This window comes from Setaria viridis, chromosome 4 (assembly GCF_005286985.2).
Source record: "Setaria viridis chromosome 4, Setaria_viridis_v4.0, whole genome shotgun sequence".
NCBI classification, from domain to species: Eukaryota; Viridiplantae; Streptophyta; class Magnoliopsida; order Poales; family Poaceae; genus Setaria; species Setaria viridis.
Genome location: NC_048266.2, coordinates 25,038,013 through 25,110,101, shown reverse-complemented (window position 1 = coordinate 25,110,101; position 72,089 = coordinate 25,038,013). Strand labels below are relative to the sequence as shown.

General features: G+C 44.7%; 2 protein-coding genes across 4 annotated transcripts; one reads left to right on the top strand and one right to left on the bottom strand.

Moving 5' to 3' along the window:
* Window positions 1-28,208: 28,208 nt before the first annotated feature.
* LOC117853164 (uncharacterized) lies at window positions 28,209-29,977 on the top strand. Its single transcript, XM_034735536.2, has 2 exons — window positions 28,209-28,801; window positions 28,916-29,977. The coding sequence occupies exons 1-2, from the start codon at window positions 28,380-28,382 to the stop codon at window positions 29,523-29,525; spliced, it is 1,032 nt and encodes a 343-aa protein (XP_034591427.1). The 5' UTR covers window positions 28,209-28,379; the 3' UTR covers window positions 29,526-29,977.
* Window positions 29,978-47,771: 17,794 nt separating this feature from the next.
* LOC117851633 (uncharacterized) lies at window positions 47,772-60,034 on the bottom strand. 3 transcript variants are annotated; one of them, XM_034733486.2, is made up of 10 exons: window positions 57,249-60,034; window positions 57,067-57,170; window positions 55,222-55,291; window positions 53,755-54,561; window positions 52,769-52,971; window positions 50,920-51,043; window positions 49,773-49,979; window positions 48,874-49,156; window positions 48,576-48,750; window positions 47,772-48,156 (listed from the first exon to the last, which is right to left on the bottom strand). In XM_034733486.2, the coding sequence occupies exons 1-8, from the start codon at window positions 59,949-59,951 to the stop codon at window positions 49,013-49,015; spliced, it is 4,362 nt and encodes a 1,453-aa protein (XP_034589377.1). In that variant the 5' UTR covers window positions 59,952-60,034; the 3' UTR covers window positions 47,772-48,156; window positions 48,576-48,750; window positions 48,874-49,012. The 3 variants fall into 3 exon arrangements, with proteins under 3 accessions (XP_034589377.1, XP_034589378.1, XP_034589376.1); XM_034733487.2 differs by having other exon boundaries at window positions 48,674-48,750; window positions 48,879-49,156; XM_034733485.2 differs by having other exon boundaries at window positions 48,674-48,750; window positions 57,249-60,030.
* Between the last annotated feature and the right edge of the window lie 12,055 nt (window positions 60,035-72,089).

Below are 72,089 nucleotides of genomic sequence, written 5' to 3'. Positions count from 1 at the left end.
TTACTTGTATGGTTATTCTAAAGTTGTCCCTAGTCGGAGTTCATGTGAGGACACACATGAATATTAGACTAGCACATGTCTTAGTTGATGACTATATTTCACAAGTCATGGACATGGAGATTTTGAACTAATAATGTGGACACATGTGGAGACATGTGCTAGGACTGACCCAACACGAGAAGTAGTTCTCTCTTTAAACAACATATACGCTTTGTCCTTAGACCTAAGATTGTCGCATGTATTCAAGATGTGGATCGACCTACTTAGAGACTATCAAACGCTACGCCGTAACAGGGTAGTTATAAAGGTAGCTTTCGGGTTTGTCAAGAAGCATGCTATGAGACATGGTCAATCAAGATGGGATTTGCCCCTCTCTGATTGAGAGTGATATCTCTGGGCCCCTCGAGTGATCGGATCCGAAAATGCATGGTCATGCTACGTACGGTTAAGAGTTAACCTACAAAGGGATTCCGAATCACAGGATCGAGAAAGAGCGGTCGGCTTGAAGCTAGACCAAATATCGTGAGGCAAAGGGAATAGCATGTATATTATGTTGTGATGGTTCATCTGATATGATCTTCGTGTGCATATAGGAGTTGGCACGTCTTGCTAGAGGCTGCTACCGACTATTGGGCCGAGTAGGAGTACTCGGGCCATGTCTATACGTATCCGAACCCATAGGGTCACACACTTAAGGGGCTGGAAGCCCAATTCCGATGTGATCCGAGTTGGATTAGGTTTAGAAGTACTAATGGGCCTCGGACCCAGAGGCCCGTTAGGAACCTCTATAAATAGAGGGGTGGGGGCGCCCTAGGGTTGACACCTTTTGGCGAAACACATCTGCCGCGCCTCCCACGCCCTCGCCTGTTGCAACTCGCGGATCTAGCAGTCCGGCTTGCGACGCTTCCTCCCTGCACGTGTGGATACCTTGGAGGTGTTGCGCCTGCAGCACTTGGACGAGCCGCCGACGAGCCACGACAAGCCGACGACGAGCCGCGGCACGAGGGCGATCTTGCTGCACGTGGACGAGCTGCTGAGGAGCTGCTGGACGTTGACGTGATCGACTACGTACGACTACGTTGATCGACTACGTACAACTACGTTGATCGTCTTCGCTGCATCGACGCAAATCTACATCTTCCGCACCAGTAGTGCGTCGAGTGGTAATCCCGTGATCCTGATATGACAATTCTTCCTGGTTTTACGCGGTAGAAATTTTGATTTGCGCTAGTGTAGCCTACCTTGTATCCCAACACATAGATCAAACGGAAAACTCGCATATCTCCATATGCACACATCCCGAATTCAAAACTAAACAGCTACGGCTCTGATACCACTGTTGGGATACAAGGTAGACTACACTAGCGCAAATCAAAATTTCTACCGCGTAAAACCAGGAAGAACTGCCGTATAAGGATCACGGGATTACCACTCGACGCACTACTGGTGCAAAAGATGTAGATTTGCGTCGATGCAGTGAAGACGATTAACGTAGTCGTACGTAGTCGATCAACGTAGTCGTACGTAGTCGATCACGTCAACGTCCAGCAGCTCCTCAGCAGCTCGTCCACGTGCAGCAAGATCGCCCTCGTGCCGCGGCTCGTCGTCGGCTCGTCGTGGCTCGTCGGCGGCTCGTCCAAGTGCTGCAGGCGCAACACCTCCAAGGTATCCACACGTGCAGGGAGGAAGCGTCGCAAGCCGGACTTCTAGATCCGCGAGTTGCAACAGGCGAGGGCGTGGGAGGCGTGGTAGATGTGTTTCGCCAAAAGGTGTGAACCCTAGGACGCCCCCACCCCTCTATTTATAGAGGTTCCTAACGGGCCTCTGGGTCCGAGGCCTATTAGTACTTCTAAACCTAATCCAACTCGGATCACATCCGAATTGGGCTTCCAGCCCCTTAAGTGTGTGACCCTATGGGTTCGGATATGTATAGACATGGCCCGAGTACTCCTACTCGGCCCAATAGTCGGTAGCGGCCTCTAGCAAGACGTGCCAACTCCTATACGCACACGAAGATCATATCAGACGAACCATCACAACATAATATACATGCTATTCCCTTTGCCTCACGATATTTGGTCTAGCTTCAAGCCGACCGCGCTTTCTCGATCCTGTGATTCGGAATCCCTTTGTAGGTTAACTCTTAACCGTACGTAGCTATGCCATGCATTTTTGGATCCGATCACTCGAGGGGCCCAGAGATATCACTCTCAATCAGAGAGGGGCAAATCCCATCTTGATTGACCATGTCTCATAGCATGCTTCTTGACAAACCCGAAAGCTACCTTTATAACTACCCTGTTACGGCGTAGCGTTTGATAGCTCCTAAGTAGGTCGATCCACATCTTGAATACATGCGACAAGCTCAGGTCTAAGGACAAAGCATATATGTTGTTTAAAGAGAGAACCACTTCTCGTGTTGGGTCAGTCCTAGCACATGTCTCCACATGTGTCCACATTATTAGTTCAACATCTCCATGTCCATGACTTGTGAAACATAGTAATCAACTAATACATGTGCTAGTCTAATATTCATGTGTGTCCTCACATGAACTCCTACTAGGGACAACTTTAGAATAACCATACAAGTAAAGAGTCTCACATACAATTCACATAATTGCAAATCAATTTAAGTAGCCTTTAATGGATATTCAATGAACACAATATACAAATCATGGATACAAATGGAATATCATCATCTCTATGATTGCCTCTAGGGCATACCTCCAACAACCCTAACTCCAAAACTCCATGGAGCTGTAGTGCAAATGGAGGTGGAGTTTTGGAGCACCTCTTTTGCTACTCCAGAAACCACTCTTTTGAACCTCCTCGTGGAGTTGGTGGATAATTACCCACCAATGCCACTAGTTATGGAAAAAAAACATTTCGTTCTATTTCGCTATTCCCCGTCCCGCGCCTCCCTCCATCACCTCTGTTCTCACGACCGTCGCCCGAGCCCTGCCGCCGGCCGCACCCCCGCCGCCGGCCGCCCCCACCACCGCCCGCCCTAGCCTCGCCGCCGGCCGCACCCCCGCCGCCCACCCGAGCCCCGCCACAGGCCGCACCCCCCGCCGCCGGCCGCACCACCCACCTGCTAACGGTGCCTTCCCCTCCTCTTCCTTCGGGTGACCAGTGGGCAACGACAGAGAGAGGAAAAAGAAAGGAGGAAGAAAGGAGGGGGAGAGGATGACAAGTCGGGCCTGAATTGGGGGCAACAATGGCAATTAACACTGAAATCAATTTTTTTGAGCTGAGAGTACCCATCTAGCCAAACACCCCATTTTATTTCTGGAAATCTGGAGTGGAGCTGACTCTACCTTGAGTTTTGGAGTAGAGTAGCTCCACCCAGAGCTGGAGCCATGCCTAACAGGGCCTTAATATATGCTTTGCTACTTGATTTACCAACAGGTCCAAGCTGGAGCTAAAAGCGTTGAAGATGGTAAAGTTAAGAGAAAAAAAGTAGAGTTGACATGTAGAGTGTCTATTCCCAGACCCAGTTTTGTTTGTTATGAGAGATGGGTCAACTATATGTAGATCGTGTTTTGCTACTTAAGAGCTGCTTCTTTTTAGTCATTTTCATGAGGTTTTGTAAGCAACGTTTCATTATGTGATTTTTTTCAAAGGATTGGTGTGCAATTTCATAAAATTTTCTTTTATTTTTTTCTAAAGAGTAATAATAGTTTATGATTTTCAAAAATATTTTACATTTTTTCTCGATTTTCCCTATTTTTACCATTTTTTTATTCAATTGTATTCAAACTCAAGCAGTAACTTAAGTAAACCACATGAAGCCAAATGAAGAAGGGGTTTACCCCAAGCCTTGGATTGAACCCACGAGCGGATTGGGTGGTGGAAGTACGCGCGGATTGGGTGGTGGAAGTGGAATCACCTAATCTACCCATGGAACGGGTCTCCCGTGAGTTAACCCCTATGTGCCAAATGAAGCCTAAAGGGGTACACGGCCATTTCTGGCGTAACATGAATGGCTTGAAGTGCGGAGACAAACAGCTCGTTCGACAGCGCTGAAAATCTTCGGCTGGGCTTTTTCCGGTTCAGCCCAGCCGTTCGGTGCACTGCAGTGAAGCCGTTCGAGCGGCTGATGGCACCGACGCAAAGAGCCTAATTTTTCCTGTTATCGCCTGGAGTCCTTATCCATTTGCCTCCCTCTCGCCCGGTCGCTCGCTCTCGCCCCTGATCCTCGACTGTCGCTCCCGCCGCTCGCCCGCGCTTGCGCTCTCACCCGCTCTCCGCCGCCGTCTATCCCAGATCTGGCCCGCTCTCCGTCGCCGTCGCTCCCGCCGCTCGCCCGCTCCCGCGCTGTCGCCTGCTCTCCGCTGCCATCGCTCCCACCGCTCACCCTCTCCCGCACTCTCACCCGCTCTCCGCCGCCGTCGCTCCCTCCACTCGCCCGCTCCCTCGCGCTCACCCGCTCTCCACCGTCGTCGCTCCCAAATCTCCCCCGCTCCCGCGCCCTCGACCGCGCTCCACCGCCATCGCTCCCAAATCTCGGCTGCTCTCCGCCGCTGGCGGTCCCTCGTGCTCCGTCCGTGGCGACCACCTCCCTACGTCGGTCAAGCGGCAGGAGGGCTAGAATCATCGGAGTACGGGAGGACTCTTCCTCGCCAGCGGCGGGCTATTCCGCCCCACCGCAGCGCCGCCGCACCGGGGTTGAACGCCGCCGCCAGGGAGCAAGGTCGCCAGCTAGCACGGCAGCCGGGATCCAGTCTCTCCGCCGCTGCGTCCTTCACCGTGCCCCCCCCCCCCCGGCACCCCCCTTCCGGCCCCCTACAAACTACAGGTGCAGGTGGTCACCCAAGTACGCCTCCTGCAGGAGCAAAGTGTTTACCCGCCTCACGCTGTTGATGAAGCGCAATTAGCATTACAAATTTTTATGAACTGCCCTGTCGAACTGCCTGTGATTATGAACTTTGTGTTGTAATGCTTGCATGTTCTGTGCATTAGCATTACAAATTTTTAGCTTGCTGTTGCTACTTGAGTACACATGCTCCATTTTTGTACTTTGATGTTGAACTACTACAAATTTGCCATACATGTATGACCTCATAACTGGGTTACCATTACACACAGACATACATGACATGTTTGATCATACTAGAAACCATGAGCATCTAATCTCTGTTTACCTGGTTCTGTCCATGGTCATGATGGTATCACTTGTGTTCATTGTGCTTCTAGCATGTTCTTCAGCTTAAATGTGCAACCTTTTCTACAACACAGTCAACTAAAGTGATGTGCCTATTTTTGTTTTTCTCACCTTTCCAGGCGTCTGCTACAAGCCTAGTAGCAGCCCAACCGCGATGAACTAGCAACGGTGCCCACACTGGCATCGTCATCCACTTCATCGTGCTCTCCTCCACCGGTTTGTCCGTACAATTTCCACCATAAACGTGCTAAGACAGCTGCTGAGGCAAGTAACATATCCATTACTGCTAAGATTGTGTACTTGTATGCCTCCTGGTTATCTGTACTTTGGTGCAATATAATTGCAGCTGCTATGTACTCAAATGGCTTCCAACTATGCCAACTGGGATGAGGCCATGACAAAAACTTTGCTGGACCTGTGCATTGCTGAGAAGAACCAATTCAATTGGCAACAGATGCCTCACTAAGTTGGGATGGAAGCACGTGTCCTGCAGCTTCAACCAACAGACTGGGATGAATTTGGGCAGCAAGCAACTACAGAACAAGCTTAACGCCCTGCGGAGAGCATTCCTGAGCTGGAAGGACTTGCAATCCCAATCTGGTTTAGGGCGCGACAAACAAATTGGTGGTGTTGCTGCTGATCCCAGCTTTTGGGATGACGATGAAGTGGTACGTCCTATGACAGTCCCATAAGTTATTCCTCATCTTATTTGTAGCAACATATTTTTGTTACTGACATGTACTATTTGTCATTGCAGGAAACCAGTGCTGGTGCTGCCCAGCTGAGTTCCCAGCCAAGTTCCCAGCCGAGTTCTGTTAAGCCACCACCGTTCCTCGATGAATTGTATGAGTTGTATGGCTGTGACACCCAAGACAGGGGCACCTTGCTGACGGCAGGAGGTATTCGTGAGGTAACACCTAGCATGGGGACTGAGGCTAATCCACAAGACTTGTACCAGGACCCCATGGCTGCTAGTAGTGCTCATAACTTGTCCAAAAGGCCATCCCGGGAAATCTCTGTTGACAGTCCTCCTAAAAAGAAAAGTGGCAGCTTGGAGGACTACGTCAGAGACCTTTCTGAAACTGTGGCAACGAGGAGCCAGAAACGTGGCGACTGTGAACAGGAGGAACTGGACCGTGCAATGCAGCTTATAGAAGAAGATGGGCTACAGGAGGGGTCTAAGCTATACTGCCAGGCACTTTATTTATGTAGGAACTCACTGTATCGGAGGGCCTTCACGAAGATGAAAACGAAAGAGGGCCAACTGAATTGGATCCAATTCAATTGGGACAGGGAGAACAAGTAGAGTGATTGTGGCATGACTTTGTTTTATTCTAGTCATGTGTACTAATGGGTTGAAACGATAATGTTTAATATGGGTTGAAACAATAGTGTTTGCTTATATAACGTGTCCTGTGCCATGAACATTGGGTTGTAGTGCAAGTTAATTTTTTTTCAAGTTTAGTGTCGCCCATAATCAGTAGTTCATCATCGCTATGTTTTAACTTGTGTCACAACGCTTGGGTTAATAGTGATTTGGAATTTTGATGTTTGTTATCTACGTCCTTTGACAGGAAGGTGGTTAGCCCATTGGAGGCCGTCAGTAGGAGAACTAGGAGGAGGATTGGTTTTATTCTAGTGAACCTAAAGTAAGGTGCGGATGGTGAACCTGAAGTAAGGTGGGAATAGTGAACCTGAAGTAAGGTGGGGATGGTGAACCTGAAGTAAGGTGGGGAGGCAACTCCACTGGCGCTTGACAGGTTTGAAACAAATGCATATGTAAAATGTGGTGCAACTAGAAATGTGTAGGATGTGTTGGTTGATGCCCCTCCGCTTGTGCATGCACAGGTTCATTCAAGTATGAGTAGTGCTGAGGAACCAAACAGTGATACCAGCAGTGATTCCAGCTCTATCGTGTATGAGCTGGCGAGTGTAGCAGCAGCTGCAGCCGCATATGTGGAGGTGAACAGAAGGCAACCTCCTGTGGTGAACCCACTAGTGGAGTTGCCACGCATGACCGGACGGCAATGGGTTGAGCTCAATCTACGGGAAAGCTGGAGGTGCTTCGACAATTTTCGTATGTATCCCGACGCGTTCCTTCAGTTGCATGACATTTTGGTTAACAATCATGGATTGCAATCGTCACAAGGGGTAGAATCTGTTGAGGCTTTAGGTATGTTCGTGTGGGCGTGTGCGACACAACAGGCTTGTCGTCAAATTAGAGATAGATTTGAGCGGAGTTTGGACACAGTTAGTAGGAAGATGGCGCATGTGGCAAATATAATGTTTTCATTTGCCCAGACAGTAATCGCTCCAAAGGATCCTGCGTACTTGAAGGTTAATCATAGGCTGAACGTGATGGGTGTATAGGTGCTCTAGATGGAACACACGTTCCTGTACAGGTCGGGCGTGAGTCATGTTTGGATTTCATTAATAGAAAAGGTTGGACAAGCTTTAATGTGTTAGCGATAGTGGATATGGACATGCGATTCACGTACGTAGGAGCGGGGAGGGCAGGGTCCTGTCGTGACATGTCGGTGTTGTGGGAGTGTATGGAGACACCGAACTACCCGCATCCACCTCTAGGTATGGTACTTGCCTAATTACGCACATGACGCTGAAATTGCAAAAATTGGTGCACTAATGGTGAATATTTTTTATTATCTGTAGGAAGATATTATTTGGTGGACTCAGGGTACGCAGTTCGTGAAGGCTATCTGGGGCCGTATGGAAGTACTAGGTGCCATTTGGAGGAATTTAGCAGAAGAGCGGCTGACAGTTTGGAGGAGAAATTCACAACTTCCACCATTCCGGTCTTCGCAATGTTGTCGAACGAGCATTTGGCGTGCTCAAATTCAGGTGGCATATTTTGCAGCAAGTTCCATTATATTCTCGAGAGAGGCAAACGAAGATCGTTATTGCTTGCTTCGCACTCCACAATTATTTGTTGGACCTTGCCGATGCCAGTACTGCAGGTTCAAACATGGCGCGAACTCCGGACTATGGGGTGTCCGCATGGGTGCCAGCAAATGCTACTCCTGATATGGCCAGCGTACGAGATTGAATCGCGGCAGGAATCTCTTTGATGTAAATGTACGCGTATGCTGTGTATGTTTGTGTTGTATGTTGTATGTAAGCAATTGTGTGCCTTATTCTGTACATTCGTACTTTCGATTGTGTTGGTTAAGTTTGCGCAAAAAAATTGAATTTTGTAGATCCTTTACCGTTACAAATTTAAATTTGAAATGTAGCAGCGCATCAGTACGAAAAACAATCCCAAAAACCCAAGCAGCAGCTATCAGCGGTGGCCAGCAACTTCTACCATCGCTTCCAGCTGAAGCTAGCAGCGCAGCCGGGCAGCTGCTGCTACCGCTGCTTGCAGCTGAAGCCAGCAGCGGCAGCCAGCTGCAGCGCACCGAACGGGCTGAAAAAAGTTCAATCAGGAGCTTCCGGGGGGACGCGTGTACTGTATGTGCATCAGTGGTAGCTGCCGGTACGGAGAAGATGATTCTTGAGAAAAAAAAAGTTGGTGGTAAATCACTCCAAACTTTCTAGAATTGCTATTGATCATGCACACGGGATGTTTTTTTTTCCGAATCACGTAATACAAACGTACCCGCTCACATACACACATGCACACTCATCCCTACGAACACACGCACGCAAACTCTATCCCTATGAGCACCTCCGAAATACTGAGCCGGCAAATCCTCGATATTGATGAGGTCACCACTGGCGCTTCGCTGTTGACGGGCACATCACCTACCACTAAAAAGATAGCGCCGGTTAAATCTTGGAATAAATCCAGAAAAATACGAGCACCTGCTGGATCGAGTAGTCGAATCCTAATAGGCACCGCTAGTTCGCATGCACACGGGATGTTGGCAGTTAAAAGCCATCATAATAGAGCAATTAGCCGGAGCTGCAAGATCAAGATTCGAATATTCTTCCTTCAGGACAAGAGCAGATACTGCATGTAACTGCATCAAAATCTGTTCTTAGCCTGGACGACGGAATGGAACTTAATTAAGCTGAAGCATATGAGTTACCTTAGGTCCAAAAACAAATCTTTTAGGATCTTCCGTTCAAGAAGCAACCTCTTGAATCATGGACAACCATTATCCATCGAAGTCTCTAGGTCTGTGAAATGAGATCTTAATGCATTTATCATATCAAAAGGTAGTTACATATATACGTCGCCAAATTTATTAATCGACACTTAAACAAAAATTTCATTGACCGATCCTTGTAGAAAACAATAGTAAAAATTAATTGATGTGTATTAAAAACTGTACACCGTCCATATCCTGGATAATTGGTAAATTATAACGAAGATTAGGGACAGATCAGGATCAGGACCAAGAAAGATCCAAATCATGCATGATGTATATATATGTAGCGTGTCACTGTATCTTGCAGGATACACACGCGCAGTCCGGTTACATAAAAGCTAGTAGCTAGGCGACGATAGCAACATATCAGCCGTACGGAACCGAAGATTAAGATGATAAGCTATCGCAATCACCATGCTGTTTTCTATGGTAATGTCAACCCTTGTACGGAAGCAATAAGCATTTTCTATTCTATCTGCTGTTCACCCGTTATTATTAATATAATCGTAGGACAACACGTAAATGATCACGTACCTCGAGAGTGCTCGATCAGCTAATGGATTTGGAACAGGCGCTACCACATGCTAAGTGACAGAAACCATGTGATGGACCATGTGGGATTCCAAAATCAGCGCAACGACCAACGATAGGATCGATGGACTATCATATCAAAGGCAAGTACAACTTGAACTTGACCACTGATCCTCAGGAGTCGATCTATCCATTTGAACCCCAGTTGATTGCTAGTCAAACTCCTGTAAGCTATTATTATTTGAGTTAATATGCATTGGTATATTTTCTTGTTAATTAGTTTTCCTGTATATAATTTGTTTCTGTATATGCGTTTGCTACTTTGATTACAGAAATTTGTTGCTGATATATATTCAAATAAGGTGGCCCTGAGAACTATACAGAAGCCGGCTATATATACATATCAGATTTATTAACCTTCCCACTGGGTTTGGTTTTGTCATGTGGTGACGATGATGCAAATGCAGCCGACCATTTGTCAGAGACCAGGTACATCTGCAGCTGCTAGCAGGCTTCATGTGCTACGATTAAATTAAGGTGCTGCCTTGTCGATCCTGTGGGCAATATCATTCATATTATATTTTGGTCGAGATAAAAAGTTGTGCGTAATATATACTCCATGTTTTACTACTGGTACGGTGCTTTTAGGCCCGGTTACCCCAGTCACATCGAATATTTAAATACTAATTAGAAGTATTAAATATAAACTAATTATAAAACTAATTGCATAGATGGAGACTCATTCGCGAGACGAATGTATTAAACCTAATTACACAATGTGATGCTACACTAAACATGTACTAATCATGAATTAATTAGGCTTAATAGATTCGTCTCGCGAATTAGCCTCCATCTGTATAATTAGTTTTTATAATTAACTCATATATAGTCCTTCTAATTAGCCTCCAAAAATTTGATGTGACATGGAATAGACTTCAAGGATCCAAACACCCCTAATCCTCTCCTAGCGTTACGACGCCAACTATATATTTTTTCTTGAGTTCCCTAGTGAATTCTCCAGCTTGCGCAGGATCTAGTTGATACATTTATAAATATAGTTGTTGACGCTAGATTTTGACATGTATGGGATCGGCGTCAAGGGAGGAAAGGATTGGCCGATACAGTGGATTAAAAGGTTACGATTGGGAATCGGCCGATTGGCGCTGCAGTGTTCTAGCAGACAAAGTTGGTGGAGATCGGCCGGTTGGAGGGCTGGAGCGATTGGGCCAGTATGGGCCTAAAGTGGGTCAGAGAAAGAAGATAGAGAAAGATTAGCCTGTGGGAGTACAATAACCAGCTCCGATACGAGTTGTGTTTGTAAATATTCGTTTTCGTTTAAAATTAGAGATAGATCCTAGTCGGTTAGGAAATTGGTTGTAACAGGCTATAAATGGCCATCTTTAGAGATTTGTAAACAACACATCAATCAATACAAACAATCTACTTTTTCCCTCGTACTTTACTTTCAAGTCGGCAACTTCGCCAATACTTCTTTTTCTTTCACGAGTTCGTACGAGTTGGCAGTGCTGCATCGACACGATCTCCGGCCGATTCTGTAAGTTCGGTTTGTCGAGTAATATCTAAGCTTTAACTTCGGGCGCATCGCTGTCGTTTCATTTAGATTTATTCACCAGTTATCGATATTTACTAGAATTGTAGGTTTTATCTATCGTTCTAGTTTTATCACCAGTTATCCAGCTTGAGATTGGAACTGTCGGCTTTATCACTGTTCCTTTATCAATCGTACAGCCAATTAGATCTATTTCAAATGTTGCTTTGTAGCGTTGTTTAGTCAGCTTTAGTAGTTTCTTTACAGTCGCTGAGTGATTATCAACTATTCTATAGCCGGTCATCTTCATAGCAAATCGGCCGATTCGCTGATACGCTTTTCAAGACAGATCGGAACTTTAGCCGATCGAAACCCCTGGAATTTGACACGTTTCTTTCCTTGTCAATCAACACGTCAGATTGACTGGCACGTCGCGCGAACTGTACCAGGGCGATCATCCGAACAGGAGTTAAGCAGATTCTCCCAGGTCGTGTGTCCGACACTGAAGGTCGATCGGTTGACTTTTAGCGCCAACACACTTTTGGTACGCCCAGTGGGACCACTTCAACATCCAACATGTCAAAAGCTGCCGAGATCTCCGAAGACAACGTCATCGAGGTAACGGAAGCAGATCTCAAGAAGAGTTGGCAAAGCACATGGAACAATACAAGAAAACATGCTTACAATCTTTCAGTCGTACCAGGAACGGGGAGACCGTCAAGAAAGCTCATCTTCCAACTCCCCGCCAGATCACCATCGCCGAGGATTCGGCCAAGATGTCCGATATGATCCAACAGTCCGTGTATCAGGCTTTCATCGACCAATCCCCGGTGATGACCAACATTGTGTACAACGTCTCATCAGTTCCTTGGCCAACGGGGTAACTCAAGGATACCAGAGGCCAGTGTACGCCCCGCCCATTGTAACCTCAGGTAGGAACTCATCAGGCACGTCTCACTCGGCTCCTCAGCCGATACTGAGACAACATGGAGGACACAACACTTCACCGCCTTCAATGCCTCCAGGATTCAACGGTGCGCCATGTTTTCAAACACAGGCACCGCCTCAGCCTGTCCAGATTTCTTCCATGCAATCATTGCCCTCGGGCCCAGTACCTTGGGGGGCACCAACAACGGCGGCTGCTCTGGATCAATCGGCCGGTTATGGAGGCTCTCCCATCCAGGCACCATTCCAATCGGCCATCCGGCCGACCGTCCCACAATATCAACCGGCCACGTCAGAAGTCGGTCGGGGGGCAGATGCTACAGAAGCTCTCAGAAGTGCGGCGCCGATGATGCTGTACGATGGGATGGCGGATTCGTTACGCCACCAACTGTCAACCGCTTAGCCGGCCACGTTGCCGCAAAATCCGCCGTACGCTTTGATCCATCACCCGGTCATCCCACCGCCGATCCACCAACACGTGTCGATCCCTCAACCAGTTGTTCATCAGCAGCAAGTGGATTGGACAGCAAGGATAGTGGAGGTAATTCAAGATAAATTCGGGTTGAAGCCGAAGGTACAAACCTACACGTACAGAACGCCATACCCACCTGCCTACGATCTACTGCCGTTTCCCCATCGGTACAAAGTTCCTGACTTCACCAAGTTTTCGGGACTAGACGACACCTCAACTGTGGAGCACGTAAACAAATTCATCATCTAGTGCGGGGAGGCCGCTACACAAGATGCTCTGCAGGTACATCTGTTCTCATCGTCCCTGTCCGGGTCGGCTTTCCAGTAGTTCACTACGCTACCGCCCAATTCCATCGTTACTTGGGCCGACCTGGAAAAGCAGTTCCACAAATACTTCTACGCGGGAGTCCACGAAATGAAGCTCTCAGATTTGACTAGCCTCAGGCAGAGGAGCGACGAGCCAATGACCAATTATGTGCAGAGGTTCAGAGAGGTCAGAAATAAATGCTCCACCCTAGTCCTAACCGACGCGCAGCTAGTCGATATCGCCTTCCAAGGTCTCCTGCCACACATCAAAGAGAAGTACGCTTCGCAGGATTTCGAGAGCCTGAGTCAAATCGTTCACCGATTGGCCGATCAAGAAGTACGACCTTTTGATCCGAATCTGAGGAGGAAGCGGAAATCGGCCTAGCAAAATGGGTCAAAGGGAAGAAGCCGATATCGTGTCCTTTCAGGAAGAAAGAGCCAGAAGCATTCTGTTTTGACACGTCCGTGGCTGACAAAATTTTTGACTTGCTTCTCCAGGAGGGGCAGATCAAGCTCTCACCTTACCATACCATTCCATCGGCCGAGCAACTCAAAAAGATGAAATACTGCAAGTGGCACAATGCCACATCTCACGACACGAATGAGTGCAAAATCTTTCGTCAACAGATACAGTCGGCCATTGAGCAAGGTAGACTCAAATTCGAAATCCCAGCAAAGCCAGCAAAGCCGATGAAGATCGATCAGCATCCCTTCCCCACTAACATGGTTGACACGGGAAGGAACGCGCTCCAAACCAACGTGCTGACGTCGGAATCGGCCAGGAAAAGCGGAGCTGTGGACCCCAAAAATCAGGCTACAGTTGAAGATGTCAAGGGGAAGAGACAGGTTTACGATGAGGGTGAAGGATCGGAAAGACCGCGCAGACCTATTACCTCCCAATTCTTTCTCAACAAATATCAGCGGTAGCAAGAAAGTTTGAGATATCGCGAAGAAATACGACGACACGAAGGTCATTGGCGATGTCCGTTCTTCATCCACTGCTGGGAAAATAACCTCAGGTTGCCATCGGCCGATAATTGCCCAGAGTACAGCGGTCCATATCGCGACAATCGCCCATTCAAAGGTCTCACTCCAGAGAAAGAGGATCAGAGTCGATCAGCAGAAACTGGCGCGAGCAAGAGGATCGGAGCCTTTCAGTGCTTGATCGGTTGGGGGGCAGAGTTGACCAATATGATCGGCCAAGGTGCAGACTTGAATAGTATGATCGGCCGGGGGGCAGGATTGACCAGCACAAGCGACCGGGGGGCAGAGTCAGCACGCACGATTGGCTAGAGGAGATGGCCGATGCTAAGATGTCAGATGAAAACCCCCTAGGATGGGAACCGGACTGGGAGCGCGCCAGACCGCCGGCCAAACCGGTGAACCCCAGGTGGTGCCCTGATGGATTGACCAAATCCTAAAAGCGAAGGATCCAACGTCTGCGCCAATGGGAACAACAAGAAGAAGAGCAGGGACAGATGGTGGATAAGAAGGATGATAGGTCTCGAGTCTGGCGCCCCAAAAGAAACAACAATGAAGAACGCGACAATCAGGAATCGGCAGCTGACGTCAGCATGGTGTTCATCTTGACGATAGAGTTCGTGGCTCCCACCGATCGGGATGACACGACGAGGATGGAGGAAATGGCGCAATTGGCTTTGGATCCAATGACAACCACTTTTGAGAAACTTGAGGATGAAAAACAGCAACACTTCAAGGCACTGTTCCTCAAAGGACATGTCAACGGTCGACCTGTAACCAAGCTACTAGTAGATAGAGGCGCTGCGGTTAACATCATGCCATATACCATGTTTCGGAAACTGGGCAAGAGCGACGAAGATCTGACCAAGACGGACATGATGCTTAAGGACTTTGAAGGTAACGTGTCTCCCGCCCGCGGGGCACTCTGCGTCAACCTCACCATCGGCAATAAGACCCTTCCCACCACTTTCTTTGTTATTAATGGCAAAGGGTCCTACAATATGTTCCTCGGTCGCGATTGGATACACGCGAATTGCTGTGTCCCATCTACAATGCACCAATGCCTCGTACAATGGGTCGGCGACAACATCGAGATAGTCACCGCCGATTCCGTCTACAGTGTCGCTGCGGCCGATATGTAGCAGTGGAGCTGCGAACACGTCAAGTGCATATCCGGTAGGATTTGGGACACCGATTTCCTGAGAGTGTCCGATTTTGGCCTACAGCCGATCCGAGCAGTCGGCTCTGAAGATTCAGATTAAATGGATCAATTCATCCGAGAGGATGGGACGCTGAGGCACGGGTTTACGTCGGCTGATTCATTGGAGATGGTAGATTTAGGTGATGACACCAAACCAAGGCCGACGTACATTAGTGCTAACTTGGATCCCGAGTACAAGTGTAAATTGATAAATTTATTAAAAGAATTTAAAGATTATTTTGCTTGGGAATACCATGAGATGCCTGGACTAGACCGGTCCATTGTTGAACACCGGTTGCCTATAAAACCAAGATATCGGCCGTATCAGCAGCCCGCACGACGATGCAATCCTAAAATTCTACCTGATATAAAGGCCGAGATTACAAGACTGATCGAAGCAAAATTTATTCAGCAGTGCCGTTACGCCGAGTGGATCTCTAATATTGTACCCGTATACAAAAATAATGGAAAGCTGCGCGTGTGCATTGACTTCAGGAACCTTAATCAGGCTACACCGATGGATGGGTATCCAATGCTGACAGCCGATGTGTTAATAAATGCCGCCGCAGGACATAAAGTCATCAGTTTTGTGGACGGTAATGCTGGGTACAATCAAATATTAATGGCCGAAGAAGATATTTTGAAAACAGCTTTCAGGTGTCCGGGCCACCTCGATTTATTCGAGTGAGTAGTAATGACCTTTGGATTAAAGAACGCCGGTGCTACATATCAACGGGCCATGAATTATATATTTCACAAGCTTATTGGTGCACTGGTGGAAATCTACATTGATGACATCGTGGTCAAATCAAAAGGACATCAAGAGCATGTGGCCGATTTGCGAGAGGTGTTGGAGTGCACGAGGAAGCATGGTTTGAAAATGAACCCGAACAAGTGTACATTCGGCGTGTTGGCTGGACAATTCCTAGGATTCATGGTACACAAGTGCGGAATAGAAGTCAATCGAAAGATCATAGCCTCCATCAATAAGGTTGTAGCCCCACAAAATAAAACTGAGTTGCAGTCCCTAATTGGCAAAGTCAACTTCATCAGAAGATTTATATCCAATTTTGTCCGGGCGTATTCAAGCTTTCACTCCTTTGTTGAAGCTGAAACCCGATCAGGAATTCATGTGGGGAGAAGAACAGCGAAAAGCGTTGGAAGACATCAAGCAATATCTGGTTTTGCCACCTGTATTAGTCCCACCACAAGCTGATAAGCCCTTCAGACTATACTTATCGGCCGATGAACGGGCTATCGGATCAGCGCTGGTACAAGAGTTTGAAGGAAAGGAACGGGTAATATATTATGTTAGCAGAAGACTTCAGGATGCCGAGACAAGATATTCCCCAGTAGAGCGGTTGTGCCTGTGTCTTTATTTCTCATGCACCAAGCTCAGGCACTACCTGTTATCGGCAGAGTGCGTAGTCGTGTGCAAGGATGACGTAGTAAAATACATGCTATAACTGCCAATTCTGAAAGGACGGATTGGGAAGTGGATCCTAGCTCTGTCAGAGTTTGACCTAAGGTACGAATCGGCCAAGGCTGTCAAGGGTCAAGTCATGGCCGATTTCGTAGCCCATCATTGTGGACCAGAAGTCGCTGTCGTTGAGCTAGTTCCATGGACTCTATACTTCGATGGTTCGTCATGTGGGGCCGGGTCAGGAATCGGCATCGTCCTCATATCACCTCGGGAGGGGGGAAGTTATGATTTCTCTCTGCCGATAGAAGCATCCGTGACCAATAATCAGGCGGAGTACCGAGCCGTCTTAAAAGGCATTCAATTGTTGAGAGAGATCAAAGCCGATGCAGTGGAAATTTTTGGGGATTCCATGCTCATTGTGGATCAATTGACAGGATGATCTGAATGCAAAGATGATGTCTTCAGAATTTACTATAAGGATTGCCTCCAACTTTTAAAGGAATTCAAGTCTGCGATTATTGAGTATATTCCCAGAAATTACAGTGAAGAGTCCAATAGGCTTGCCCAACACGCGTCCGGGTATCGGCTGATTCAAGGCGCCATGACTCTGGAACTTGCGGCCGACAATTGGCGAAAGGAGATCGCCAATTACTTGAAAAATCCATCCAAGAAAGTGGATCGGCGAATCGCTTTTAAGCCATGAAATATGTGCTACTTGAAGATGATTTGTTTTACCGAACGATTGATGGAGTTCTGCTCAAATGTTTGGGAGCGGAAGAAGCAAAGATCCTGATGGGAGAAATCCACGAAGGCGTCTGCAGAGCTCACCAATCAGCTCATCAAATGAAGTGAATGATTAGGAATAATGGATACTATTGGCCGACAATATGCGAAGACTGCTTTAAATATTATAAAGGGTGTCAGGACTGTTAAAAGTTTGGCAACGTGCAACGTGCGCTAGCATCGGCTATGAATCCGATAATCAAACCATGGCCGTTTAGGGGTTGGGGAATAGACCTCATCGGACAAATTTATCCTCCATCAAGCAAGGGTCACAAGTTTATATTAGTAGCCATTGACTACTTTACCAAATGGGTGGAGGCAATTCCGTTGAAGGCCGTAACATCGGCCGCCATGGTCGATTTCGTAAGAGACCACATTGTTTATCGGTTCAGTATCCCTCAAACCATCACAACTGATGAAGGAACGATGTTCACTTCGGGAGAGTTCGAGGAATTCACTGCCGATATGAGAATCAAGTTATTGAATTCCTCTCCGTATTATGCTCAAGCTAACGGCCAAGCTGAATCGTCCAATAAGGGGATAATCAAGTTGATCAAGAGGAAGATAGAGGAACAACCTAAAAAGTGGCACTTATGTTTGACCGAGGCTTTATGGGCTTACAGGATGGCCTGCCACGGGGCCACTAAAATATCTCCTTATCAATTGGTATATGGTCACGAGGTGGTATTGCCTTGGGAATTGAGGACGGGGTCAAGGCGCACAACACTTCAAGATCAGTTGACGGCCGATGACTATTCCCTCCTCATGAAGGGAGAGCTCGATGATTTGGCAGGTCAGCGATTAAGGGCCCTGATCACCATTGAAGAAAACAAGAAAAGGGTGGCCAGGTGGTATGATAAGAAGGTCAAGGTCAAGCAATTCTCCCAAGGAGATTTGGTATGGAACTTGGTGCTGCCGATAGGGTCTAAGGATCCCAAGTTCGGTAAATGGTCACCCACTTGGGAAGGGCCGTATAAAATCGGCCAATACGCTCCGGGAAATGCATATATACTGGAAACGATCGAAGGAGAGGAGTTCACAAGGGCCTTGAACGGAAGATATTTGAAGAGATACTATCCTAGTATATGGGTCGATGCATAACTAACAATAGGGTGCATCAAGATGACATGGCCAACCCCTATTGACTCCTATTGGTATAGCCGATGCAAAGATAAACATCGCCTTAAGGACGAAACATTCGATAAATATGGCCGATTTATTATTCGGAACAAATGACAGGGTACATGGCCGACACAGTACAAGTTGCCCTTAGCACAAAAGTACTAATACACTTATGGACCACGCTTTTTCTTAATCTCCCTCTCAATCCGGCCTAATTCTATCAAGAGGCGGATGCTCTTTTCTTCCAGGTCCTCCATGGCAGCTTCAACCTCGACTTGATGAGGGAGTGGGTGGCTCCTATCGAGAGGTGGTTGAGATGTCCCCGCCGCAGCGTCCTCGAGGGTGACTGGGCAAGGGAGTGGATGACTCCTTTCGGTTGGCGACCGCCTGGAGCAGTTGGCGTCGATGTGACCCCAGATCTTCTGGACTTCAGCAGGAACGTGATCCCTGAGTTCTTTGCGATGAGCCCTGATCAAATCTTTGTCCGCCTGCGATAACGGTTCATCGGAGTGCATGATCTCGATCGCCCGTTCCAGTTCAGGACTAAGGCGTCTCGGCTGAAAATCAACAAACAACCGCTCGGTGTCAGATCGATCAAAATACCAGATGGAGGAACGAGGGAAAATGTCGTACCTGGTTGATGGAGAAGGAGGAAGAGGAAGAATACATCTCCGCACCTAGTCTGAAGATATGGAGATTAAACTACCAGAGGAAAAGGGGATGGACGATGTGAATATCTTTGGAAACGATACGGGGACCCATACTTATAGAAAGAAAGGGGTGGGAGGATGGTAAGACGCGTCCAATCGGAGTTAAAGAGGTAATAAATGAAAGGCTGCCACAAAGGACGGTTCAGGTTTGAATCCACACGTTAACGGCCAAAGGACATAAATGTTTACAAAAGCATTCAGTACTTTCACAGCTCACCCGAGGAGGGCATTAATAGCTGCGATCGCTCGTTGCCTAACTTGATCGGCCGAGTCTAAGGTTCTCTGGTCGTCATCAGCCAATCCAAGAACTTCTAGCATATGACGATGGATTTTTATTGCTTCGTGGGCCAGGTTCTGCCTTTCCTGCTTCAGCTCGGCAATGACAGATGAGAGGTCTTGAAGTCTCTTCTCTTCGACAGCTATGGCCTTAGTCACCTGCTCCATCTCCTTGGCAAGCTCTGCCCTTCGCCGTTTAAGGTGATCTATAGCACCAACGATATCCGGGCGAGAGCTTTCAAGGAAATTGATTCGGTGATGTACCTCTTGAGCTCGATGCTTGTAAGAGTCTTCCTCCTCGCGAGCTTTTGCTAGTTTGGCGCGATCGGCCATGTGGCGCAAGGCCCTAAACACTGGAACCCACATTGACTCAATGTATGCGGTGGGTGCCAGAGCTTCTTCTGCCTCTTCGGGAACTCGGCCTCTGATTTCGCTGAGAAGTTGCCGAATCGGCGAAGCGTCTTCCACTAATCAGCCAATGTCATCTTGGAGGAGGGTCCGTATGTTCTCAAGCTTGGCACGGACGTCATCGGGGATCGAGCTCAGTGTAATTTGGCACGAGGCAACCTTCTCATCATCAGAAAGTGCAACCACGAAAGAGAAGAGACTGTTGTTGGGGGTATCTTGTTCCAGCGAAAGAATAAAAAATAATAAATACCGATTAGCTAACGGTAATGGGAAATCGGCCGATTCGGGTGATAAGTCTATTACTTCTTTGAGGCGGATCTCTTCTACTTACACCAGCGGGAGTGCTACCCTCGGCTCGAGAATTGGCGCGACAGGTTCATCAGAGGAGGAAGATTCGACGATTATTGGTGCCTTGCTCGGGCCGGCCTCCTGGAAAGGTACGAGAAGCAGATTTTTATAAGTATAATGCAAATAATTAAGTCTGACGGCATATGATGACTGCCATACCTCTGCGAGTCGCCCGGCCGATGGCCGTTGGAATGGTATGATCGATGTGTCCAGGGTAGCCTGCATCAAAATTGGTTAAAAGATTCTCTACCTCGGTGGGAGGAATTACTGCTCCGATTTCTATTTGGGGTGTGGCCGATTGCTGCAGAGATTGCACTGGGGTGGTTTGCGCGGCTTGACAGAAAGAAGAAGTTAATATCGACAGAATACTTAGAAGGATGTGCAGTATGCGAAGTTACCTGAACAGCTTCCACTAGCAGTGAGGCGGCAGCCGCTCTAGCTTCTGCAGCAGCTTGGGGGTCAACTTCTTCAATGACCGGAAGAATAGGCACAGCTAAAGATTCAGCCGATGCTACCGCCGACTGATCGGCCGATTCCGTGCGGGCGCGCACTCGACGGCTCGTTTTCTTTAAGGTTTTCTTCGGCGTCTGTTTCGATCGGCCGGTGGTGATGTCATCAATAGTTGGGACATGATAGCCGATGAGTGGGAATGGTGTGTATGGGTAGCGATTCTCTATCGGCCTGCCACTCCGGCTGCGCGTTGGAGGAAGTCGGCTCTCGGACTGTAAAAGAAAATAAGAGTTAGTACCAAATTTGTAGCATAAAAAGGAAACGGCATTGAAATCGGCTGAGGAAAGAGCAGTACCGCTGCATTCAGGTCGATGTTGTCAAGGTCCAGATTGTTGCAGTATATCACGGGACATGCACAAAAGAGATGCTGTTTCCATTCTGCCCACCATAGTTTAAATTGTTGGATAGCAAAAGGCGCCACTATCCAATTGGTCAGATCAATGGTACTGGAACTAGGCACTAAGTCGCACAGCCGACTATAGTCAAGGCCCTTAATAAGCGCATCTCGAAATTTTGCATGGCCGGCAAAGTAAACTTGAATCGGCAGCTGACCAAGGCTGAATTGCCATGCCGCGACTGAAGGATTGTAAAACTCATAAGTTGGTGAATCCTTCCCGGAGAAGAAGTTTGCTGGTAAGATCCCTGGCTTGATCAAGGCATCCGTGAGATCGTTGTCAAAAGTATTGGACGTTGAGTCATAACAGAACAGAAGCTCAAAAAGTGGTTCTGTCCTTTGATACGGGTACCAGCTGGTGGTTTCTTCACTAAAGCCGTTGTAAAAACATCTGAAGTACTCTGCTATTTGGGTGGCGGTGAGTTGGCAACCAGGGAAGGCTGACGCTGCTTCGCCGAAAGAGGTGCATCGGCGCCGTACGGTGGGGTTTTCCTCTGACTCGATATTGGGGAACGTCATGGTCTCTATCCGCTGCTTTGAGATCTTGCTCATATACAAATTAAGCCAGAGGGTGATGAACCACCAGGGGCCACCGGGGTTACCAATCGGCTCTCCCTTTGATAGCTTGACGCCGATTTGGTGCATCATATGGTAGGCCGATCCCAATAAGTGTTTTCCTAAAGGAACATTTGCTCCTCTTGATAGGGCCTCGGCCAGGGCTTGTGTGTTGGAGGAAGGGCTAACTGCCCTACCGCAGAAAAGATGCTTCTCTAGCCACATCATCAAGAAGGCCGTGTATTCTCTCTCTTGAATTCTCCCGGTCCTCTTGTTCATGTTGATGTACCCCTTCCACCCGCCGATTCCTTTTGTTTTCAGCCAATGGGTCGGCTTGACCAGATAATTGAAAGGAGTATCGGGGGAAGAGATGTCAAGGCCGGTCAACATCACAACATCGGCCAGAGTTGGGGTCATGGTTCCGTGCCCGAAGAGGAATACGTTGCGAGCGTCAGACCAGAAGTAGGAGGCTGCTATCACCAAGGGTTCGTTTCTCTCCATCTGGGACAAAGAAAGATTGATGCACTGGCCGATTTTCTTTTCATCCCATTGAACTCTCTTCGAGTTGGCCATTCTTTGATACCACTCTTTCCAGCCGGGGGTTTCATTCGGCCAAGATCTAAAGGTGCCTGACCACTGGTCCAAATCCATGGGCGATTGTATAAACGGAATTCTATGGGTCTCTAAATTAATCAGATCAGTTGGGTCTGGGTTCCCCATAGGGCCTAAGCAAATGAGACCAGGAGCTTCGGAAAGGCGGATCGTAATTTGGTGTTTGACTGCCTAAAAAAAGGTAAAAAGGGAAGAACTAAGAATGGATCTAAAAGATGCATGGGTGGTAAAAAAGGAAAAGTTTTGGATACTCACCTCTAGGATGAAGCTCATCGTTGCTGATGGGATTGACGGTGGAACCGCTGTCACCGACGAAGTTGCCGGCGGAGCCTCTGTTGCCGATGGAACTGCTGCCGCTACTGATGGAGCTGCCGGCGAAGCCTCCGTTGCTGGTGGATTTGCCGATGGCGCCGCCATTGAGGGGATGAGGCAAAATGTGGATGAAAGGAAAGTCGCCGGAGGATGCAAATGGAAGCTAAAAGGACGCTGGGAGAAGATGGAAAGTGATACGTCGGAAAGGAAGTTACTGAGCTCGTGGAGAAGAAGCGGCAGGGCATGCTAGTATTTAAAGATGGTCTGAGAGAAGGGGTAAAGGCGGGATTTTTACCGCGCCGTCTACACGAATTTTGGGGGAGCGGTTGTCTCAGGCGCCCGTTTTGAAAAGATTGCAATCATCAGGTAGAAGACCGCAAAATGGAAGGAGATTTTTGCCGCGTTTGTTTTGGAGGAGAAGTTAAAAAAGAATTTCAAAGTAAAAGTCATGTTTTACTCTGAAACTTGGGGGCATGTGTTGACGCCAGATTTTTACATGTATGGGATCGGCGTCAAGGGAGGAAAGGATTGGCCGATACGGTGGATTAAAAGGTTACGATTGGGAATCGGCTGATTGGTGCTACAGTTGGGAATTGGCCGATTGGCGCTGCAGTGTTCTGGCAGACGGAGTTGGTGGAGATTGGCCGGTTGGAGGGCTGGAGCGATTGGGCCAGTATGGGCCTATAGTGGGTCAGAAAGAAGATAGAGAAAGATTGGCCCGTGGGAGTACAATAACCAGCTCCGATACAAGTTGTGTTTGTAAATATTCATTTTCATTTAAAATTAGAGATAGATCCTAGTCGGTTAGGAAATTGGTTGTAACAGGCTATAAATAGCCATCTTTAGAGATTTGTAAACAACACATCAATCAATACAAACAATTTACTTTTTCCCTCATACTTTACTTTCAAGTCGGCGACTTCGCCAATACTTCTTTTTCTTTCACGAGTTCGTACGGGTTGGCAGGACTGCATCGATACGATCTCCGGCCGATTCTGTAAGTTCCGTTTGTCGAGTAATATCTAAGCTTTAACTTCGGGCGCATCGCTGTCGTTTTGTTTAGATTTATTCACCAGTTATCGATATTTACTAGAATTGTAGGTTTTATCTATCGTTTTAGTTTTATCACGAGTTATCCAGCTTGAGATTGGAACTGTCGGCTTTATCATTGTTCCTTTATCAATCGTACAGCCGATTAGATCTATTTCAAATGTTGCTTCGTAGCGTTGTTTAGTCAGCTTTAGTAGTTGCTTTACAGTCGCTGAGCGATTATCGGCTATTTTATAGCCGGTCATCTTCATAGCAAATCGGTCGATTCGCTGATACGCTTTTCAAGACAGATCGGAACTTTAGCCAATCGAAACCCCTAAAATTTGACATATTTCTTTCCTTGTCAATCAATAGGTCAGATCGACTGGCACGTCGCGCGAACCGCACCAGGGCGATCACCCGAACAGGAGTTAAGCAGATTCTTCGGGGTCGTGTGTCCGACGCTGAAGGTCGATCGGCCGACTTTTAGCTCTAACTGCATGCCATAGCGTTCAATATTGACTCTTTCGATAAGGATACATTTATAAATATAGTGTTGCATGCCATAGCATTCAATATTGACTCTTTCGATAAAGAAAAGTTAATTTCTTTGGATCATCCAATCAAATGCTATGCATTTCCTAGATCTTAAAATTCTCATCGAATAGACAGAGAATTAAGTAATTTACTTTGTCAAGCTGCCTCAGGTTTTATTTATTCGATACTTTCTTTATAAAATATGAGAGCAGTTGTTGCATTACTGGAGAAAACTGAGTATTGGTTCTAACCTTTAGTATCGATTGATTTTTGACCCGGTATTAATGTGGGCATTAGTATCAGGTCTAATGGCTAGTTCTCCAGGAGCCCCCTGTAGCCTCCTATAGTACCAGTTAGGAACTCCACCCGGTACTAAAGATCACCCATTAGTTCCGGATCGAGTCTCCACCCGATACCAAAGGCCCTTAGGCACATTAGTATCGGGTGTAGCCTCCACCCGGTACTAATGGGTAACCTTTAGTACCGGTGGAGCTCCCACCTGATACTAAAGGGGTCACGGGTACCTTATCTCCTCGTGTCTCTCCTGTCCCCCTATCTCTTCTCTCTGCGTCTCTTCTCTCCCCGGCCCTTATCTCTTCTCTCTCAACTGGGTACCTTATCTCTTCTCTTCTCACACTTCTCTCTTCCCCTCCGGCTGTCCCAAACACACGAGTGAGCAGGCAGCGGGAGGGCAGTGGGGGCTGGGCGGGAGGGTGGCGGCGGGAGGCAAGTGGCGGCGGGGGGTGAAGGTGGGGCTTGGGCTCGGGCGGGGGGCGGGGGGGGGGGGCGAGGGAGGGTGCAGGTTGGGCTTGGGCTCGGGCCGGCTGGGTGGGGCTCAGGCGGGGTGGGATTTCTTTTTTTTATTTTTCATACCCAATTTAGTACTGGTTATTTGATCCGGTACTAAAGGCGTCCCCCTTTAGTACCGAACTAGCAATATCGGTTGCACAACCGGTACTAAAGGGGGGTTAGGAGCCAGTATTGAAGGCCCTTTCCCTTGTGGTGTTGATTAGTACTGGGTTACTCAACTGCAAATGAGCTGGATCCTCGTGGATGTATAGCGGCGAGAAGTTCGGGTTCTTATCTTTAGGAACATTTTCAAAAGAGGGAATCTCTTAACATGATGAAAGAATAAAAAAGATTATGAACATGCGTCATGGTGATCATGCACTGCATTTATACAATCAAGCTCAGTGAGCCTCCCGAGATAGACAATACTTGCAAATAGCCGTTATTGGTTTAGTGGCATCAGGTGAGGTTTTTCTAAGGAATTATGTGTCTTAAATACTGAAAACAGTGATGATTAAAAGTAATGTTTTACCTAAATTTGTGGGTCCCATTTCGTTTTAGAAACAATTTTCAGATAATAATCCGTATTCCATATTAGTCGTTAGTGCTGACAAACATGAAAACGTACACTTTTAAAAAAACTAATTAACTGTGAAATTTCTACTTGGTAGCTCATGTCAATTTAATCACATTCCACCCAAATGGTGGTTTAATTTTCTCTGATTTGGCACCGACACTGAAATGGGCGGTTTTGCAGTGATAAATGTGCCACACGTTATGAGAACTATCGTGGTCTAGGTCTCTAGCTAAGAAAAGAGCGAGAGCAATGCTGGTACAAGAAAAAAAAGAACAAGAGCAACGCTTTAATTAAGTTAATTACAAGTTAGTGGTTGTCAAGTGCGCCATTTCATACTTTGAGGTTTGAAATCAAATAAATGACGGCCACCTTTTGTGATGGTCTGTAAAGAGTTGTTATGTCAGCTTCAGCTGTTTACAATACATACATATGCCGTACATTATCGTCCACTAGCTTAGTTGAGATTCCATGGGCTATATGGTCGTACACTTATGTACGGAACTGATCGAGTCAAGATAATTTTCTTAAGAAGTTCATACTTTATTTCGCTGATGCCCACACTGACTTTTCTTGATCTCTCATATGCGATCAGCTAGTTTTACGTGAACTAAAAAGATTGGCTGCAATGCTGATCTTGTTTCCTAAACTATGCCTATATATAGTTTTCTCGATCTTCACGGCAACATTTCTCCTAAAAGTATATATATGACTCGTCTATCACCCTACTAAAACTTCAAATTATATTTTATTTTTGCTATATACACTACTGGAGAAATGGCTTTCTGTACTGGTTGGGGACCACCCTTAGTACCGGTTGAAATAACCGGTACTAAAGAGTATTAAAAAATTTTAAAAAAAAACCAGCCTCGCCCCCGCTGCCGCTCCCGCCTGCTCATGCGTGAGAGAAGAGAGAAGTGTGAGAGAGAGAACTGAGAGAAGAGATAAGGGGAGGAGGAGAGATGGGAGGAGATCGTTAAAAAGGTACTGTGACCCCCTTTAGTACCGGTGGAGCTTCCACCCGGTACTAAAGTATCTAAGGGCTTTTAGTACCGGGTGGAGTCCCCACCAGATACTAAAGGGGGTCACGGGGGCATCTTGGGAACTATCCGTTAGACCCGGTACTAATGTTAATATTAGTACTGTACCAAAAAACAACCGGTACTAAGGTCGAGGACTAATGCTCATATTTCTAGTAGTGACATATTACCAATAACATTACTCAAATTTTTAGAAAAGTATAAAAAAATGGCTTCTCTCCCTCTTCATTTCTAGCCACTAAATGCTGCATGAGAAGGGTCAAAAGAATGCTTAATAGAGAGAGTAATGGTCGCCCTTGACATATATGAGCCTCTTCAAACTATCAAGAGACAGAGAGATAGAAGTTATGGTTGATGACATCCCCGTATGTTTTTTCAACGATCTTGAGTCGATCTTTGCCAAGTTTATAAACTAAGTTTTCAGCAGCTCAAATTCAAGATGTTTCACTTTCGATGTTTCGGTTTGAACTGAGGCACAAGGTAGGAAGGAAACTTCGTTATTTGGTGTTCTGTTTGACTTAACTTTCGTTGTGCTGAAGCAAACATTTTTTAAATGATGATGGGCACTAAATCTAGCCAAGATCTGCTGGGGATTAGATAAAATATTGATATTTGCTGGGTGTCACTCAAGGGCGGACTAGAAGATCCCTGTGGACGTACCGCGAGAAGTACGGACACTTATCTAGGCTTTAGCTCTATGATATTGGCTTTCTTCGCTACGAATCAAGTTTATTTTTTTAATTCCCGAACACACAAAATTCGCTTCTAATGTCAAACATTATAAACCTGAGAAAACACATATCCCACTACATAAATGTAGGTACATGTTTTCTGCCGAACTGAGCATAACTCATTTAGTCATCAGATTCCTTGTGATAAAACTTATTCATTCAGGTTTGAATCTTCGGCTCAGTATGATTGTTCATATATTTGGCTAATTTATTTTAATAATAGACGGTGACATGCATGTCGAGAGCAAGATATATGTGATTTTTTAATTTAAGATCTTTGTAAAGTTAGGGTTATATGAGTGTCTAAATTTGTGGTTTTTCTTTCAAATGTACATGTTTTGTGTTCCTCGAGAATGCATGCACCAATGGGTTGTGGCGAACCAAGCACCTGCTCTAGTCAGTGCCAACAAAAAAAGAGTGAAACACCCTTTTGGACCCTGGTTTTGGAAATGGAAGTAATGCTTATGGGAAGTCCCGGTTCAGTTTCCAAGATTGAGGGGGCTTACGGTTACGGACTGGGAGTTCTAAAGCCCTATTCTCTCTAATCTCTACTAGTACTAGTAGTGATGAGACACTCTTCTGGTATTCTTTTGTGGTGGTTTTAAATATTCGTGGTTTATTGTGTTTCGTCCTTTTATCACTAAGAAATTAAAGAAATGTATTAGTTACTCCCTATATACTCGAAAAGAACCAAACTCTTTTTGGAACTACATTTCGGAATTAACACGTTTGATGTCCACAAAAACTACACTAAAACTTTTTTTCACCCCTTCTACATTCTCAACCAAACCCAAGCGGGCAAGCCTGCCCCCGCCCGTTTGTTGCTCCTTTTTAAGCCGGATGTAGTGCCGTTCCCGTCCCTTCTTGATCTCGTCCCTACCACTTCCATCTCTCCCTCTCCCTAGCAAGTCAACGCCCCCTCTCTCTCCTCCTCCTCCACAGGCCAAGACCTCCAGAACGCGGCTAATGGAGGGCGATCTGGGGTGGTTCTGCGGCAGCGGAAGCAACAACTGGGACCTTCACGCCGTCGTGCGCTTCGCCTGCAGCGGCAGCGGCCGCGTCACCCCGCCGTCGGCCTCAAACGACACCTTCTCCTGGCTCAACACGCCGTCGGCGTCGGAGGAGTCCTCCTCTGGGCTGCCCCCGCTGCAGCCGCAGACGGACCAGATCATGGACGCCGCCGCGTCGCAACCTCTCCTGGCCGACCTGGCCGTCGACGACCTCTGCCTGCAGGCTTTCTTCGCCTCGCCGAAGCCTGAGACGCCGCAGCCATCGTCACCAACAAACGAAGCGCCGCCGGCTCAGCGGTCTCCTGCCGACGGGCCGCCCGGCAAGCCGCGAGCATCCGGCCGCGCCGGCGGAGGAGGGCCCACTCGGTCCAAGAGAAAGTATGTATATATACATCTTCCATTAGCGTGCTCGCGCATAATATGCTCGCGGAATCTTCGGGAAATGCCTCTACTCTTCAAATACTGATCACGCTGGTCGGTATATACGTACAGGAGCAAGAAGAGCCAGGTGAGCAAGGAGGTGACGCGGATTCCGGTGGGCGGGCCGCCGGCGGACCTGTGGGCGTGGCGCAAATACGGGCAGAAGCCGATCAAGGGGTCGCCGTACCCGCGCGGCTACTACCGGTGCAGCACCGATAAGGACTGCAAGGCGCGGAAGCAGGTGGAGCGCTGCCGCGCCGACCCGGGCACCTTGATCGTCACCTACACCGGCGACCACAGCCACCCCGTCCCGCTCCACCGCAACTCCCTCGCCGGCACCACGCGCAACAAGGCGCAGCCGCCGCCGTCGTCCCCGTCCCCGGCAGAGGAGGCTCCGAAGCCGGAGGCCGCACTGTCCACCGCGTCGGCAGCCACCGACACCACCAAGTCGCAGGGCTCGCCGTGTGCGTCCACCGGGCTGTCGCCCAGCACGCCGCTGTGCTCGCCGTCGCTGGGAGTAGAGTACAAGGACGACGAAGACGACGACGCCATCCCCGTCGGGATGCTGCTTGAGGGTGCGGATATGGAGCGCGATGACGACGTGCTGCTGTACCTCATGCCTGAGGAGACCGCTCCGGGTCCGGGCAACGGCAGCGGTTGCGAGACGTCATGCTATTCCTGAAGCCCGACGAGGCCCCTGCAACAAACGAGCACCGGTAGGACGGACGGCGGCGACGAGGAGGCCCTGATCATGAACATCGATATCGGCGAGGAGAAGTTCTCTATCTCGGGCCTCTCGGCATGGGAGGCCGCATCGGTGGCGGCGACGAGCAGCTGGGGCTGACTTGGTCGTATGCTTCGGCCGCCATGATCGAATATCATGCTGTGTGGATCTTGGCTTGTTTGCATCAGGACCTTGCATCTCTGCAGTATGTAGTAGCAGTAGCATTACATAGTGATACTAGGTTTTTTTACTGGTCCTTAGATGGGTGCAAAAGGGTACCACAATTTTTGTACCTAGGTACTGAAGTTTGGTATCTTAGACATGTAATATTTTTTATGTATGTCTCATTACCTTTTTAACGGATAGTAAAAAGCTGAAGTGACGAAACTAAGCAGGGTTTCTTTCATCAATCGAATTAAAACACAAAGGTTATATTTGTTTTATGTTATTCTTTATTTATTTTATATATCCTTTTTACAGGCATGTTTTATCAACAAAACATTGATTCGCACCTTTCCTATAATTTCCCTATGTACTACATTTGAGGACATACAGATCTTATTTATAGTCATTGCAGTATTAATAGTGCCACTTAGAGGTGGTGGGAGAGGGAAGAAGAAACAAATTAAGGAGTAAAGTAAGCTGATCACAAAGGATTCTTTCCCACACTCATCGAGTTGTGGTGGTGACTCCTAATGCTGCTCCTCTCTTACTCAGAGCACACTTTGTTTTAGATGACACGTGAATACTAGATATAAATCAATAAATTTTTACAAGAAATTTTAAAGTGCTTGAAAAAAATGAGAGCCGTCGATCCGACAAAATCTAACGATGGAAATAAAGGAAGCACCATGAAGTACTTAAAGAGAAGTACCAAGAAGTACCAATTTGGTGGGACTAAGTAAAAAAATAGTGAGAAATTACTAAGATACCCTTTTAATTATGTGTAAATCTATTTAATTCTTTTTTAGTAAGAAGGATAAGAAAGGAAAGTACACATGCAAGTACCACTGGTACTTTAAAAGCATTGTAGTAAAGCTCACTAATTTTGATTGCTTGAAACTAGCTAGGATTCACAATATCCATGATTGTCAGTGTTATCAGTGATATACTAGTTAATTTTTTTTGTGTGTTTTTTAATTTACAAAGGAAAAGGAGTCTATATCAAGAATGACGTCGATGGCACTGCTACTAGCTTCTAGGCATTTCACTCTTCACTAGCCTCCCAAATTTTCACAATTTTTCTGACTTAGGTGTTCAGCCACATTGTTTATTTTTTTTCAACAAAATTTGCAAATCTGCATTTGAAATAGGAATAACTTGGAGCTCTGGTTGGGAATCAAATCCAAGACTAGCGAGGCTAGAGCGATGTGTCCCTACATTTATGCTTGCTTATGGTTGTTGTTCATAGAGGACACTAAATTTATTTATTCTTAATTTCAAAGTTGAATTCAATGAAATCCGTCCAAAATTTTCTGATAACAGCATTGTATGGGCTCCAAGTGTTTTTATCAATGAGTAGCAATATATAAACTTTGAGTGCTAGCTGTTGGAAGAAACTACTTACTTTTTTGTCAATCATAGTCATTGGATCAACACCCTAACTACTTATTGGTTGAGCTGGTTGTGTTAATTATTTGATCTAACTCAAGACCAAGATGATTGAAAAAAGATATCGTTTCAAACGCTTGAAATATAGTCACCCATTAATTACGTTTTTCTTGGTCAGGACCATTCAAGTATTGCGCTTTTTGTGCATACTCTTATTTCCCTTCTGGGTGTGGAAGTGTGTGCTATATGAAGGGTCTGGACATTACGAAATTAATTCTATATTTGAGTAGGGTGGTGCAATATGCAGGAACTCAGGGATGAAAAGATGGGTCCAACATGAAATTTTCTACTGGTATTGATTAGTAGGGACGGTATGTCTCATGCGTAGCAGTTGCGACGTCGAGAAACAAAAAGTTCAAGTTGATTGATTCCTGAAGTCTTCAAAGCTAAGCTTGGCTAGCTAGCTAGGATGCAAGTTTACTAATACTGTAGTCAACTACTTACATATACAAATGTGCTCGAAATTCAAAGCTGGTTTCTAGCTGATGTACGGTGCCCAACTGATCAACGATTACAGTATAAACTACCGCCTAGTCTCCAAATAAATATCTTTTTGAGATGTGCGTAGTCAATGGATTTTAGTTTTGACCATCAATATTTCTTTGAATATTTAAATAAACTTGTGATAATGTCATAATGGTATGACTAAATCACATTTTCAATTGTATTTCCAAAATATTACAAGTGTTTAGTACTATTAATTGATTGTCAAAGTAGTGTTTTGGTGATCGTGTTGCTGTTTGAAACGACAACTATTTGAAACCGGTAGAGTACTTCCTTCTTATAGTTGTCAAAAAGGATGACATGATTCGATCATGAAGAAAATAATATTAATTCATGTCTGCAGAATGCGAATAATTTAAATTATTGAAAAAGAAATGTATTACCACTTTAACCTTTTTTTGAATTCAGGCATTTGGAACGATGGAAAGTAGCGTAGTTCATGTGTCTAGACCAAATAAATGTGTGTCTGGATTCAGTTAGGACTATACAGATTTCAGAACAATAAAAGATCGTCCAAGTAACAGAAACAAAAAATAAAATCAATGTATGTTGACAGAACATAACTTTAATCTGAAGCATAACTCACAATTGGTCCAAAATTGATGTTTTAGAGGATCACTTCAACGAGTCTTTTCAAACATTCACAACCATTATGCATCCAATTAAAATTATCTATAAAGTTATCGGTGAAATATTGATAGACTCATCATCAATAGAACCTGTACATGAATCTTGTTCAACGAAACTTTGCCAACACCTGAACTGTTGCCGGATTAGGCCTGCTAGTGGGGCGGGTTGAAATGGGTTTTATGGGGCGGGTTGTGACGTAGGGTGTGTTTGAATAGGTTAAAATGGGTTTTAGTATCTAATGGGTTGGGACGGGTTGGGTATATCAGAAATGTGGGTTAGGGCGGGTTGAAAGTGATTTTTTGTTTGAATTTGTATGGATTTAACTCATAGGTTTAACTTTCACGTTTCAGCTCTTGACGTGGGGTCATGATATAAGTCCAGCCGCACTATTTTGCACAAAGTAGTGGACTGTCAAACTAATTCATTTGTAACAAATTTTGGTCAATTTCTCCAAAATTTTAAGGTGTGAACGCGAGATTTTAATTTTAGGGTCCGACTCTTGACGCGGAGTCCACATATAAGTCCAGCCGCACTACATTGCACAGAGTAGCGGACTGTCAAACTAATTCATTTGCAACAAATTTCGGTCAATTTCTCCAAAATTTTAAGGTGTGAACGCGAGGTTTTAATTTTAGGGTCCGACTCTTGACGCGGGGCCCACATATAAGTCCAGCCGCACTACTTTGCACAGAGTAGCGGACTGTCAAACTAATTCATTTGCAACAAATTTCGGTCAATTTCTCCAAAATTTTAAGGCGTGAACGTGAGGTTTTAATTTTAGGGTCCGACTCTTGACGCGGGGCCCACATATAAGTTCAGCCGCACTACTTTGCACAAAGTAGCCGACTGTCAAACTAATTCATTTGCAACAAATTTCGGTCAATTTCTCCAAAATTTTAAGGCGTGAACGTGAGGTTTTAATTTTAGGGTCCGACTGTTGACGTGGGGTCCACATATAAGTCCAGCCGCACTACTTTGCACAAAGTAGCGGACTGTCAAACTAATTCATTTGCAACAAATTTCGATCAATTTCTCCAAAATTTTAAGGTGTGAACGTGAGGTTTTAATTTTAGGGTCCGACTCTTGACGCGGGCCCCACATATAAGTCCAGCCACACTGCTTTGCACAAAGTAGCGGATTGTCAAACTAATTCATCTGCAACAAATTTCGGTCAATTTTTCCAAAATTTTAAAGTGTGAACATGAGGTTTGTATAAATTTATAGGTTCATGTACAAAACCCACGGGTTATATCAATTTGTAGGGCGGGTTGGGTTGGGTTTACACAATAGAATTATGGAGCGGGGTGGGGTGGGTGAATGAGTTAATTTATTGCGGGTTGGGATGGGTTTGGACGGGTTTCAACCCATTAGCAGGCCTACGCCGGATTGCCGATTGTTTGGCTACTACGAGGTCTGCCACACCCGTCCAAATACCCAATGTGATACCAGGGGCAGGAAGAGGATATACGACATTTCCTCACTTCATGCGTCGATGATAGAGGGGTCTGGCACATAGCACTGACAAACTTTGGCTGCCCTGATCTAGACACTGACGAGGCAACCATCGACCGTAGAAGGCGCAAGGGTTCCAACTCGCTGGTTATAATAGGAGCATGACTCATCTCGAAACAGAAAAATAGCTACGTCTTCAACAATGGAGTGCCATCAGACCAGATACTATTACAGGTTGCTCAGGAGGAAGCGAATCTATTGTGCCTTGCTGGACTTAGGAATTTTAGTAGCTGTGCTAGAGTATAGAGTTCAGGTACCCTGGAGTATATCCCAATTATAAGAAGATGCCAACACCCACCCACTCACCCGGCCACCACCACTGAACTATATGTTGAAGAAATTAATGTTGATGGTGCTTTCAATGCAAAAATATCAGGAACTATGGGCTTTATGTATATAGAAGTTATATAGCCGCGGCATAATTTACAAGTTATATATGAATGACGTTTGTGTTTGACATGTCTCACTGTACATGGGACACTTTGTTGGTATCAGCCCTTCAGGAGCCGTACGGATACAGCATTGAAGATGATAAGCCATCTCCATCATCATGCAGTTTTCTATGCTAATGTCAACTTTTGTACGGAAGCCATCTCCCATCAACATGCTGCACTAGAATTTTTCTATTCTATCTTGTTTTATCTAAGGAAGTTAATAATTGTAAACAGACGACATTACCACATGGATTCTCAATGACTTGAAACCATTTGATGGACCATGTGGCATCCAATCAGTGTTCACGTATGATGGATGAAACAGTCAAATCACAAATTGCCCACTCTTTTAGGTCAAGTTCACACGAATTAGTTGTTCAATATAACGCATGTATGGGCTTTCATTAATTTGTGTAATTTTGGTTTTCTCTGTTCTTTCGAGGAAAGTAATTCCACTGCTCCTGAATTATTACTCTATCGTGCATTCATGCTTGGTACATATACATATATGTTTATGCTCCTTTTACCTTCTTGTGAATTCCAAATTGTTAGTTGGAAACTACAGAATAGAGCCTAGTTAAATTAAATGGAACTTGATCATATCATATATAGTCTTGCCTGAAATGCAGATCAGGTCTGATCCTCCCAGAGATTATATGTTCTCAAGTGGTGATGCAAATGCAACCGACCATTCGTCCTGAGACCAGGTACATCTGCATCATCTGGAAAGGCATGTGCAGAAATAAGGCCGTAGGCCCCAACAACTAGCTGATGTTAATCACATATAATGTATAAACCTGATAGTATAATAACGCTAGCTTAGTTGTATGTATGCAGGACGCACATCCAACTTATCTGTTCTTTGATACTTGCATACATATGTCACCAATTAGTTTTCGTAAATGCTCGGGAGTGTGTGTTTTCCCAGCTTTTATACGTGCGTTGATTGTTACTTACTTGATAGATGTAGAGCTCTGCCAGCGTTCAATCTGACTAATTCATAATATGAAACTCGAATTTGTCTGGGACTTCTTGTCCCAAGCATTATATTCATTTTTTCAAAATTATTGTCGATTAGCCATAGCATTAATATTATTGGTTATAAAAGGTGCTTATAGGTTCTGTCTACTTTATAAATTTGACAAAGTATGAGCGTTTTTGTTGACTAGTGCTGTACTTGAGTGCAAATTAGCTGGATCCTTGTGGAAGTACAGCGGCGAAGAGTACGTGTTCTTATCATCTAAGAACCACCATTTTCAAAAGAAGACTATTTTTAAGATGTCTAGTTTATTTCTTGCTTGATTGTGAGGCAGCTTAATCTTTTCAAATGAATAGAGGGCTTATTCTGAAATTTGTCTGCACCATTATCACATATAATAGCCAGCTGATGCCGTCCATGATGGCCGTGCAGATGTTGTCAGTTAATTATTAATCAAAGGGCAGCTCTAGCTGTCAAAGTACATGCGTGTGCCGTACATTATGGTCTACTGGATCAATTATAAAGAGTCGATTCCATGGGCTGATGATGGTGGTACACAAGTACGGTGACTGACCTAGTCAAGATAATTTTGTAAGAATCTCACACTTTTCTTATTGAGATGTCGACAATGGATTTTCTTTTAATATGATGCTGTCAGTCAGTTCAACATAACTACTGCGAAGACTGATATGCAGCTTGTCTCACCCAACAAGTCATTCGCCTGCTCTTCAAGCCATACTGTTTTACCTAGAATATGTGGTTGTCTGGCACCTGCTAAGGCCTCGTTCGTTTTCACCGGATTGGTCCGGAATGAGGTCCATTCTGGGTGATTTGAAGTGGCCCGGTTTGAAACCAGACTTGCATTGAAAGTGTTGTTCGTTTTAGTCTTGCCTGGAACGAAAACCGGCCTGGATTGGAATCCTTCTACATTAGATGGCCCGGATTGAAACCATACCTCCTCACCCCTGTAATGAATCCTGGCCGGATTGAGTGACACGGGTGGAATCACTCAAACCGGACCTGGAAGTAATCCTGGCTGGAATCCAATCCTGGTGAAACGAAGAGACCTAAAAGTTAACAGTATATTCACCTCATCTATATATTCATGTTCATGTATATATAACCTTGATTAGTACTTAATTAGAATATCTTAGTGTAAAAATTTATGTATAGAACCCCCCATCTACATTTGTTTAATCTAGAAAATAAAATTGTCGTTGTTGGGATCCAATGGTGCCTTTCCGGCGAGACAAAGGTCGTATAGGAGGAGTCATAAGCCAAATTTGAGACAAGATCAATGTTAGAATAATTAAAGACAATAGTTTATTGAGATGATCTTGAGTCTTGGCCAAGGTTATAAACTAAAATTTCTGCTAAAGTTTAATATGTGTCGCTCTCGATTTTTCGTTTGACTAATATGATCCAAGTGTTATTGATTTTAGAGAGCACGGAGGTAGGAAGGAAGCTTCGTTATTTGGTGCTTTGTGTGACACAAAGTTGCTGACGCTAGCAAAATTATTCATTATATGGTGAACACTAAATGTAAGTCAAGATCTACTAAATCATTTTGGCAGGATTAGATAAAATTCTTATTGTTATCTGCTGTGTGTTATTCAACGGCGGGCAGGGGCGAAGCTACGTTGAGTTTGCCTGGTGCACATGCACCCGGGAAAGAAAATTTTTCACCACTCGTCACACTCATATTTGCCATATATTACCATATATTTTGTATGCTACTTATGCACCGAATTTTGGAGCCAGCTTCGCCCCTGACGGCGGGCTGCTAGGGATCCACTACGCCCGGAAGCATTTGTGCTGGTGGTTAGAACCTGCGGGTATCGCACCGCTAGCAACCTTGAGCTAGCACAAATACCGTCTGTGCTAGCGGGTACTTGCCTGCCAGCACAGAGCTGTGCTGGTAGGCAACGTTAGCTAGCCGCTAGCATAAATGCTTTTTATGTCGCCAAGAATATGTATTTTTCCATTTAATATATTATTTCCTATGAGTTATTTATAATTTTTATTTCTCACCAGTTTTAGCCGTCAAATTGAAATATGTATCTCCAACCACATAACAACAAACTTGAATAATAAATAATTCACATTATTCAAAACTGCATCGTACATAATATATAATTCACATTATTAAAAATCCAACATTTGGTAAAACTACTACACCCATCTATGAAGCTTTGTGCACTCGTCCGCCATCAACACGCCATCTTTATCAAAGAATGCTCTATCCTCATGACAAATCTCGTGTAGGATGAACCTCGTCATGTCCGTACAAATGTTGTCGATTTGTTTGTCTTCGATCTTGGTATAGTTACTATCAATGGTAGACATCTGTAGGCATACAGTAAATGAAGATTAGGATGTATTACCTTTAGGAAGTTAGCACGTGGTAGTGTATAAGAGACTTACGTCTTCAGGGTTCGCCTGGTACCTCCTATTGTTTTTGATGAACTCGCACACGTAATATCCGCATAGCAGAAAGCTGGGAGGTTGCTTGTGGCACTGCAATCAAATAAAAAAATGATGAGTTATTATTAATGACAAGTCTACATATAAAAAAAACCAAGTTTTTATGTTCTTACAAATATATGATATATTATTTTCATAGCTTTCGTCCTTTATGGATTGTGGACCCTACCTTTTAGTACGTAAAGCTTGTACGCACTTTGAGGATATAAAGACAAGAGTTAGTAATACAACTTAGGTGCATAGAATGTAAACATGCATTTAAGTACTGCCAAGGAATATCTTACTTCTGTATAATGCCTATAAAATCCTTCTACAATAGCTGGCTGAGTCGAGGACCACTGCTTCTCCTAGCTTGGGTAAAATAATGATGCAAATCTAGTGATCTTTGCATTATATTAAAATAATTTATATTGTAGACAACATTAAATAATACCTAGTATATATATAGTAATTAAAACTAGCTTACTCAAAATTCCAAGGAGCCATGATATAATCATTGTCATCCTTTTTCTTCATTACTTTTGCAATGTATACTAACACTTTGTGCATTTCATCTCTGTGGGCTTTTATTTTCATAGCATTTTTCTCCGCTTGTGCCTCTACTGCTTCTATTTGTACTTGATCGTTTCCATCATTTTGAGTTTGTGCTCTGGCTCACTTATTGATGCTGGGTCAAGGTACGCTACCTTGAACCTACCGTGCATCAATTCTTCCTCCCTCCATTGCATCCTGCAGAATAGGTTGCTCAGGTACTTGAAATAAAATACGTATGTATTTAAAGCTCATGTGTGCGGTACATGTGGACTTACAAGCACCATAAGGAAATGAGATTCACGTCGAGGTGTTGTTGACAGCAAAGTCTGTGCAAATCCTCAAAATCGATCACAATCTAGTACGGGAGAACGCCAAGGAAAACCTTAGTTGGCACATGCGCGGTGATTGCTCGAATGCCTTCCTTCATTGCATTCATGATCCATCCATGTAGCTTATTCAGTTCCCATGGGTCCTCCAGCAGATCCCACCGATACAAGAATGGTTTGCCATGCTCATAATCCATTGGGACATCATCTGACGCAAAGAAATTGAGGTTTTGATCCTTTCTCTTTTGCCAAGAGGCGCTGCAAGTTACAGATTTTTCACTGGAAGATGAAGCCTTCTTCTTCAATACGTTTAAAAACTTGTCGACGTCTGCTGATGGAGGCTTTTCATATGTGCTGACCATACAAGGTACCGTTTGCCTCTTGGGAGGTGGAGATGCCGTCGAACGCGATGTTTGATCATTATTTTTGAAATCATCTACCTGTTCATTGCCTTCTAGTGTTGCAATCCTATCTTCCTCATTGAGAGCTTCTCGGACAGGTGATAGCATTGGCTGCTCATCCTTATTGTTAGCTCCCTGCACATGTGACAGCGTCGACTGTTTCGTGTCAACATTTGAATCTGGAAGGGGTAGTTCTTGGCTCGGCCGTGAGGTTTCTAGCAATGGATTTAGAACGATATCTCAGCGATGCCACAGTATGTACTGGTTCATCGCATCACCAAGAACCTCAATCCCCTCATCAGTAGGGATGTCTATCTCGTACAACTCATCCAACACTATAATAACTTGCACCCAGGCGTATTCTAGCGGGGGTGCCATTGGGAACACATGACCTGTTACTGCCATGCTGATTGCGACCTCTCGAAACTTATTTTATTTTCTTCCGTAAGGTATAACCAACCTGCATAATGTATCCACTTGTATGTCATCAACGGGATACCTCACGTTTGCAATGGAGCCATCACTACTCGGAGCAACGAATCCTACTGGGCAAGTAGCATGGTTGGTTCTGCCTGTTGTTGACCATCGGATACTATCAGGTCAGCCATTGTTTGGCTCATCCCATGGTTGGCCAAGAACTCCAGGAACCCATACTTGGCGATTTCTCTCATCTTTTCTTCAAGGTTTTTCTTATAACGGTCGCGCTTCCTATAGCTTGCTTGATCGTTGGGAAATGCTTTACCCCAGGGCAATGTTGATGACATCCCTCAAACACGCCCAAAGTGCTCTGCAGTTCCGATCACAGCGGTTAGCTGATCTTTCTCCCTGTCGAGCTTGAAAAGACCCTTCTTTTGCACCTTGGCGAGCTGTTCCTGTAGAGAAGTGGATGGGAAACACCACACACCCCAATGAGGGGGGGTGACCTCTGTATATATATTGCCAATATGGCTTGGAGTATAAGGAAAGGATAAATACATCCTAATATACACATATACTTCCTAATACCCACCCGCAATTGAAGCGGGAGGATCACAGACACACAGATTAGACAAAAACTCAGTGAAAATAGGAGTCGGCAGTCCTTCGTCATGATGTCCGCGAACTGATGAGAGGATGGCACATGAAGAACCCGGACCTTACCCAATGCCACCTTCTCACGGACGAAGTGAATATCAATCTTGATGTGCTTCATGCGCCGATGATGCACCAGGTTGGCTGTCATATAGAAAGCGCTCACGTTGTCACAATAGACAATAGTGGCTGAAGCAAGCGGGACATGAAGCTCTTGAAGAAGTTGACGCAGCCAGCATTACTCTACCACAGCATGAGCCACAACATGGTACTCTGCCTCAGCATTGCAATGAGACGCCATGGTCTGGCGCTTGGAGGACCAAGACACCAGGTTATCACTGAGGTAGACGCAGAAGCCGGAGGTGGATCGTCGAGAGTTTGAGCAACCAGCCCAGTCGGCGTCGGAGTAGGCAGTCAGAGACTGAACAGAGCCGGTGCTGGTGTGAAGCCTGGAGTGCCCTTCACATAGTGCAGGATGCGCTTAATCAGGGCCATGTGGGGTTCGTGCGGGTCATGCATGAAGAGGCACACCTGCTAAACCACATACGCCAGGTCAGGTCGAGTTAGAGTGAGGTACTGAAGAGCCCCAGCAAGACTCCAATACTCAGAGCCATCCTGGAGCTTGGCGTCGTCGTGTGTTGAAAGCTTGGCATGAGTGAACGAGAGTCGTGGTAGAATGACACTCAGCCATGCCGGCACGCTAAAGAAGATCCAGCGCGTCATGTCGCTGAGACAGGAATAGGCCCTAGGAGGAACGCGTGACGGAGATGCCGAGGAAGTGGTGCAGGTCGCCAAGATCCATCTTGGCGAACTCGGAGTGAAGGTGCCCCATGATGTGCTGAAGAAGAATCGAGGATGAGGCAGTCAGGACAATGTCATCGATGTAGAGCAGCAAGTAAGCGAGGCTCGATCCCTCTTTGTAGGCAAAAAGGGAGGTGCCGGAGGCGGAGGTGAACCGCTAGTACCACACCCATGGGGCCTGTTTGAGTCCATAAGGACTTCTGCAGGAGACATACATGATCGGGGGTAGTGGGGTCGACGAAGCCGGGAGGCTGCTGGCAGTAGACAGTCTCTGCGAGGTGTCCATGAAGAAACGCATTCTTCATGTCTAGCTGGTGGATCGCCCAGGCGCGAGAAGTGGCGATGCTAAGGACGGTTCGTATCATTGCCAATTTGACAACCGTACTAAAGGTCTCGTCGTAGTCGATGCCATGATGCTGGGAGAAGCTGCGAACCACCCAGCGCGCCTTGTGCCGAGCGAGGGACCCATCAGCATGGAACTTATGCCGGAAGATCCACTTGCCCGACACGACATTGGCACTGGGCGGCCGCGGGATGAGGCGCCAGGTGTCATTGTCAATGAGGGCCTAGAACTCATCGACCATGGCAGCACGCCAATTGGCATTAGCTAGAGCACTGCGATAGTTCACTGGAATCGAAGGGGCAGAGAAGAAGTTGAGGCTGTCATGCCCTGGTAGTGGACCCGCAAGATTGCCCCAGTCATAGACCGAGTGACAGGGCATAGAGGGGCAGGTGGTGACGAGGAGGGCGCAAGAGGCACTAGGGCCGTGGGCGCCATAGGAGCGGGGGGGGGGACCATGGGCGCTCGCCTGACCGGTCTTCCAAGAATTGCCCTTCTTCTTGAAGCTAGGCTTGTTCTGTACAACCATCACATGGCTGCTACTAGCACTTTTCTTAATGTCAACCTCCGTTGTTTTAAGCATGCCACATAGTTCATTCAGATCCTTCTCCGTCCCATGCATATGGTAGTTCAAGATGAAGTTCCCATAGCTAGGCGGAAGAGACGAAATAATGAAGTCAGTGGCCAACTCTTTGCCCATTGGGAAGCCCAGCTTCTTCAATCGCTGAGTGTAACCAACCATATTGATTATGTGTGGTCCTACTGTTGCGCCTTCTGCTAGCTTGCACTCCAGAAAAGCCTTGGACACATTGAACCTTTCAGTCCTAGCCTGTGTCTGGAACATATCCTTGAGTGCCACGATCATATCGTGCGCCTCATGATTTGTTTCGAACTACATCTGCAGCTCAGGTTCCATGCAAGCGAGCATAAGGCAGCTTGCCTCAAGATTGGCATCAAATGCTTTCTTGTAAGCAGCCTTAACGGCAACAGATGCATCATCAACAGGTACTTGTGGTAATGGGGTGTCTAGAACATCTTCCTTTTTATCAGCCCTGAGAACAATTCTCAAGTTACGGATCCAATCCGAGTAGTTTGTTCCATTCAACTTGTCCTTCTCAAGGACCAAAGGCAAAGCAAACAGTGTGGTGTTGCTAGGTGCCATTTAATCTACAATAAAAATAATGCAAAATACACTAAGACAAACGTATCCATGACAGAGTAAATCACATTAAACTATTTAATAGAATCTACTCCCACTAAAATCAATATCCCTCTATTGATAATTAGTGATTCAAGATCCACAACTAACAAGTCTACTAGTGAGCTTTAGCATCACCGCTAGCAAACAAGGTAGATCGGTAAGCAACTCCTTGCTAATCATATCACATATGACTCCTATTGTTGGGTGACATCTCCATATCTCGGCACCCAACCTTTATGCCCCAAGGTCCTTAACCGTTAAGATGACCTTGTTAAGCAAACCAACCCTTATGCGTGTAAGTGTTCGACACAAAACCCGTCTAGTCAAGGAAAACTAGTGGCACCCTAATTTCATAGACCCACCACCAATTGTACAAGATATGGGACGGTGCAAATTTTAGTTGGGAGGGCATACAACTTAAAATTTGTGAGCGATCGTTCTACTTCTAACATCACAGTATGTAAGAGTAAAACAAAACAGAATAGCATTCACATAGTTGTGACACAGTATGGCCCATTTTCTTATGGTGATCTCCATCTCCATAGAACCTGTTCACCATGATGATCTTCATCTCCATATTTCATGTGCGCCATCCTCCTGGTGATGAGTCCTCCAAGAACTAGAATATGCTATTACACCTAATAGCTAGCAATGTAGATTACATAGTTGCTTGGATCATCATAGATTGGTACGCAGACCATTAAATACATTAAGGTGACAACACATATGGCTGCAGCCGTGTTGCCGTACGCGTGACACGCAGTTCACGAATGAGTTATACACATGCATCACATACACATGCATCATAGCATTCTGCAAAACAGAGTTAGGCGTTCTAACGTTCCAAACTTAAGAGGCCCGAAACTCCATCTTCCAAGCCGAATTTGGGAAATCTAATTTTGCCGAAAATGGCAAAGCGGTTGAATTTTATGTGTAACTTTTCTGTAGATCAATTTTCATATAAAATTCGCCTCAATCCGAGATCGTACCGAAAAGTTACGGCTGTTTTACCGAAGCACACGCACATGGCAAAATTCCGACCCGGTAGTAGATCTAATCTACTATTGCACAGCACATGCGCCTGGCATATGAACCTAGGTTTTGATTCGATCAATCACATTGATCTTCGCTCGCTGCAACTGGCATTACGTGTATCACTTAACTCCAATGGCGGAAATCTGACCGGTAGGAGTTTGTCGTTACACAACCATTGTAGCAAGAACACGAAACCAGGTCATAGATCAATCTGAAAACTCGCATATCTCCATATGCACACATCCCGAATCCATAACAAAATAGCTACGACTCTGATACCACTGTTGGGATACGAGGTAGGCTACGCTAGCACAACACAAATTTTTTTTACCACGTAAACCAAGAAAACTGCCGTATATGGATCATAGGATTACCACTTGACGCACTGGTGCGGAAGATGTAGAATCGCGCTGGGGCAGCAAAGTTGATCAGCGTAGTCAAACACGTAGTCGATCACGTCAACGTCGAGCAGCTCCTCAGCAGCTCATCCACGTACAGCGAGGTCCTCCTCGTGCCGCGGCTCGTCAGCGGCTCGTCGTGGCTCGTCCGAGTGTTGCAGGTGCAACACCTCCAAGGTACTAGGTCCGTGAGTTGCAACAGGGTGACGGTGTGGGAGGCGTGGCGGCTATACTTGCCAAAAAGGATTAAACCCTAGGGTGCCCCCACCCCTCTATTTATAGGGGTTCCTGATGGGCCTCTGGGTCCGAGGCCCATTAGTACTCCTAAACCTGATCCAATTCGGTCCAAATTGGGCTTCCAGCCCCTTAAGTGTCTGACCCTATAGGTTCGGATACGTATAGACATGGCCCGAGTACTCCTACTCGGCCAATAGTTAGTAGCGGTCTCTAGCAAGACGTGACAACTCCTATACGCACACGAAGATCATATCAGACGAACCGTCACAATATCACGTATATGTTATTCCCTTTGCCTCACGATATTTGGTCTAGCTCCAAGCCGACTGCTCTTTCTCGATCCTGTGATTCGGAATCTCATTGTAGGTTAACTCTTAACCTTACGTAGCATGGCCATGTATTTCCAGATCCAATCACTCGAGGGGCCTAGAGATATCTCTGTCAATCAGAGAGGGGCAAATCCCATCTTGATTGACCATGCCTCACAACACGCTTCTTGACAAACCCGAAAGCTACCTTTTTAACTACCCTATTACGGCGTAGCGTTTGATAGCCTCTAAGTAAGTCGATCCACATCTTGAGTACATGCGACAATCTCAGGTCTAAGGACAAAGCGTACATATTGTGTAAAGAGAGAACTACTTCTCGTGTTGGGCCAGTCCTAGCACATGTCTCTACATGCGCCCACATTATTAGTTTGACATCTCCATATCCATAACTTGTGAAACATAGTCATCAACTAATACATGTGCTAGTCTAATATTCATGTGTGTCCTCACATGAACTCCGACTAGGGACAACTTTAGAATAACCATACAAGTAAAGAGTTTCACATACAATTCACATAATTGCAAATCAATTCAAGTAGCCTTTAATGGATATTCAAGGAACACAATATAAATCATGGATATAAATGGAATATCATCATCTCTATGATTGCCTCTAGGGTATACCTCCAATAACGTGGCCCGTGCGGTTGGCCGCGGTAGGACCCGGAATAAGGGGAGTTGATGGAACATATGTGGTCTCGAAAACATGACAAACAATAGTGATGTGTCACCAACCACTTTTGTCATGTTTTCAGGTAATGATTGGATAAGCATATCATATTGTAATGTATCAATTTGAGATAATTAAGAGAAGCTCCACTCATATTGTATTTCATGTCTAATGTGTTAGTATTGTTGTCATGAAGAGACGTGAAAAAGGAAGGATCCAACCATTGATGATATGTCCAAATTATATTGCTCGATTTAGAAAGACTAGAAGATGCGCTTGTTCGAGTAAAAACGTGACAGTACTGTAATAATTTCCGACTTGGCTGCATCTCAAGGAAAGGCAAAGAATATTATTATGCAAAGCAAGAAAGATTTATTGAAAAGTTCCATCCAGTAAGCGGAGCCCCGACCAGCGGAGGTCCCGAAGGGTGACACGCGGCACCGCGATCCTACCGCTGGCCCTCCGCATCCACCACCGTTGGTCCCCCTTCTTTCCCACCTCCGGCATCTCGCCGGAGGTCGGAGGGAGTGGGGATCCATCTTTCTAATAGATTTTAGTAGATCGAGTTCAGTTTTAGGGTTTAGGTTTCTCCATGCCACGGTTCGTGGTATTGGAGATTTGTTTCCTCCTCTTTTCCGGCAACGGTGAGGAGGTAGGGTGGATTTGATCTGTCCATGGCGACTCGGAGGAGGAGGATGGCGGCAACTACGGCGTCGGCAACTTCCTTGGCATGACCACTTGGAGAATTAGGTTTTCGGAGGGCGACATCGAGGCAGGGATGATGCTGCCATCGTGGAATAATTTTTTCTAGCCCCTTCTCCGTTTGGTCGTGGTTAGATCCAACCATGATGAAAGGCTTGTGAGAATAATTCTGCCCCTCAAGCTGATGTTGATCCGTCTTGGGTTAGGTAGATTGGGATTAGTCTCTCTTCTTCATCAGCGGCAGAAAGAGGAAGAACTCCAGTGATGTTAGTCGTCATTCTTTGGCCACTTGTTCTGCATATGAATCTTCTATACAGGTTTGAGATTGAGATTTGGAGCTGCATGACACGTGAGTACAATGAAGACAAAGAGCGGTACTTATTGTTCTTAAATGTAATTTTATTTTCTTTGAGAGTGCTGTGTGCGTGACAGGACGAGTTACTCAGTTTTGATTTAATATAATTCTTCCTTTGATTAAAAAAAGCAAGAAAGATTTATTAAATAATCGAGTAATTAATTAAGTGCAATAAACAGATTGTTCATGTGGAACGAACAGTTCATTTAGCATCAGTAATAAAGAAGCTTATTTGTGCTTTATTTCCATCGGATGCCTTATTTTACAGTTTGTGTCCTTCTGCCAAGAATGACTCGCTGTTATCTAAAACCTGGTAATACTAACCTGAGTAGGACACTAGTAGTAATATATACTCATCACGAAAGTATAGCATTTTAACCAAGCAAACATGCACCGTAATTGAACTGAATTGCCCAGCAATTAATGCGACTGCCCAACTCCCTACGGATGCCACGGCGCCGCCGCCGCCGCCGGTGGAGCAGAGGCCTGCCGTTTGCCAGCTTCGCGTTGCACGATCTCCCTGACCCGCTGCAGCGCCCTGGCGAACTCGGGCAGCTCGCCCTCCCCGAGCGCCTCCACGTCAGCCTCCCACCAGAAACGCTTTCCGGCCGCCTCCGCGGCCCGCACCACCTTCTCCCCGATGGCCTCCATCCGCTTCTTCTCCGCGTCCACGAGCGCCGCTGTCTCCCTCATCTCCCGCGCCGCCACCTCGACCGCGGCGCGCTCGGCGGCGGCGACGCAGCCTGCGTCCTCGACGTGCACGTCGCCGGGGAGCGGGGCGAAGCGGCGGAGGACGTGGTCGACGGAGGGGGTGCCCATCGCGAACACGCTGCCGCCGCGGGAGGGCCTGCCGCCCGTCGCGGCGGGCGGTGCCTCGCTGCCCTGGGGCTGGTGATCCTCTCTCTTGGAGAAGATGGCGACGGCGACGTGCGCGCCGCAGAGGAGCTGGAGCTCCGAGCACTTCTTGAAGAGCCCGCCCTTGCGCTTGCACAGGGTGACCTGGCGCTTCTCCTTGTCCTCGATGCGGCGGATCTCGATTTTCTGCCGCCCCTTGCTTGTCTTCTTGCCCGGCTTCACCATCGTCATTGCCAGCGGCAGCTCCTCCGCTTCAAGCCACCTCTCTCTCTTCTTCGCAGCTCCTCTTCTTCTTCGATGGAGGCGCAGCAGGATGGCAATGCCATGGCAGGAGATAGGCCTGGGGTATAAGTAAAGGCGAGCATTGCCAAAAATGGCGCGGGAGGATAGTTTTTACTCGAAGTGGTAAAATTCGAGCATCCCACGGCAGGGGAGGTGGCGGCGGAAGTCGACACCGCGTCGGGCGCGGGGTAAATTTCCTTTCTTTTTGTATTTTGAAAGGTGTAAGTTTCCCTTGTTTGGAAGGGGACGATCCGCAAGAGATCGTCCGTATCAACCTGCTGCCGTAATTAATGGGTGAAGAAGATCCGGTGCCAAAAATGTTTCTGGGACACGCAACCTTCGCACTCATGATTTTACATCGGCAAAGCTGTACAGTTGGAGAGAGCTCAAGGTCTTGTTTAGTTCCTAAGTTGGGAGTGGCAAAATTAGCATTTTGCCATAAATGCGCAACTGTAGCGTTTCGTTTGTATTTGTGAATTATTGTCCAAATATTGACTAATTAGGCTCAAAAGATTCGTCTCGCAAAGTACAACAAAACTGTGCAATTAGTTTTTGATTTCGTCTACATTTAGTACTCCATGTATGTACCGCAAGTTTGATGTGATGGGGAATCTTCTTTTTGCATAGTGTCAAAGTTGGGAGTTTGGAGGGAACTAAACATGGCCCAAGCTTCTGTGTAGTATTTCAGTACGCTGCGCACGGGACCCGTTGCAGCTATCTTCTCGGCAGCTGCTTTTTGTCATGAATGTTCCCTCACTACCTTATGTCTCAGCATTAGTCTAAAACTACCATCTGCTGTTTGCACAAATGAAAAACACTTCTCAAGAACATGATGCGACATTGCTGGCTCCCCAACACCAGCGAACAAATCTTCAACTGATAATTTCCAGAATGCATACTGCACAGCAAGCAACTCGATCAGGAAAAAAAAAAGAAAGAAAACATTCAAAGCATGCATATAGGTAAGTACTATGTATAATTTGTGCTAACTACACTAAGGTTAACATTAGTGAACTATGATTGCTATCTACCTAACGACTAGATAATAATATGTGAAACGAACACAAATATGAATATAAATTCTTAAACCATTACTCAACTTAATCTTGACCACAGGCCAAATATTTAAAAAAATCAGGAAGCTGATGGATAAGGGAATTTTCGTGCCCTGATACTATAAATTAAATGTTCCTAACTTTGCAAAATAATGTCTGAAAATAACCAGAATAAAAGAACTTGGAGAATAAAACCCAAATATGCTCAGTAATTCTATGAGGTAAACATTTTAGACTTTAGAAGAAGAGTTGAAGAATGAACCTTAGAAAAGGGCAAAAAAAAAACTCCTAAGTATATCCGATCAATCTTCTTTGGAAGATGTATCATTAAGTTATGATATCGAGCAGACCACAACCAACCTGAAAGCATCCTGCACTTGGAGCTCAATGGTGTGACAGAACAGCCCCATCGTCGGGTGCTGCATGCGAATAGCATCCTGTAACAAGAAAGCAAAATTTCATTTAGTTTTTAGTTTACTGTTTACATTGAGAATCCTATCAATGCATCATTTCTGTGCACAAGAAAATGCCTTTTTTACAGTCCAGAAATAGCAAGGTACCTTACATGACATATGCATGAAGCATGATAGCTCTGGTTGAACCTGCCAGCCATTCGGATCATTCTGTAGTGAAGGCATGAAGTTGTCCTTCAAAACTCCAAAACAACTCAAGATTTCATGAAATGCCGGTAAGCCATGATCACAACTGAAATGTACCCAACTCCTGGATGTGCCTCGTAAGTTTGATAGTCTTTCCGCCAACCCAGTAAAGACGGTACGAAAGGTCAAGATTATGAAGCAATAGCTTCAGATTATCAGCCTCATCTAATTCCTTCTTTGTCTTCTGTGGAGCCAAGAAGGTCAGAACCGAATAAATTATATATGGCAGAGCAACAGTAGTAGAGGTCCTTTTTAAAAAACAGTGAGAACTTCACATAAATGTGTAATTGTATTTTCAACTATCAATGGACGAATTGATCAAAGTTGAACGCAATCAGAACAATAAAGTACAAATGCAATCAGAACAATAAAGTACAAATAACTGAAGATGAAACCTGAGCTTCAAAAGACCAGATTGACGAGAGAGATTACGTAAAGAAAACAATTATTTTAACTTTCCATATTTGCATCATCATATCCTATTTGATGAATTTCTTGAGTGAAAAACTGTTTTAATCAGTATGGATTCATGGTATTGCCAGTTTTTCCCCCCACACTAATTTCATTTTTCCCAACTAAACAAGTACACGGACTGAACCACTCTTGTTTTTCCCATGGCCCTCTGTTCTTCACTCCCAAATGCCATAGTCATTGGTAGGAAGTGGCTAAATGCAAATACATAGGTGAAGTAGAAGAAAACAGTAGTCCATGAACTAAGAAACCCAACAGCACTGGTGAGACTGAAAACAAGACAATTGTCTTAAATAACATAATATTGAGAAGAAAACTAATTAATATACCTCTGAACTTCCATGTTTATCATGTCCCAAAATACTAGAAATTATACTTAGGCGAGCAGAGTTAGGTGAAAATCCTTCCCATGGAGGAACATAAATAAGCTTTGTGCATTGGATAGGAGTAAGGCTTCTACTGAGCCTCTCCCACCAGCCAGTACCCAATGACCACCATCTTATCATCAATCCATTCTCAGAGAAGGCAACCAGACCCTAGAAAAAAGGAAAATATTAATAAACTACAAAGGTTGAGTTACAAGCTTCAATTTAGGGATATAGATTTATAGTGAGGAACCTAACACAGCTTATAAATGCAATTGTGTTTTATACCACAATTATGGATGAATACAACGAGCAACAACATAGACTTAAAGTTTCACAAATATTATCTATTAGTTGCATATCTTTCTGACAGTTGGTTAGCTTAACTCATTAGCTGCATTCAAGACATCCTTTAGCTTATCTTGCCAGGGGAAAATTTACACATAAAGGGAAGGCCAGCATCCATGTAATGCAAGCAAGAAAGAAAGGCAACTGTCTGCAGCTCACTCTCTCAGCAAGGATTCAGGGCAACGACCAACAACATGGGATGACAGCTCCTGACTGGCTGGTCTAGAGCAACTATCCTACCTTCAGTCCATGGGCCCCACCCAACCAGTGCCAAAATCAGTGCCACATCACAAAAGTTATACCATAGTGCGAGATTGAATTTACAACAAGGACAAATTGGAAGCAACAAACCAGTACGGTATGTGATGTTGCTAGATACCTGGTTTTGATTTTGTAGGGTCACAAACAAAAATTGACACTAATTCTTATGGTAACGACACATGATGACGTGAAAGAAGAGCATGAGAGCATGATGGTATAGAGGTATTCTTTATAGCAGCCATAAATGTAAATACTTAAACATCTGTTGGTGGTCACACCTTATGAACATTTTGCCCATAGGTACATGAGATGGTACTAGGAATCATTCAAATGTAAGTGCCCACAAATGATATCAGATGTAAAAAGTTACTCGAGCACCCATGATATGGACTGGACAAATTTGTCAAATAACTTTGACGGAAACATGAAATCAGCTTGAGGTGAAAACATCTTATAGTTTTAGTTTAAAACATTCTATCGTATATTAATTGTAATGTCAAACCTCTCCATCCGGTGAGAAACTCAAAGATGATATGAGTATGGTTGCCGCTGTATTTGATGATCCTGCGAGTAAGCTTGGAAGACCTGGTGGTCCACTTGCATCAAGAATTCTTATCTTTGTGACACTGCAAAGAAAAAAAAATGAAAAAAATAAGGAACAATATTTTTAAAAAAAAATGTGTTACAGTTACAGATTATGCATTATGCAAGAAAACAGTACCACTACCATGAAAGTAACACACTAACACTAATACCGTACTATCTGAGAAAACATCAATTTCACAATATGAAATCCTTCAGAGAAAAATAATAAAAAACGACTAAGCCTTTTCTTCACAAGCAAGTTGGGGTAGGCTAAAGATGAAAACTAGCAAGAGCCACAAAGAAGATGATGTCACCCAGAAGGTTACACCCAAGCGACTTTTGGGTTTCATTTCTATAAGGATAGCTGGGTGTTTATGTTAGATCAGCAAGCCTATCACAAGCATCCTTTGGCAAGGTTTGAAATAACATAGGTGGAGTTTAAATGAAAAATCATTAATATTTCAAATGTGTTCTAGCAGTATCTAAAGATAATAAACTAATTTATTCTCCTAGCACTCTTGAGAAACCAATGAACTTAAGGGTACCAATGAATTCCAAAACACTATGGCATAAGTCCTACAAATATGAAAGATAAAAGCCAGGGGCACAAAAGTTAAAGGAACATTGAAGAGATAGACATAAGCCTCTTTAGGCCTGACACTGGGTATCCATACCCTCTCCCCAAATCCACACCCACTTAAAATGGGGAGGGTATGGGTAGAAAATTATATACCATTACAAATGGGGAGGGTAGGGTATGGGGAGGGTACAATTTATCCATTGAATATGTATATATATGTAGTACAAAGTTAATTATTCATTGGATATGGGTGGGATTGGGGAGGGTAAGGAGTGGATAATAATTATTTGGATTTGGGTTTGAACAAAAGTGGGTTTGCCCATACCCTCCTCAGTGGCAGGCCTCCTCTTAATAAAAAGGAAAAAAATTGACTGAATCATATGAAGTGGCAGAACATGATGTTATACAAGCAGCCATAACAGTTGAGGATCTTGGGAGTCCAAGTAAATTTTTATGGGTCAAACGAATGTGTCGTCGACAGCACTCTTTCAAATGTGAATTCAGTGATCCAGACAGTTTTATGACGGAAATCCTTGGTGTGCGGCCGGAGCTCAAGATCTCCGAAGTTCATTAGCAGGGGCCATCTAGCTTCTCTTGATCCTAGACCTTGCGGTTTCTGGTCGTTTCTGTCCTTCCTAGTAGTACACAGTTCCTAATGTAAAGTGTTGAGTATGTTTTGTGTGGGTTCTTTGTACACTTTTATTCATAGTGAAACGATATGCAACTCTCTTGCATATTCAAGAAAAAAACAAATGTGCAAAGCATGTCACCAGGTATAAACTGTAGATGCAGCAAGTCAATTCAACACCAAGAGAGAACACATGCTCCAAATACTGACCAGATCACAACCTATCACTGATAACTCCACTAGGTACCAATGCCACTAGCACCCAAAGAACATTCAGATTTAACTATAATGGCCTAACATACTTCAAATTTCATAGAAAAAAAAGGTGGTCTAACCAAATTTGACCATCTTCCTTGCAAAGTTACTGGCGAAAAGGGCAATCTGACATTTTGCTGACCCATTTGACAGCATGCTGACAGCGTAACAGGAGATGTGTTGTACTATTTCTAGAGGCCTATCAGCATGTGGTAATTATCTGGTAGCATAAAGGCATATTCAAGGGAGAAAGAGAAAAGATGCATTAGAAAATAATTTTTAGGAACTTGAAAGCCTATGTACCTTTCTATGTCATACACTCGAATTGTAGCATTATGAATCTCTCCAATAGCATCACCAACAGCTAACCTTGTCATCGACTCATTCAGAGCAACCATCGGAAATACGCGTGCCATTTCTCTTAGAGCCATCATTGAACTAATGATGCAAGCTTTACGCATTATTAAATTGCTTGGATCCATAGCGTGTAGGATGTAGCTGACTGCCTGCACAATTATTCAACTATAACAACTACAGATAAAGTAAATTAACAGTCTTAAGGAATTGTAATGAGAAAAAAGTGTTACAGCACCAGAGGACATAATTATCAATTTGTGAAAAATAAGGTAGATATATGCAAAACATATGTACTTAAAACGGATTTTGGATGGAATATAACCTTGTTCAAACATAAGAAGTCAAGAACACCACCAACACCCACCCACGCCCAAAAAAACGCAATATATTCTTACAACTGTGGGTAAATCCTAATTGTTTTCCCTAAAACTTAGTTAGGATCGCAAAATTCATCTTGCACCTAAAACAATCTAGATCTACTGAAGCCACATGTTAAACAAACTACAAAAGAACACATATCATGATACTTTATTTACTTAAGACATATTCAAAAGTATATTAAAAGTTTCTGACATACATAGGTGATGATAGCAGTTAAAATGATAATATAGTTAACAACAACACAAAAGGCAGACAACACAATGAATTTTAGTAAGAAATGATTTACACATTTTGAGCAAGAAATTGAAAGATAACAGCTGCAGGATCACCACTTTTCAAAAAGCATGCTTCAGATCAACGGATACATCATAATTTTTTTGTAGTATAACAAGGTTTTGCATTGTGGAAAAAACCTTTCTAATGTAACTGTTCAGGGATTATGACTTCTTAGCAAATAAAAGGCTTGCATGTGTACAATGATAATTGCACAGTGACTGCAATAATTATTTTATTAACAATAGCAATCACCAGAAGGTTGAAACACTTCTTACCTTTTCGAGATAAGGAGCCAAGGCCTTAGGAGCGCCTCGAACCACGCGGATAAGAGTTTTGAGTGATGCAACATGAACAGGTGAATCAGATGAAGTAGCCCAAATTTGGCTTTCTATCACACTAAAAAAGCCTGTTACATCAGCCATAGCTAAGCTTGGTAAAAGGGTGCCAACCAATGCTTCCCGCATTGTAACAGCAACTGCAGTTTTATGGATGGCACTGCTTGAAGGTGCAGTACTTAGACACTCAATTTGGAAAAGGATATCACTCATAAAATGAGTGATCTCAGCACCCAAGCATGCTTTCCAAGTGCTTTCCATTCCCTCTGCTAGAAGTTCAGCTGCAGTTGAACTGTACCGATCATTCATTGACATAACTAACTTGATTAGTTGACTAACAACTAAACTTGCAAGCTTAGCTTTCACAATACTTGGATACCAAACAACCAAAGCAGCTGCAACTATGATATTTGATGCCACAGCGTCCTGGCTTGTGCCTCCTATCCACGAAAGCCATTCCTGATTTTCAAATGATTCCAGCCATGAGATCATATTAGCAGCGTCACTACCATCTTTATCAACATTTCCACTATCTGCCTTCAACTCCCCATAACTGGATATAGAAGAACTCTGCACAGCAGAGATAAGATCATCCATATTATCTGATGAAGACAAGAGGATATCAGATGCTTTGTTTTTATGTATCCGTAGTGGTTGTGGAATAGAACGTGGAGCTGCACAGTGGAACAAGGAACGTGCAGCCATTCGCACATGTTCCGAAGGATGTTGCCAAAAGCTCACCAGAAGCTGTAAGACATTTACCAGTTAGTTGAATACCCCTCCTAAAACCTTCTATTTGCTAGCACATAGATGTGCTATCACATAATCATGAAACATATAAATACACATAATAAGCTCATTTCCTATAATAAACAAGTAATTATGTAAATGTGACACATGACACAAAACAAATACTGAATCTAGATGACAATGCCATTTAATTCAAATTTAGATTTTATTACATGTTATGCGTCATAAAATGAAACAAAAATATGTATTTTATATTAAAAGTATCATAAAAGCATTATAAATAATTGGATATTAAATAGGAAGTAGTGACTGCAGTAAGGGCCCATGAACTTTAACACCCCTAAATCCATAATCAATTAATTCAAAAAAAAAAGTTAACCCCTTGGGTATCGTTTATGCCCAGAGGTCATAACATAGAAATCAACTCAAATAAGCATACCAAACCAACCAGGCATTATCATATTTGAGTATCAACTAAGCCAGTTACATCCTAGAATCGACACATTATTACTTTATTTCATAAAAGCCAATATGGCAGCAGGATGATCTCCAGTTTACTTTTTTTTTACATATGATAAAGATATGTAACAAAGTTGTGATGTAGTAAAAGGTTGTAAGATGGCAACAAAATAGCATGTGAAGAAAATACAACTGAACCTGAAGGGATGGAGGTTTTATATCTGGAACCTTTTCAGCAAAATGCCTTGTATAAAATGCTGCCAAGGCACTGAAACAAGACAAAAGCAAAGATAAGGGTAATACAGGCATGAATTCAAGTTGTACTAAGAGCTACCCAGCATTCAAGAAATTGGACTATTTCACACCCGAATGATATTTTTTTTATTGTTCCTCATAAAGGTAACAATTTAAATTGAAATTTTTGCGGGATGACAAATGGCATCATACCCTGTGTTAATATATATTTTCATAAAGGTCCTCCTAATCTATGCAAATGTTCGTAAGAAAATTCTTAAAACAAGACAGCTACCCCAATGTCAAATGATCTACTTTCATTGTACAAAATACATATCTAACCTCAAAATAATATTAGCTACCTTCTACTATAGTAGGAAGTGCCTTTGTTCCTTTATACTATATAAATTAGGTTTGGCAGATCCATAGGATTATATCCATCCATCAGAGTAATCTATCAGCTGAAATATAAAGTTGTTCCCCACAGGGGCGAAGCTACGTTGCCTTACCCTGTTGCGCAGCCACCAGGGTGAAGCAAAAACTTCCATGTACTTGATTTATTTTCACCATAAATACTTTTAAAGTTGTATGTGTTTCCTTTACATACAGTAACCAGTGGCGAAGCTAGAACAAATTAGAGGGGGCCGCGCTTGCCTTGTGGGTGCATAAAGTTGAAATGTTATGGTGCATATATGGTGAAAAATTGACCTTAATCACTGTTTTGCATTTTTGTTGTGGGTGCATGTGCACCCCCTAATCCTAACATAGCTTCGCCCCTGACAGTGACATGTGTACCAGGGTCATTTTAAGTCTGGCTTTGCTTCTAGTTCCCCACCCCTAAAACGAACGCTTATGTTAAAGAAAATTAAAACATGATGCAACACTACCAATTCACTATCTTATGCGTCCATCCTGCTTTTTATTCATAATATTACTAATTTAATAAGACAATCACCATAGTTTCACGTGTTGACTGCTTAGTATTGTAAAAGTAGCAACCTGACTCATTTACTCAAAAGCTCATTGATGGAGACCAATCTGGTGACGACTTCAATATAGTTTCCATGGAATGTTAACTCTCAGCACATAATGAAACTTAATAAATAGGTAAAACATGAAACTTTTGCAACGAGACTGCCATTATAAATGAATTTAGACATTGCAGCAAAGTCCATACTACACCCCTAAACCTGTTGCTGAAGTTGGATTTTTTTTCAACCTCCAACTCCAATACCAAATATCTTACACCCTTCAAGTATAGAAACCAGCATGGTGTTTGTTAAAAAGGAAGTGTGCTTCGGAAGAAGAGTTTTTCTGAGTTTTCTTAAATATAAACTTGCTGACTTTGGATGTTGGTTTGGCAAGAAATCAATAAATAGTGAATAAAACCCACACTAAGGGGATCAACACTCTCATCATTTTAGGTGCCAGGACCTTTTGGAAACATCATTTTAGATGTGTATTTGACGGCACTTCCCCTTGGCCCTTGCATCCAAGAGGTCCAGCGAAATCTCAAAGATAAGGCTCACATCCGTCTTTGTCTATGCTAATTCAATGACCCAGGTTGTTCATCAGGTCGGAAAAACAGGTAGATCTTAGGAATTCCAGACTAAAATAGAACGCAGCACTGGTTACTGGAAGAAACATAAACTTGTTACAGACATGGCACATTTTAGCATGTGTCCAAAGCGTATAAGGTCGTCATTTCAAGTTTTTTCTGCAATGCTCCAGCACACCAAGTAAATACGGCAATCTAGAATTCTGAAACATGAGCTTAATGGAAGAGAAAAAAAAGAAATGACCCAATACCTGCTAGCATTTGTACAAGAACGAGATAAAGTAATCATGCGTTGAGCAAGAGAAACTATAGACAGTGACCTCATGGCACAAAATTCAGCTGAAGATTTCCAAAGCTGAAACAGGCAAAAACAACATGATTAGACTTCAGGTGTGCTTTGACATGCTTATGGGTTATGCCCACAAAAATTTACCTCAAGAGTGGCTTCTTTGCCTGGGAACATCAATGTAAATGAGCCTCTATCCCCTACCACCCCTGTTGCTATATGGCAGCCTTCTGGCTTGCAAACTTGCATCTCATCCACAAGTAATTTGTCTAGATCACAGTCAATATCCCATAAATGCAGAAAACAGAGGCTAAACCGAAGTAAACGCCCTTCCAGTGATTCTCTAGAGGGGCTATCCATTTCATGAACCCCAGAAGGACTATCCAACGTTCCAGGCTGCAAAGTTTCTTTACCATTTGCACTATGGAGATGATATCTCAACTGCCTATCACTGTTGCTATTTGTCATGCCTTGAGTGGACATGATTGCTGTGAGGTCAAATCTCAAACTAGCAATGCCAGGGTAGGGGCAAGAGCACTTTATTGGACACTTTATTCTTTTGTGGACACTGTGGGAAGAAACAGCCTTTCCTGAACTGTATACAGAATTATCTCCATAGAATACATGAGCTTCATCTGGAGCTGGCGCCTTTCCCTTAAAATCATATGTTGTTGGGACACTTACAGTCACAGAAACAGTATTTCCATTGTTATGGTTGGTTGACACAGATGAAACATCGTGACCCTTTTTATCTGCATGAGACCGAAGGTGGCTCGTGTCTTTAAAAATTGGAACAAGTAAGGAAGATGCTGAAGTTGTTCCACCTAAGATGCTGCCAGTAACTGCATTTTTTGATATACCCCTGCAAAAGTGTTCAAACGCTGACTGAGAAGCAGTACCATTGATAATTCGCTCTCGAGCACCAGTTTTCAGATCCCAAATATATAATCCGCTACCTGCATCATTACAAGAGTGGAGATTCCGGCATAAACAAGCTATGTACCCTTTTACTCCCTCCCAAGCTACCATTGATGCATAACCAGGATGACCAGGAAACATCCTCTCAACACGCATGGTTTCAAGTGAAACAAGCGCCACAAGGCCATCTTCTCCTACAGAAAGGAAGCAGTCATCCCAAGGATGGTAAGTCCACGCAGGCGGTAGTATTATTTGCTTAACTGAGGCAACATGATGATGCATCACAGAAAGAAGGGTGCCAGCATCTAGATCCCAGACACGAATCGTACAATCTAAACTCCCTGAAATGAGTGCTCGGTGAAAGTTTCTAGAATCAGAACGGGCATGCATGTAATGTGCAGCTAAGCACAGAATTGCTCCCTTGTGCCCCAAAAAGAACCTCTCAGAAATATGTGGGTAAATCCCTCCACCACCAAATTTTGCAGCAGCAGGCGACATGTTCAGAAATCGGATAACTTCTATGTCACCATTGTGGAAACCATAAACTACAGCATATGGAACACAAGAATCCTCAGAAAGTACCATTGACGAGGACACAGTCCTTCCATACCTTTCTAAACTATTGCTGTCTGATGAGCACATCTGTGCATTCACTTCCACTCCATTGTTGATAGCATAGTGACAATGAGAGGGCTCTGGCCTAAATTCTTCTCCCTGAAGGCCACCTTCTCCAAGCATTTTGCTTGAAGGTAGTTTATTCTCTGCTGTACTCAGATCTAACTGATCCAGAGACCATAAGGAGACGTTTGGTTTCCATATCAATGACCCAGCAACCTTATAGGAGCAGGATTCCACCCTAACAAGATTCTGGTCTGACTGGCAAAATTTAATTTCAGATCCCTGTCCTTGCATAGACAAGTAGTCAGGAATTTCACAAACCGCCTCGGACTCAAAGGATGAGTTACCAACCACAACCCTGTACACTGCAGCAGCACCACTGCTACTCCACAACACCAAGCTCCTGACCACAACACCATCGCCTGGAACACGAGCATTCCACTCCTCACCGTGGAGGAAAAAACCTCCAATACATCCGTTCTCCTCTACCTTATCAACCTTGCAAAGAGTGCCCAGCAGAGACACCTCACCCAGCATATTCCCCTTAGCGACACATTTCAACAAACACCTCCCCTTCAGCACCAACGCCACGACCTTCCCATCATGAGACATCACCACGGCCTCAACCCTCCCGTCCACCGTCTCCGCGGACGCGACGCTGGACGCCGAGCTCACGCTGAGCCGCCTCGGCGAGTCCCCCTCAACGGCAGCGCCCTCCGCCAAGGGCACCACCTGCACCCGCCCCTGCGCGTCAGCAAGCACGACGCTAACTGCTTCATCGCCGCCGCCGCAGACCGCGATCGCCCTCGGCGTTGCGATCGAGAGGGTTCCATGGAAGGCGGTGTGGAGAACGGCGAGGGTACGCGCGTCGACGACCACGAGAGCCGACACATGGCGGTGGCCGCTGCCGTCGTCGGGGGCGTGGCAGAGGATCGCGACACGGGGGTTGGAGGAGGTGGCGGACGGGAGCGCGGCCACGAGGGAGGGTGAGCCGGCCCAGGGCGGAAGGGAGCGGCGGCGGAGGCAGCGGAGGGGAGCGGAGGCGGAGAAGAGGGAGAGCACGCCCGCGGCGCAGGCGGCGAGTAGGGAGGCCGGGGACGGGAGCGGGCAGAGGGCGGTGATGGCCGCTGCGTGGGCGCAGAGGAGGGACGACGGGCGCGAGGATGGGGAAGCTGAGGCGGGAGCGAGCGGCCAGTGGAGGACGGTGCCGTCGGCGGCGCCGGTGAAGAGCGCGGCCGGGGTGGCGGCGGCGGCGGTGACGTGGTGGGACGGCGGCGACGGCGACCATAGCGCGGCCACCGAGTGGCACTTCATCGCATGGGGGTGGGGTGGTGATCCGGCGAGGTCTAGACCGGAGGGGGAAGAGATCTCATCTGGGTGCGGGAGGGAAGACGGTGGTGGTTGTGTTGAGTCGCCGGACGGGGACTTGCTGGGATCCAAGCTCGACTGCGCTAGGCCGTCAGATCATCACACAGACGGCTGTGAATCAACTTGTTCTGTTTCTCCCAGACCTGTGCAAGGTGTTGACTGTTCACCGTGACAGTGAGTTTGGCAAAAAAAAAATTAAAAAAAAGAAAGACATATGGGTCACTCGTCACTGGGTCCTCCATGCCATATGGTATATCTTTTCGAGGAGCTTAGGCAATAGACAATAGAGTAATAATTAAAGACATAGTTATAAGCTCACTATGCACCTAGTGCTATAAGCTCATAACACTGCGGAATTTGAGTAGGGACGACCATGGCCTGATGTCTTATTCAATAGGGAAGAAAGCATGGAAAAAAAATCATCCCTAGCGATCTGGCTAGGTCAAGATGATGCTCCATCCTCGTCCCTCAGAGATAGTAGCATGTCAGAATCTTGCTCAAAAAACAGCCCAATAGGCCTATCTCGTCGATTGAAATTCAACTCACCCATATTAGCTAACCCTAACTACTTCCCCATCCGGATACCCTCACCTGCCGAAGCCGCCGCCACCATATCTCCCCCAGGACCCTGTCTATCCCTCTTCCTGCCTAGAGTCTGCAACACCAATCGAGCTTGTCGCTGCATCTACTAAGCTCGCCGCTAAGCATATCGAGTCCGTTGTTGCGCCAAGCATGCCAACACCCACGCCCCCGCCACCATATGCTATGTTTGCTGCCTCAACCTCAGTATCTATCGCAATGCAAGGGGCTATGGCAATTGATGCGGATAAGGGGTGTAGCCACGCAGGTGTGGATCCATGGTGGGTGACAATGGAAGCACCGTGAGGGCAAGACTCTTCCAATCCTCCCACCCCTCAGGCCCTCACGTTGTTGAGCACTTCCACAAGGCCACCACAAAGCGCAATCCAAGTTCGAATATACCCTCCCACTCCCATCTTCCACTACCCCACCTTGAGGTCTTGAGCTAGCCATGCCTTTGTTGGGGACGGGAACCATGTTGGGTATAGATTCCACCATGGGCACCTCCCAACATTTGTGGGGACGGGGTAGGAAAATTTTCACTGTGTAGGGATACGCAGGGATAGGGATGGGGAATCATTCCATGATAGGAATTCCTCATTAACATATTTAGATTTGAGTTTTGTTCTCTCTCTCATTCAATTTGACTTTGGAGCAGATAAATCACAAAAGCAATTCTATGTATCATTATTGTAATCAAAATCCATGCTTTCCTTGCCCTTCAGAGGGTGAGGGAACTACAACCAATTCGAGTTTTAGGTTGGGCAAAATATCCAAATACACCCTCAACTTTGCTCCAAGGGTCATTTTGGTCCTTGAATTATTAAATAGGCCATATAAGTCCCTCAAGTTTCTCTTTTAGATCAAACTGGTCCTTATTAGGCTGACTTGGTATGCCATGCGGTCTTGCCATATCAGCAGTGGGCAACCTTTGGATGAGTTAGTATGGTAGGATTGTCTCTTTTACCCCTTTAATTCACCATGTCTACTACAATGATTGTGTATAAGGTTGCTGCGACGAGGCTACAAAATCATCATAGCTTCTATTCTATTTTCAAGCATCTAGTATTATATTTTTGTCAAACCTTAGGTACGGCGTCTAACATGACATTGTTTAGGCTCTAGTTAGAACATTCTGATCAATTTCATTTTGGGAAAAAAATAATTAAGATACGGCGCAACATACTATGCCATCACGTTATTTATCTTATCCTGCTTGAGAATTTTTTGTAATATGTGAAATCCACATCATGTATCATTTATAATTAAATGGAATAAGGGGTAAATGCTACAATTATAACATGTTGACTCATCTAAGAGCAACCAATACTGACATGGCATGAACACATGGCATGCCACATCAATCCAATGACCATTTTGATCCAAAATGAAAAGTTGAAGGACATAACAAGCCCTCAAAGGAAGAACTTTCATCTTTATCAAAAAAGAAAGAAAGAACTTTAACAGTGTACTCCCTCCATCCCAAATTATATGTCATTTTTAGCATTTCTAGATTCATAATTTTTACTATATATCTAGACATAGTGTACATCCAGATGAATAGCAAAACTATGAATTCAAAATGGCAAAACAAACCTACAGGTTTGGGATGGAGGGAATAATTTGCAATTGGCGATGCGGAAAAAATGAAGAGATCTTTCTCAACAAAAAGTGAATATACAAGATCACTGATACCCAAAATTTTTTCAAGATCCACTAAGAAAATATTGGAAAGTGAGTTGATGAAAAAGTGGAACTGTTGGAGCTAGGACTCAAGCTACTAAAGGTAGCTACATGTTGAAATTAAGTGCAACATCATGTTCCTACACCTAGAGAGGTCCAGAGTTATATGTTTTTTTTTCTCAAAACCGGTTTCCCACACCCATTTCCACAAATGGAAATTAACATATCCTAATAAATGTACAAGTTCAAGAATAGAGAAAGTGAAAAAGAGAAACAAGGTGATGTGAAGTTCAAGAATAGAGAAAGTGGAAAAGAGAAACAAGGTGATGTGAACCCGTGGGGTTGAATTTGGATTTTTCGATAAGAGGACGTAGGACAACTCGATTAGTGGATAGAGACGATGTTCACGACCCGACTACAGCCTACCAAGAGGATGCTGCACCTTAGCAACCGATACACCTCCTCCAATGGCTATCGCGGTCTTGTGGAGCGTGACACCATGACCACTAGGGCACTCATCCTGCAAGCAATCGAAAAACTAGCAAGAACAAGTACTGAATTACTAGATGTAAATGAAAGTTTCAAACTCAATCTCCAATATGGTGGAGTTTCGAAGATAAGAAGACGGGCGGCTGATCCAACACGCACGCTTACAAGCAAGTAGCACTACAAGGTTTTGTGGCTAATGCCACGGGTTTTTTTTGGCAATAGTTGAGTTGTGTTGCAATACATAGGGGTTATTGTAACAGTAGTCGATTTTGGTTGCAATATGTGATGTTGCGATTTAAATTTTGTTGGTTGCAATAAGGTGGATATATCGCAACAGATATATTTGCGTTGTAATTATGGCGACATTATTGCCACACTAGTTGTAATGGTTGCAAATAGATGTCCTTGTCGCAACGAATATAAAAGCGTTGCTATTAGTACTATCGTGTGTTGCAAAAAAGTCTATGATATAGCAATGCAAAATGAGTTGTTGCGAATAGAGTCTTAGATATAGCAACGCAAAACTATATTGTTGCAAATGAGTCTTAGATATTGCAATGAGTCCTAGATATAGCAACGAACATTGGAACCATTGCTACACACAAGGTGGTATTGCAACAATATTTCATCATTGCTATGTAGAAGACTGATTAATGGCAATAGATGGGGTTTGTCTGTGCCACGAATGTTATTTTGTCATAAATGCCAACTGGCAAATGACACAAATTAATGACAGTATTGATTCGTTATGAGTATATTTGTTTTTTAAAAAAGGAGTGCTTGCTATGTTAGTGGGTCCCACTGCCACTTGTCAAGTGGATCCCACATGTCATATTTTTCTCTCTCTATTTTCTCTTTTTGGTTTTTACTTACCAACCTCTATTTTGATATGTTAGTGGGTCCCACTGCCACTTGACAAGTGGATCTGACATGTCATATTTTTTTCTCCCTGTTTCCCCCTATTTTTTTCTTTTCTTACCGGCCTCCATCAGCACTAAGTAGTAATTAGGCCTACACAATAGCTTCAGGAGACATAGGATGCAAAACAATTTTCTTATCATGGTATATGAGAGAATACTGATTTGATCTACCATGATGCATAGAATCCGTGTCAAATTGCCATGGTCTACCTAGCAGAATATTACATGCCTGCATAGGCACAACGTCACATTCAACAACATCACGATATGATCCAATAGATAAATTAATTTGCACCAGCTTAGTTACATTTACTTTACCCCTGTTGTTTAGCCATCGAATGTGATATGGATGTGGGTGTGGTTTGGTGGTAAGTGCAAGCTTCTCACCATATCGCTACTAGCCAAGTTATTGCAGCCGTCTCCATCGATGATCAAGCAGCAAGAACGCTCTTTAATAACACACTTTGTTTGAAACAATGTATGTCGCTGATTTTGCTCCACCTTCTCCATTTGTGCACTAAGCACACGCTGCACAATGAGGCATCCTCTGCACCAATCTGCTCTTCTGGTTGTTTCTTACTACCTGCATGCTCAACAGCAAGCAAAGCAAGTGTATCTTCATCAAAATGACTAGCAGAAGAATACACACCATCTTATTTGACCACCAAAACACGCTTGCTCGGATAGTCACGCCACACGTGCCCAAAGCCCTTGCAACATGGCACTGAATATCTCTCATTCTACCCATAGAAGCAATCAAAGAAGCACTAGCGTCCGGTTTCTAGACAGACTTGGTTGCTGAATTTGTGGGAGAACCACGTGGTTTGTCGCTGGAGGGAGGCGGTGGTGCTGGTCGACTCAGCGAGGGAGTGGGTGGAGGTGCATGTCCGGTCAGGGAAGTAGTCATGCATGGCCGCCATGATATAGATTTACCTACAGAAATGTTAGACTTTATGCTAGCACGTCATCCCGACACTTCTCATTCAACTTTACAAGTAAGATGAAACAAACGAGTTATGTTATTATAATCTTTATAAGTAAGGATGTCATGGATTTCTCTATTTAACCAACCCAAAAATCTAGCTATAGCAGGTTCCTCACCCTCCTCTAAATTACAGCGTAACATACCCATTTGCAATTTCTGATAATACTACTCTACACTTTTAGTACCCTATCTTAATTGTTGCAACTTATTTAACAGATCACATGCATAGTAAGAAGGAATAAATCTAGCCCGCATGACTTGTTTCAAAGCATCCCAAGTTTCTGTCATGTTATTAGGATTTTTCTTGCCATGTTCTATTCACCAAACAGAAGCGAAATTAGTGAACTTACTGTCGGTGTTTTAACCCAGCAACCTATCAAGGGAGTACCCAAGATAGTGTTTTGGTTGGTGGGTGTTGCCGAAATCAAGGAGTCGATGGTGACGCAGGGACACGATTTAGACAGGTTCGAGCCGTTAGATCGCGTAATACCCTATATCCTGTGTGTTGCATGCTTGTATTCGATTTAACTTGTTCTGAGGGGGTCCTTGCCCGCCCTTATATATCCGGAAGCAGGGTTACAAGGTAGCTTTTGAGTACAAGAATACTAGTCAGACAAGGCTATAGAGCCCTACTCTAACTTAGCAGGGTAGTTCCCTTGTATTCTGACTAGCCCTTCAGGAGTTCCATGTAGTCTACGTTGCCCTGTAGTGTAGTTTTCAAGTCCTGATACATCTCGAGTACGTCCCCTTGAGTGGGTCCGTACAGACCTTCTGGTGGGTTCGGGCCTTAGGTTGAATTGAAGAATCAGGCTGAGGGTCAAACTAAATTTGCTTCGTCTTTCCCTTAATCCCTAAAGAAAAAGAAAATTCTGTCTGACGGGCAAGGTGTATGCAGCCCCCGAGCACTTTGATCGACTACGTTCAGGCGATGAAGGGGTCAATCATGATTAACGTGATCGTTGGACTTCAATCTCATGATAAATGTTGAGAGTATCAGACCGTTGCGATATTACCGGCTCCGTTACCAGAATCTTGAGGCCGTTTTAGATCCGTTGCTTTGTTATAAAAGATAAGGGCAGTAGCCCCTGTGGTTTACGCTTCCGACCATTCTCATCCATCCATTCTCCATCTTGAAAAAACCCTTGCGCCACCGCCGCCATTAGTCAAAACTAGCGATCTCAAGTAGCTTTCTCTTCCTCCCCTTGCGCACCCCATGGTGATGCGTGTGAAGAAGATGGGGAAGAAAATTGACAAGTCCAAGGGAAAGGCCGCAGAGGGATCGATGAAAGAATCGAAGAAAGGGAAGGAGCCGCAGCTTCCCCCGCCCAAATGTGGGCCTACCGATCAGACTGCCCTGCTGAATCAAGCTAGTGCTTGGAAAATGTCCACCATGTGAAAGGAAGCCATCCAAGAGTTGGTAGATACAAAATTGTCACAGGAGGAGGCAGTTGTCAATTGGAGGTGCACTTATGGTAATCCCTGGAGGAGGCAGTTGTCAATTTTGAGGCCCATCCAAAAGAGACAGTAATTTGGGCTCATTTTGTGGAGAGAGGGCTCATTGTTCCTACATCGGAGTTCTTCAGAGGTATCCTTAACTTTATGACCTTCAGCTTGTTCATCTAAACCCCAATGGGATATTGCATATCGCAATTTTTGTGCATCTCTGTGAAGCATATTTGGCGATACAACCCCATTTTCATTTGTTCTGTAAACTCTTCTGCTGCAAGCCCCAGCCCAGTCAAGATAAGATGGTAGTACTCGGAGGTGTGGGGTTTCAGCTGAGGGACTCAGATCTGTACTTGGAGTATGAGACTCCAGTGTCTTATGGCGCTTGGAAGGAAAAGTGGTTTTATATTGAGAACCATGATCCTCCAATGCCAGCGATCACTGGGTACCGGCTGAAGTACTCGAGCAAATGGCTCGAAGAGCCTAGCATCGAGGATAGTCATCAGGTGGTTGAGTTGCTGCAGAGGATCGCAAGTTTGAAGAAGGTAGGGCTGACCGGGGTTAATGTGGCCGCCAGCTTTTTGTAAAGAAGAGTGCAACCGTTGCAGCTGCGCCAAACCTGGGGCTATGAGTACTCAGATTTTGATGATCCTTCATGAATGTCTGCTGATGATATATCTGATGAAGCGCTTGAAGAATTGTTGGGCAAATTTTTCAAGAATTTCCAGGGAGTGTCTGAGATTGAAGAGTCTGTTCAAGAATTTGATAATTGGTATAAACCCAAAGAGGTAACTTGCTTTTCTTTTGAGTATCCATAATTAGTAGTCATCATGTTTGCCAACCAGTAATTCCTTATGCAGGAGGATGTCATTTTATGTTGGAGGTATGCCCTAGAGGCAATCATAAAGATGATGATATTCCATTTGTATCCACGATTTATATTGTGTTCCTTGAATATCCATTAAAGGCTACTTGAATTGATTTGCAATTCTGTGAATTGTGTGTGAAACTCTTTACTTGTATGGTTATTCTAAAGTTGTCCCTAGTCGGAGTTCATGTGAGGACACACATGAATATTAGACTAGCACATGTATTAGTTGATGACTATGTTTCACAAGTCATGGACATGGAGATGTTGAACTAATAATGTGGGCACATGTGGAGACATGTGCTAGGACTGACCCAACACGAGAAGTAGTTCTCTCTTTAAACAACATATACGCTTTGTCCTTAGACCTGAGATTATCGCATGTATTCAAGATGTGGATCGACCTACTTAGGGGCTATCAAACGCTACGCCGTAACAGGGTAGTTATAAAGGTAGCTTTCGGGTTTGTCAAGAAGCATGCTACGAGACATGGTCAATCAAGATGGGATTTGCCCCTCTCTGATCGAGAGTGATATCTCTGGGCCCCTCGAGTGATCGGATCCGAAAATGCATGGCCATGCTACGTACGGTTAAGAGTTAACCTACAAAGGGATTCCGAATCATAAGATCGAGAAAGAGCGGTCGGCTTGAAGCTAGACCAAATATCGTGAGGCAAAAGGAATAGCATGTATATAATGTTGTGATGGTTCATCTGATATGATCTTCGTGTGCATATAGGAGTTGGCACGTCTTGCTAGAGGCCGCTACCGACTATTGGGCCGAGTAGGAATACTCGGGCCATGTCTATATGTATCCGAACCCATAGGGTCACACACTTAAGGGGCTGGAAGCCCAATTCGGATTAGGTTTAGAAGTACTAATGGGCCTCGGACCCAGAGGCCCGTTAGGAACCTCTATAAATAGAGGGGGTGGGGGCGCCCTAGGGTTTTACACCTTTTGGTGAAACACATCTGCCGCGCCTCCCACGCCCTTGCCTGTTGCAACTCACGGATCTAGCAGTCCAGCTTTCGACGCTTCCTCCCTACACGTGTGGATACCTTGGAGGTGTTGCGCCTGCAGCACTTGGACAAGCTGCCGACGAGCCACGACGAGCCGCCGACGAGCCACGACGAGCCGACGACGAGCCGCGACACGAGGGCGATCTTGTTGCACGTGGACGAGCTGCTGAGGAGCTGCTGGACGTCGACGTGATCGACTACGTATGACTACGCTGATCGACTTCACTGCATCGACGCGAATCTACATCTTCCGCACCAGTGCGTCGAGTGGTAATCCCGTGATCCTTATACGGCAGTTTCCCTGGTTTACGCGGTAGAATTTTTTGATTTGCGCTAGTGTAGCCTACCTCGTATCCCTATAGTGGTATCAGAGCCGTAGCTGTTTAGTTTTGGATTCAGGATGTGTGCATATGGAGATATGCGAGTTTTCAATTTGATCGATGTCCTGGTTTCATGTTCTTGCTGCAATGGTAGTGTAACGACATACTCCTACCGGTCGGGTTTCCACCATCGGAGTTAAGTGATACACGTAATTCCAGTTGCAGTGAGCGAAGATCAATGTGATTGGTCGAATCGAAATCCAGGTTCATACGCCAGGCGCATGATATGTGCAATAGTAGATGGGATCTACTACCGGGGTCGGGATTTTGCCGTGTGCGTATGCTTCGGTAAATCAGCCGTAACTTTTCGGGATCGGGGCGAATTTTATATGAAAATTGATCTACAGAAAAAGTTACATATGAAATTCAACTACTTCGCTGTTTTCAGCAAAATTAGATTTCCCAAATTCGGCTTGGAAGATGGAGTTTCGGGCCTCCGAAGTTTGGAACGTTAGGACGCTTTACTCTGTTTTGCAGGATGTATGTATCTTGTGATCAATATGGCCCATTTGTGTATGTGATGCATGTGTGTAACTCATTCATGACCTGTGTGTCGCGCGTACGGCAACATGGCATGAGCCATATGTGTTGTCACTTTAATGTATTTAATGGTCTGCGTACCAATCTGTGATGATCCAAGCAACTATGTAATCTTCATTACTAGCTTTTTACTAGCTATTAGGCGTAATAGCATGTTCTAGTTCTTGGAGGACTCATCACCAGGAGGATGACGCACATGGAACATGGAGATGGAGATCACCATGGTGAACAGGTTCTATGGAGATGGAGATCACCATAAGAAAACGGGCCATACTGTGTCACAGCTGTGTGAATGCTATTCTGTTTATGTTTTACTTTCTACATACTGTGATGTTAGAAGTAGAACGATCCCTCACAAAGTTTAAGTTAGTATGCCCTCCCAACTAAAACTTGCACCGTCCCATATCTTGTACAATTAGTGGTGGGTCTATGAAATTAGGGTGCCACTAGTTTTCCTTGATTAGACGGGTTTGTGTCGGACACTTACACGCATAAGGGTTGGTTTGCTTAACAAGGTTAACTTAACGGTTAAGGACCTTGGGGAATAAAGGTTGGGCGCCGAGACATGGAGATGTCACCCAACAACAGGAGTCATATGTGATATGATTAGCAAAAGTTGTTTACAGATCTACCTTATTTGCTAGCGGTGATGCTAAAGCTCACTAGTAGACTTGTTAGTTGTGGATCCTGAATCACTAAGTATCAATAAAGTGATATTGATTTTAGTGGGAGTAGATTCGGTTTAAAATAGTTTAACGTGATTTGCTCTATCATGGATATGTTTGTCTTAGTGTATTTTGCATTACTTTTGTTGTAGATTAAATGGCACCTAGCAGTACTACACCGTTTGCTTTGCGTCCGATCCTTGAGAAGGACAAGTTGAATGGAACAAATTACTCGGATTGGATCCGTAACCTGAGAATTGTTCTTAGGTCTAAGAAAAATGAAGATGTTCTAGACAACCCACTACCAGAAGAACCTGCTAATGATGCACCTGCTGCTGCTAAGAATGCTTACAAGAAAGCATGTGATGCTAACCTCGAAGTAAGCTGCCTTATGCTTGCTTGCATGGAACCCGAGCTGCAGATACAGTTTGAAACAAACCATGAGGCGCACGATATGATCGTGGTGCTTAGAGACATGTTCCAAACACAGGCTAGGACTGAAAGGTTCAATGTGTCTAAGGCTTTTGTGGAGAGCAAGCTAGCAGAAGGCGTAGCAGTAGGACCACACGTAATCAAGATGGTTGGTTACACTCAACGGTTGGAGAAGATGGGCTTCCCACTGGGCCAAGAGTTGGCCACTGATTTCATTCTTTCATCTCTTCCGCCTAGCTATGGGAACTTCATCTCGAACTACCATATGCATGGGATGGAGAAGGGTCTGAATGAGCTGTGTGGCATGCTTAAAATAGCAGAGGCTGACATCAAGAAAAGCGCTAGTAGCAGCCATGTGATGGCTATACAGAACAAGTCTAGCTTTAAGAAGAAGGGCAATTCTTGGAAGAAGAAGGGCAAGGCTGGAACGTCCAAGCCAAACCCAGTGCCCAAGTTTAAAGCTGGACCTGGACCTGCTCCAGACAAAGAGTGCTTTTACTGTCATGAACTTGGTCACTGGAAGAGAAATTGCAAGCAGTACCTAGCTTCGTTGAAGAATGGCGGAAGTAAGAGTACTTCCACCTCAGGTATGCTTATTATTAATGTTATAGACAACATATTTCTCGCTGATACAATTATTAATTCTTGGGTATTTGATACCGGATCGGTTGCTCATATTTGCAATTCGATGCAGGGAATGATAAGAAGTAGAAGCGTGAAAAGAGGAGAAGTTGATTTCCGCGTGGGCAATAATGCAAGAGTTGCTGCGTTGACCGTCGGGACGATGCAAATCCACCTCCCGTCAGGATTTATTATGGAGTTGAATAATTGTTATTTCGTTCCTAGTTTAAGTCGAAACGTTTTGTCTCCTTTATGCTTGATGGAGGATGGTTATTCATTTGCGAGTGAAAACAATGGTTGTGTGATCTCTAAGAATGAAATGTTTATGGCTTTTGCACCCATTGTGAATGGATTATTTGTTTTAAATCTTGATGGTTCACCTGTCTGTAACGTAAGTGCTAAAAGGCCTCATCCTAATGATTTGAGTCCTACCTACTTGTGGCATTGTCGTTGGGTCATATAAGTGAAAAGTGCATGAAGAAGCTCCATTCTGATGGACTTATAACTTCGTTTGATTTTGAATCATACGAGACATGTGAGGCTTGTTTGCTAGGCAAGATGACCAAGACGCCCTTCACAGGATTTCCTGAGAGAGAAGTAGACTTGTTGGAACTCGTGCATAGCGATGTATGCAGACCAATGAGCACGACGGCTAGAGGAGGATTCCAATACTTCATAACTTTCACTGATGATTTTAGTAGATATGGCTATGTCTACTTGATGAGGCACAAGTCTGAAACCTTTGAAAAGTTCGAGGAATTTCAGAATGAAGTTGAAAATCAGCGTGACAAGAAAATTAAGGCCTTGCGATCTGATCGTGGAGGCGAGTATTTGAGCCACGAGTTTAGCAATCATCTAAAGAGTTGCGGAATTGTTCCACAACTTACGCCGCCTGGAACACCTCAGAGAAACGGTGTATCCGAGCGATGTAATTGAACTTTGTTAGACATGGTTCGATCAATGATGAGCCAGTCGGACCTACCATTGTCATTTTGGGGATACGCTCTAGAAACAGCAGCTTTCACACTTAATAGGGTAGCATCTAAATCCGTAGTTAAGACACCATATGAGATGTGGACTGGAAAGGTTCCCAGTTTTCTAAAGATGGAAATGTTCACATCTATAAAGCACGACTTGTCGCAAAAGGTTTTCGACAAGTTCAAGGAGTTGACTACGACGAGACTTTCTCGCCCGTAGTGATGCTTAAGTCCATTCGGATTATTCTAGCTATAGCTGCATATTTCGATTATGAGATATGGCAGATGGATGTCAAGATAGCTTTCCTAAATGGAAGCCTAGGTGAGGACGTGTATATGATACAGCCTGAGGGTTTTGTCGATCCGAAAAATGCTGGAAAGGTATGCAAGCTTTAGAGATCCATTTATGGATTGAAGCAAGCATCCATTTATTGATGAAGTGGTTAAAGGGTTTGACTTCACCAAGAACGAAGAAGAGTC

Excerpts from the sequence above, each read along its gene's own strand:
- LOC117853164 (XM_034735536.2), top strand. The coding sequence starts at position 28,380 with ATGGAGGGCGATCTGGGGTGGTTCTGCGGCAGCGGAAGCAACAACTGG. Across the intron at positions 28,802-28,915 it reads CCCACTCGGTCCAAGAGAAA|GAGCAAGAAGAGCCAGGTGA; the intron begins GTATGTATATAT and ends ATATACGTACAG.
- LOC117851633 (XM_034733486.2), bottom strand. The coding sequence starts at position 59,951 with ATGAAGTGCCACTCGGTGGCCGCGCTATGGTCGCCGTCGCCGCCGTCC. Across the intron at positions 55,292-57,066 it reads TCTTGTACAAATGCTAGCAG|TGCCTTGGCAGCATTTTATA; the intron begins GTATTGGGTCAT and ends GTCTTGTTTCAG. Across the intron at positions 51,044-52,768 it reads CGAGTGTATGACATAGAAAG|TGTCACAAAGATAAGAATTC; the intron begins GTACATAGGCTT and ends TTTTCTTTGCAG.